Genomic DNA, 72,089 nt, shown 5'->3' with positions numbered 1-72,089 from the left:
CCAAAAGTTGAGTGTAACTCTTGTTCATCAATGGTGATGAGAGTTCCATTTACGGTGGACTCGATGGTCCAACCAACAACTTTGGCATTTACATAAAAATCTGCTACATCTTCATCATAAAATCCAGAGTATGGATAGGAACATAACCTCATTAGTTCGCTGCTTTGGAGTGCATTGATGATTCTTTGTGCTAGTTCGGAGTTCTTGGCCTCCTTGAGAAATCCGTGGGGGTCAAAGCTTCCTCTGGCTTTGATTCCAACTGCTAGCTTGGTGAGATTGAGTTGTGTAGGTTGTTCCTCATTATGTTGAGAGCTCGAATCTCCAGTGGTTGCCATAATGTGTTTGATACTTTGATTGAGATTGAGAGAGATGAAGCTTTGAGAGTGATTCGGCTATGGAAGATGGAAGGTTTTGGAGGATTTTGAGTGGAAGAGGTGGCTTTTCGACCGGTTGGGTGGAAAGGGGGTGTCTTTACAAAAATATCCTCAAAATTTAATTTTTGACTTTAAGAGGTGAGGGTTATTTTTGAGATTCCAAGGGTTTTCAACCTTTGACCTAACTGATAGTTAGTTTAGGTTATATATTCTCCATCCAATTTGTCTGCTGATGTGGCGCCAAAAATTTAGATACTCGGACTGATTTTACCTGAAATAAAATTCATAGAGCACTAAATCTGTTCCGAAAAATGTATGTACATATATACACGTTTATGTAGAAAGAGAAAGTTGGTTCTTGTTGGTCCAAAAAGAGGTAAGGTGAAAGTCTAGAAGGGGGGTGAATAGACTTTCAAACTTTTTCGCACAGCACAACAATTGCTAAGCCAGAGATAAACCAAAACTCTTAACTAGATTGTTAGAGTATGCTGCACAGCGGAATTAAATAAAGATAAAGTGTGTATGAGATTGTGTGAGCAGTATATCTCGTGTAGAGCAATTAAGTAAAGAGCAGTGAGTAAAGAAAGTAGTAAAGAACACAAGACAATTATAGTGGTTCGGAGGTGGTGTAATCCTCCTACTCCACTTGCTCTTCTCTACAAGAGCAATTCACTATATCCACCACTTCTTGGTTCCAAGATACAATGAATTTCCATGATCTAGTGCTTTGATTACCAAGCCCGCACTAATCACGCCCAGTGACACCACACTGCTGCTTCGGGTTTCACGTCGCCGCGCTACTATCCCAGGATTTCACGACTCTGCGTTACTTTCCCCCCGTCTTCCACCACTACAAAAAAACGCGGAAATAACGACGGATTTAGCGACGGATACATTCCGTTGCTAATATAACGACGGAATAGCGACATTTTAGTGACCGATTTTATTTTTTTGTGAAATATAATTTTAGCGACGGCTTAGCGACGGATATTGCGACCGAAAATTGTTGTCGTTAAATACGTAGCTATTGTTAGCGGGAATTTTTGGCGCAAAACGTAGCGACGGATTAGCGACGGAATTTTCGCGGGTTAATTTCTTATTTTTAATAGCTACAGACTAGCGACGGAAATATTGATCCGTCGCTAACCTCCAAGGGCATGTATTCTTGATTCAAGTGTAGCGACGGATACGCATATCCGTCGCTAGAATTTGTACGGGATTTAGACATCTTAGCAACGGATACGCAAATCCGTCGCGAAATGTATATGCCAATTTTTTTTATGATTTTGTAGCGACGGATTTTGCAATTCCGTCGTTAAATTTATACGCCAAATTTTTTTAATGATTTATTAGCGACGGATTTGCTAATCCGTCGTTAAATTTATGAGACAATTTTTTTTAATGATTTCTTAGCGACGGATTTTCTAATCCGTCGTTATATTTAGAAGACAATTTTTTTATTGAGTTCTTAGCGACGGATTTGGAAATCCGTCGTTAAGTTTACAAGCCAATTTTTTTTAATGATTTTGTAGCGACGGATTTGTTAATCCGTCGTTAAATTTATAAGACAAATTTTTTGATCATTTCTTAGCGACGGATTTGAAAATCTGTCGTTAAGTTTACAAGCCATTTTTTTCAATTATTTCTTAGCAACGGATTTGCTACTCCGTCGTTAAATTTATAAGACAATATTTTTTAATGATTTCATAGCGACGGATATTCTAATCCGTCGCTAGGAGTTCATAAATCAAAATTTACTCAGTAGTCAGTCCTAAGGGTTTTAGAATCTCTTCCCCATCGCTATTTTCTCACCACCTCACCGCCTCCGACCGCCCACACCTCAGTAGTCAGTCCTAAGGCCGATTCTCTCATGCCTAAACCTAAGGCCGATTCTCTCACGCCTAAACCTATGGCCGATTCTCTGCATTACTTCTAAACCTAAGGCCGATTCTCTCACGCTCTCAGAACATCATCGACTTAATTTCTGCTATTCTCTCACGCTCTCCCCATTCAGCAGTGCACCACCGTCTGGACCCGCCGGCGGCATTCTCGTCTTTGTCAGTGGCAATCTCCAGCGAACAACACCCCCTCAAGTGAGTAACATTCAAATTAATCTCTGTTTAATTAGATATATGTATGGATAGGCTGCAACTCTGCAAAGTTTGGACATCTATATGCAGCTGCTTCTACACGCCCTGTAAGTTTAGGATCTTATTTACGTTTCGGATGGTACTCCATTTCACATATCTCAGGAAAATTTCTGTCTGTCTTCATGATTTTTTGTTAAGGATATGTACAAATTGGAGAGGCTATTTGGGTTTAAGTGTTAAATACTTGAATCTTTTACAGAAAATTATAGTTGCTCACAAGATGTTGGTAATGTAGTTACAATTTAACCTTAAGTAGGAATTAGGAAATCAATATTATTGGGGCTCCCAAAGTTGTAAATCATGTAAGGTATACGTCAAAAATCTTTAGTAGTACTATAGTTGCACACAAGTTGGTAATGTAATTGCATTTAATGAGTTAGCATAAGTTTTCCTTCTCTTTTTGAAATGTTTGGTCATGTTATCCCACCTCATGATATGCACAGAGCAACACAGTTGCTGTTACAGCTTGTCTTGCTCCTCTGCCTCCTTTACAGCTTTCAGAGAATTTTAGTCTTTAGAGAGTTTGTACTAGTTAGTTGATATGGATTATAATATAACAGGGAAGGCATAGGCTTAGTTTTCCATATTTGTTGTTCCTGAGCCTTGACAGAGCTATGTTTCTTTACACAACTGATTATATGAACCAAATTAAAGGCATAAGCGATTTCAGTATCAGATTGATCTTCTAGGCATAAACACAATAGAAAAAAGGGACTCGATTTGTTTCCCAAATATATGAAATCCATGTTCTGAACTGACACAAAGAATAATTTTGGAAGGGAAAAATTGCAGCTTTAGTTGTTTATATTTAATTTCTTCAAATAGAATTTGGTTGGCCTGTTTGATTTTCTGATAAATATTGATTTCTGATCCATAATACTTTGTCTTTCTTCATGCATCTGGTTTGAAATGATGGATATGATCATATGAATGGAATATATTGATTACATATATTTGCTCTGTATTAAAATTGAATGAAATTTTAATTTTTATCTGCTGGGCTCTGTGATTCATGATGGTATTAGTTTATTAATTATGCACTTATAATGTGTTTTATGAATTTTATGGTTCCCTATTGAAGTTTGAATTTGCATTATTAGAATTTTGTATTGGTCCATTTTTTTTTTATAATAGTGTTAGAAAGAATAAAATTAGTCTTTAACATCAATTATTAATTATTTCTGTACTTGCCTTAAATTCAAATAATTTAGTTTTACTATACTGGAAGATGAAAAATGTTATAATTTAGTATCTACGTGTTGTCTCTACTCAAATGTGAGACATACAACTATGTTTAAGTATTCAGAACTATAGGCTTTAGGTATAGATGGTTTTGTGCTTAGTACTGAAGGTGTTCATGATTGTCAGGGCAGATGTATACTTAGGAATCTAACTTCATTGAACCAAAGAAATCCTAAGCTTCTGTTCAACCAAATTATCTATGCATTTGTGCTCATGTTTCAATAAAACCTAAGCTAGATTGTCACATGTAATTTACCTAACCAACTAGAACATTTGTGTTTTCATGGATTGACATGGGAAAGGGATACAACTTTCCAGACATTTATCATTCCATTCATATATTCCAACTTTTTTAATTTGATCATTTGAAAGATTAACAGAACCAACTAAACTTGAAAGCAAAATTAGGAACACAAAATTTTACAAAAAATTCTTATTAAGAGATATATCTGAACTACTCCATATATTTTGTTGTTATTTTACTTGGTACTGTGACAAGCAATGGACTGTTGCTTGACTATGGCCTTTCTTGCCAGTGATGCCCCAAGGCCCAAGTTGTTTCATCCATTAATTTATTGATTTTGTTCTATTTGTCTGTTACTTTCTGAAGTTTGAACTCTTGAAATTTCTCTTGCAAACAGGACATTGATCACAGATTACAAATGCACTCATCTTTGGTACAAAGGCTGTCTTTAGAAAGAGAATTAGAGGTGAGTAGCCTAACAAGACCTCAACCTCTAACTGGTGTTAAATCAAATTATTTGATTCACTTTTTTATATTCATAATAGACTTGCATAGGCTGTTCTTGAACCAGACAAGAAAAAATCTTTAGATTCCAATGTAGGTTGACGAGTAAAATTTATATCCATACTCAAAAAGAACAGTGCTGTCAACTTTTGGATTCCAATCTTTGGCTTGAGGACTTTGATCATGCTAGAAGTTAGTCTACAATAACAGTCTTTTGAATGCACTATGTGCTTGGTTTAAAGGAATTTGCCAGTGAAAGAATAGGCATACTGTGAAATTGTTAAAAAACATAACTGCATTGCTTGTTGCCTTCTTATGTGATTTGTTTTGATTCTTAATTTAATTTTAATTCTCTAATCTGCAGGAACCCGAACTTGTTTAAGTTGCAGAGGATAATTATTATTCATCATCAAAAGAGAAGAGAAGAAGAAATTAAAAAGGTTTGTTGTCTGTTTTGTCTGCATTTTACATTTGTTCTTTATTTGCCGGATAAACCGCCTGTGGGTACCGGTACTTGTGTTTTCTCCGGCTAAACCGCCTGTGGGTACCGGAGGTTTATAAAAATATGCATGATTGTTTATTTGTTGTTTACTAGCCGGTTAAACCGCATGTGGGTACCGGCACTTGTGTTTTCTCCGGCTAAACCGCCTGTGGGTACCGGAGGTTTATGAATGCATGATTGTTTATTATAAGCTTTATTTGAATGCAGGTTCAAATGCAAGCTGAAAGAACTCAAATGCAGGTTCAAATATAAGCTCAAATTGCAAGTTTGATGAATGAGTTGCGTCGCAATGGCATGTTATCTAATCCAAGTACTCAAGCTCAACATTCGGCTAATTCAAATGATGAAACCTTAGGAGATGATTAAGATTATGTTTATTAATATATTTGGTACTGGTTCTAATGATGTAACATTATACTACAACACTTTTGTTGTTGCTATTCACTTTGAATGCTTTTTAATATAGTATATTTTATAATTATATTATTCAAGTACTATATTATAGGTTTAATGCATGTTTCTGACATTAATTAGCGGGTATAATTGTTTTATTAATTTTCAAAATTTAGGGACGGACAAATATGGTACTAATGTAACGAAATAGCAACTGAGAAATCCGTAGTTAAATTTAACGACGGATATTTTTGTCACTAAGTTGTAGTTAAATTAAATTAAATTCAAATAATAATAAAAGAATAGCGACGGATAATTTCCGTCGTTAATATAACGACGGACGGTAGCGACGGTTACGTCCGTCTCTATATTTAGCGACGCAAAAATCCGTAGCTAAGTCGTTGTAAATCTCGTCGCGGAGCATAGTAGTAGCAATTTAACGACGGAATTGTTGTTGCTTTCGCGACGGAATTTCCGTCGCTAACTATGGCGACGGACTATTCCGTCGGTATTTGCTCGCAATAGTCCTCTTCGAATCCGTCGTCGTAAGGAGTTTAGCGACGGATATATTTCGGCTAGCGACAGAAATTTCCGTCGCTAAGCCTAGCGACGGAAAATTAATTGTCTCACTAACTTTTAGCGAGGAGGGTGTTAGGAATAAATTGTAATAGATTTTGATAAGCCATATTGTAATTCGTAGATCCCCAATTTTATTTTATTAGACTAGTCGAGCCTTAGACCAAGAAAGGGAAAAATAAATTCATTAGTTGAGGAAATGGATGAAGAAGATATCAAGCCAAAAATCAAGAATTTGTCAAGAGAAAATGGCAAACAGAAGAGGAAGATGTATGCGTATGAAATTCAAGAAAATCCCTCAAGAAATCCCGAAGAAGAAAGAACGTGACTAGAAGTTTGCATGAAGCTATCTTAAAGATCAAGCATCTATGGAAAGAAAGGAGTACACCAAGTGAAACTAGAAGATGACTAAAAGGCTGTACGGACGAGATGGTAGAAGCTTGAAATATTATGTGCAAGGTCATAGGTTCAAATCTCACATCCCACAATTTCAAGGGATGCAATTTGCAAAGTCAAAAGGGATGAAGTTTACAAGTGAAGGGATGCAGTTTCTCAAATTGAAATAGGGATGCAATTTCATCAGAAGAATTGAAGTTTTACAAGTGCAGGGGATGAGATTGCAATTCCAAATCAAGTAAGGGATGAGAATTCAATTGACAAATCTAGCAGGGATAGAGATTTCATTTCCCAAAATAGAAAGGGATGAAGTTTCACAAGGGAAGAGATTTCCAAGTCAATTGAAGAGATGAAGTCTGGAAGCAGTACCCAGATACACGAAAAACAAAGGAAGATATTAGAAGAAGTTGCAGGAGCAAAAATACTAGTCTAACTAGTAAGGAATTATATTGGAGAATATATTTTGAAGATAAAAATCCCAAGAGGCGTGATCTACACTCGATGGAGATTCATGGGACGCCATTTTTGCTGAAACCTCAAGCTCAATTTGAAATATCTGACAAGATCTGCAACGTTATCTTATCTTCTGACAAAAGGCTATACAGCTAAGCAAAATTCGAAAATGAGACCGTTTCTTTCCAACGGACGGATTCTCATTACCAGCTATAAATAGATGAAGATTGAAGTTGAGGAAAGCAGAAGAAAGAGAAGCAAGAACGCAATAGAGCAAGAATACAGAGCTAAACAGAGCATACAAAATTCAAAGAAAGTTTTCCATCTCAGGAGCTTAAATTGATATATCTTTTGTGAGATAAACACTCAGAGTGATACAGAGCTTAGAAAAGAAATATCCAAGAGTGTTGAAATCTTCATCAACTTCAAGAGATTAAGCGCATCAACGAAGATCATCTACAGAATCTCAAAGTTGGAAGCAAGGCAAAACTTGTTTTGGAGCAAAACAAGGGAAAGGAGGAAAGTAACACGGAGTTGTGAAATCCTGGATTGTCACACGCAGCTGTGAGATCCGAAGCAGCAGTGTCGGGAAGACATTGGGCGTGATTGGTGTGGGCTTGGTGATCAAAGCACCAAATCACGGAAGATACGTTTCTACCGGATCGTAGAAGACGGGGGGAAAGTAGCACGGAGTTGTGAAATCCTGGGAAAGTAACGCGGCGACGTGAAACCCGAAGCAGCAGTGTCGGAGGCACTGGGCGTGATTAGTGTGGGCTTGGTAGATCACGGAATTCATTGTATCTTGGAACCAAGAAGTGGTGGATATAGTGAATTAGCTCTTGGAGAAAAGAGCAAGTGGAGTAGGAGGATTACATCACCTCGCGAACCACTATAAATTGCCTTGTGTTCTTTACTGCTTTCTTTACTTACTGCTCTTGCTTGCTTCTCACGTCAATAATCTTGACACGATCTACACACACACCGTATCGTTTATTTAATTCCGCTGTGCACCTGACTCTAACAATCTAGTTAAGAGTCTTGGTTTATCTCTGGCTTACCTTTTGTTATATTGTGCGAAAAAGTTTGAAAGTCTATTCACCCCCCCCCCCCCCCCTCTAGACTTTCACCTTACCTCTTTTGGGACCAACAATTGGTATCAGAGCTGGTGCCTATCCGAGTCAGAATTTGTCTCTAATCGATACCAACAATTAGTATCAAGAGCAGGTTGCCTAATTGGGTCAACCTTGTTTCTGACTGCTAGGCAGATCCATCTTACCCAGTGTGTGTAAATTGGATTATTTGTCTCTCGTATCCACCGAGAAGATGAATAAAGATTTAGCTCAAAATCTATTATTCTCGCTTGATAAATTTGATGATTGGAAAGTTCGTATGCAGGTTCATCTATCAGCTTTACACGATGAAATGTGGGAAGTTATCTCCAACGGACCGATCGAAATATTGAAAGTGAATACGACTTTTCTTCTATCTCCGGATGCTCAACAATTCGTACCAAAGCCAAAACCGGAATGGACGCCGGATGATAGAAAAAGGAACAACCTTGACAACATTGCCAAAGATATTCTGTTCAAAGCCATTGATGATACAATATTCCCAAAAGTGCGAAAATGTACAAGTGCAAAAGAAATTTGGGATACTCTCATCAAGATCGGAGAAGGAGATGAACAAGAAAAAGATAACAAGCTCACTATTGCTATGAAGAAGTTCGAGGACTTTAAAATGCTCTCAAACGAATCCATTGTTGATATGGAAGCTCGAATGATCAAAATCCTTGGAGAAATTAATGACCTTGGCAAAAATATTAGCCAAAAGGAAATTAATCTCAAAGTTCTACGAGGCTTACCATCTACTTGGGATATGAAGGTTACGGCTATGCGAGATCACCGAGATCTAAGAATATTGTCAACCGACAAATTATTTAGTGATCTTAAAGCATATGAGTTTGAGATGAAGGCCAAAGATGATGAAGTTCATGATATTCGAAATCCAGCTCTAATGGCCGAACAACCGTCAACCTCCAGGTCAGTAGATAATATTGATTTTATAACTGACGAACAATTTGCTCTTTTTGTGAAAAAGTTCAAAAGGTTTATGCGAAGAGGAGACAACAAAAATTCTGCTCGTGGAAAATTCGTCTGTCGCACGACACAAGAAGAGAAAGTCGAAGAAAACAACAATTTATGCTACAATTGCCGCAAACCCGGACATTTCAAAATAAATTGTCCGTATCCGATCGTTAGCAAGTATCAAGGCATAAATGTTGAATCTACACCGAATAAATCCGAAAGCAAAGATCGAAGGTTCAAGCGCGACAAAAGAAAAGCTCTCGTTAGCAATGAACCAAATGAAAATGATGAGTCAAATGAATTGTCATCAAGTGATGAAAGCTCAAGTTCGGAAGATGACACGGCTCTAATATGCAAATCAATTGAGTTGAGTTCAAGTGAAGAGTGCTTTATGGCTCTTGGAGCAGAGGAAGAAGAGGATGTTTGGTACATCGACAGTGGTTGCTCACGCCACATGACTAGAAATAAATCTTGTCTAGTGAATTTCAAGAAAATCGATGGACCAAAAGTTATATTTGGAGGAAATCAAAATTATGGAACTACAAAAGGAGTTGGTACAATTGAAAGAAATGGTTTGAAGATCGAAGATGTTTCATTTGTTGAAGGCCTAAAATTCAATTTGTTGAGCACTAGTCAATTTTGTGATAAAGGCTATCTTGTTGAATTTTCCAAAGATAATTGCCTAATAAAAAATGAGCTCTCAAATGAAGTTGTGCTCACTGGAAAAAGGCGAAAGAATATGTATGTTGTTGATTGGAGCACAAGCAAAGATTCAGTATGCTTAATGGCCAGAAATTCGAATGAAGCAAATTGGGAATGGCACAAAAAGCTCAACCATTTAAACTTCAAGACCATCAATCAGCTTGCAAAGAAAAATCTAGTTGAAGGATTACCAAGTATCATCTTCAAGAAGGACCAAGTGTGTGATGCATGCCAACGCGGAAAGCAAATCAAATCATCATTCAAGTCTAAGACGCACGAATCAACATCAAGACCGCTAAGCTTGTTACACATGGACTTATTTGGACCGGTTGATCCAATAAGTGTAAGTGGTAAGAAATATACTCTTGTTGTTGTTGATGATTTTTCCAGGTACACTTGGACCGTGTTTCTCAAGAAGAAAAATGAAGTTGAACAAGTGTTGCCGAAGCTGTTGAAGCAACTACAAAATGAGAAAGAATTGTAAATATCAAAAATCCGAACCGATCGTGGAACCGAGTTCGTGAATGGAGTTATACAAGCTTTTTGCAATTCACATGGAATTTCTCTTCAATTATCTGCCGCTAGAACACCACAACAAAACGGTGTTGCCGAAAGAAGAAATCGGACGCTTAAAGAAGCCGCACGAGTGATGATTACTGCAGCCGGTCTCTAGAAAAGATATTGGGTGGAAGCTATCAACACTGCTTGCTATACGCAAAATCGAAGCATGATCCATAAGCAGTACAAGAAGACGCCATATGAGCTATATAAAGGGAGAAAACCAAATATTGGTTATTTTCATATTTTTGGATGCAAGTGCTTTATTCATATTAATGATAAATTGCATCTAAAAGCTTTTGATGAGCGTGCAGATGAAGGAATTTTTCTAGGATATTCGACTACCAGCAAAGCATTCAGAGTGTTGAACAAAAGAACAATGGTGGTTGAAGAATCCATACACATGGTATTTGATGAAAAATCACACGTCAATATTGATGCTCTGGACGAAAAAGGCGAAAATATTGAGCAAAATGGTAACAAGTGTCATATTGATTTTTGTGATGCTGATGATACGTGTGAAGAAAATATTTTGCAGGGAATGGATGAGTTGGAGATTAATTCTCTAGAAAATCCCATCTCTCATCCAGTAAGAAATGAAATGCGGGATGCAATTGGTATTGAAATTGCAAATCAACCCAGGGATGCAGTTGAAGTGGAAATTGCAAATCAGCCCTTGGATGCAATTACTGGAGAAGTTGGAAATCTAGAAAATGAAGCAGAAATTCGAACCAGTGCTACCTCTTCTCAACCAGTAAATCCACCCAGTACCATGCACCCATTTGAACGAGACTTAAGATGGCTCAAAAATCACCCACCAGATTTAGTGATCGGAAATGTTCGAGATGGCGTGAAAACAAGATCATCTACCATGGAAGCATTGTTCACATGTTATCTATCTCAGATTGAACCAAAAGAAGTGGACGAAGCTCTAAATGATCCAAGTTGGATTGACGCCATGCAAGAGGAACTCGATCAATTCAAAAGAAATGATGTTTGGGAACTTGTTCCAAGACCAATGAACCACAATGTTGTAGGAACTAAATGGGTCTTCCGGAACAAAGCAAACGAAGAAGGCGTGATTGTTAGGAATAAAGCAAGGCTCGTTGCAAAAGGATACTCTCAAGAAGAAGGAATAGATTTTGATGAAACCTTTGCACCGGTAGCCAGACTTGAAGCAATCAGAATTTTTCTAGCCTACGCCGCACACAAAGATTTCACCGTTTATCAAATGGACATGAAAAGCGCATTCTTGAATGGTCTACTCGAAGAAGAAGTTTATGTCGAACAACCCCCAGGTTTTGAGGTAAAAGGCGAAGGTGATAAAGTCTACAAACTTAAAAAGGCATTGTATGGGTTGAAACAAGCACCTAGAGGTTGGTATGATACCTTGTCAATGTTCTTGATAAGCTGTGGATTCACCAAAGGCCTTGTTGACAAAACTCTATTTAGAATTCAAGATGGTGATCATATTTTATTAGTGCAAATATATGTTGATGATATTATTTTTGGAAGCACTAACAATTCTTTGTGTGAGAAATTTTTGAAGCTTATGCAGAATAAATTCGAAATGAGCATGATGGGTGAATTGAATTATTTCTTGGGCTTACAAGTCAAACAATTGAAGGAAGGAATATTCATCAATCAAGCAAAGTACACCCGCGACTTGATAAAGAAGTTTGGCCTTGATGGAAAATCATCGATCAAAATTCCTATGAGTACATCAATAAGGCTAGACAAAGACGAAGATGGAAAAGATGTCGAACAAACGAAGTATAGAGGAATGATTGGTTCACTACTATACCTCACTGCAAGCAGGCCGGACATTTCTTATGCTGTGGGAGTGTGTGCAAGATTCCAAGCAAATCCAAAAGAAAGCCACCTCACCGCAACAAAGAAAATCATAAGATACTTGAAGGGCACAATCAATGTTGGATTGTGGTATCCTAAAGGTACAGATTTTACGCTAACTGGTTTTTCAGATGCGGATTTTGCAGGTTGTAAAATAGACAGAAAAAGCACCTCCGGAACGTGTCAATTCTTGGGAGGAAGGCTTGTTTCTTGGTTTAGCAAAAAGCAAAATTCCATCGCAACTAGTACCGCCGAGGCCGAATACATTGCTGCAGGAAGTTGTTGTGCTCAAATTTTGTGGATGAAGCAACAATTGAAGGATTACGGAGTTAATTGTGATGACGTTAGTATTTATTGTGATAATACTAGTGCAATCGCTATCACTCACAATCCGGTGCTTCATTCAAGAACCAAACATATCGACATACGACATCATTTCATAAGGGATCATGTTGAAAAGAAAGATCTAAAAATCGAGTATATCCCTACGGAGAACCAAGTTGCAGATATTCTCACGAAGCCTTTATGCGAAACGAGATTTTCTACCTTAAGGCATGAGTTGGGAATGCTTGAAATGAGCTAAGTATCACTGGACTTAATCTCATGATTTAAATTGATACTTGTGCTCATATAATTTTTATTTAATATATACGTTTATATATTTGTTCGAAAATTGCATGAATAATTTAGTTCAATGTGTTTAGTATCTACTTATAAAATTGCATGTAAAATTTAACGTGAAAACTTGTGCCATGCAATTCATTTTCGAAAATTTGTGTTTATTTGTTTTAATCGCATATCTATGTATTTTTAATTGTAGTCATGGCATAATACGTGTTTTATGACTTATTTGTTTATGTTAAAAATGCCGTGCCTATTTGTGTTGTTATGATTTAATTACTAAATGTTTTTAATTAGTTTATGTTAATTGGTATCTAAAATAATTTGTTAATTTCTAAATATTTTTTGACTAAAAATGTGTTTTAGAATCTACCGTTTATATGTATGTTTAATTTTGGTGTTTAATTGAAATTTGTCTAATTTCCTAAATCTATGTCTATTGTGATTAGGAGTTTACCGTATGTATGCATGTTTATATATGGATGTGATTTAATTTCTTTTAATATTCATATATGTTTCAAAATTTTGTGTGAGTTACCCGAAATATTTGTGTATGATTATATGTAATTTGTGTGTGATTATATTTATGTCATTATATTTTTATAAATGATACATCTAACGTATATTTTTGAGATGAAAAAGGAAGAGATCAGATTGGATTGAAACCTCCACCCTTTAAACCTCTACCCCATAAAACCCAATCCCATTAAAACTCTTCACCTTTTAAACCTATACCTCTTGATCTTCCACTCATAAATTAAATCCCAAAAAAATCTCACCCTCTCTCACAAAATCAGATCCTCTCTCTCGTAAATCTCCTCCCAAATCCAACCTCTCTCTCAAACCTTCAAAAATAATCAGAGGTGTCCATTCATAATCATCTTACTCTATACACCTTACGTATATAGAGTACCTAAGAGACTGTGAGGCATTTAATGCCCTTGTCTGCTAATGATAACCTTTTTATCTCTCCTAGTAACACCTTAACCAAAAGACACCTCCACCCTTAAAAGTGCCTTGTCACCACACCTATTCTAAAGGTCTCAATTGAGATTTCTCTCTGAGAATTAGACCCCCTCGTAAATCTTCTTAAACCATACGAAACCCTTCGTATTCTTCTCAGACAAGAATTCCAGTTCTACCAAGATCAGAAATCTCTCTCTCTCTCAAGCTCTCAATATCACCGGCGAACACCATGTCTGGAACCAAAGCCATGCAACCCAAAAATCTGCTTACTCTACAACAACAATTGATCGATGGGATGACATTCAATCCAGAGTTTTTCATTTTTGGAGCCGTCGACAAAGAATTAGCAAAGAAGATTCTCAATGCTTTGAAGGATCGTGGACTATACGATTTCTTCACCTACAAATATGTTGGAGTTTTTGAAACAGATGTGACCGAGTTCTATTTGCATGCCACTGTGAAGAACAACGTGATTCACTCTAAAGTTGGAAGAACAGATGTTCAAATTTGTGAAAAAGACATCAAGGAGTGCTTCAAATTTCCTGATTCGGAGCTAATGCCAGAAGCTCACCATTATGATGCTCAATCCTTCTGGAACGAAATTCGTGGTCCAAAAGCACCTGTGATTCACGACTCAACCAAGCCAAAGAACGTACTGAAACCAGAATATGATATGCTCATAGAGATGATGTACAAGATTATGGACAATAAGCTTGGAAGTGTGGATGATTTATCTGGAACATCCGTGAGTCTGATGAATGGAATCATGCAAGGAATAAAATTCAACTGGGCAAAATACATCTTCAATCGCCTATTATTCTTTGTAAACAATGCAAAACCTCATGGCAGACCACTTGAAGGAAATCACTTTTTGCATAAAGTTGGGTATGGACTTATTGTTGGAGAAATTCTGAGAAAGAAGAATGTGCCTCTCAGAAGACACAAAAATGTTGGAATCTACAGAACTCTTTTCAGAAAATTTGGACCTGACTATGGCAAGAAAACAAATCGAAGGAAAGGATCAGAAGGAGGTGGTTCTACAAGCACACCTCAAAGCTCTCGAAAAAGAAACAGTAAAACTCCATCTGCAGGAAGTGCACACATGGGTTCGAGCAACCCAAGCAACAGAGATCAAGAAGTCGTAAGCTCGGCTATAGCACTTATTCCATTTCAGGAAGTGGTAGAGTCTGAAGCTCATGAAGTGGACATACCCGTAATGCCAACTGAAGAAGATACCACCCAAATGGAGTTTGCAGGAGTTGAAGTGCAAGTTTCCAATGACTTGCAAAGGAGAATCTCGAATCAATCTGCAGTTGATGCTGGTGTTGAACCCATTGTGTTCGACAAAACACAAACTCGAGATGATCCGGAACTGATGAAGGAATTAAACCGAGTTCAAGCATGGAAGGAATGGAGACTTGAAAGATATCACTCTTTTATCTCCAAAGTTGATTCAAAGTTGATACAAAGTGAAGAATTAGCCTTTGAATGGCTAGGAACCAACTCAATGCTTGAAGCACTAAACATGGATGCAAATCAAGTTTATAGGATGAAGCTTCAAGAAAAGAACAGTAAAGGGAAGGGAGTGGCCGCAACAACTCAAGAAGATGGCAATCAAGTCTCTCCAAATGATATTGAAAAAGAGAATGAAGTAAGATTACAGATTGCTCTACACAGATCGTTGACTGACACTCATGGACATCCAGGTGATACTTCAATTAATATAGCCAATGATTTTCTTGAAAATTTTGGAGAAAGGGCGAATGAAGGAAGTACACTTGTTGAGGTACCAATTTCAGCTTCTGAAACGCATGAGTCTATTCCTGTCAGAGTTCACTGTGCTGAACTTTTGATATCAAATGTGACCCCCACCAACATTGATATAAATGCTATGGACCCTACAAGGGATGAATTTAGAGACCAAATTGATGGTGAAATCAGACCATCAATTGGGGGGGGGGGGGGGGGGGGGAATATTCACATGAAGTGCTAGTACACGATAACACCCCTATATTGTCACTTCAAAATACCTCTCTGGAAGCTACTTTAAATGCAGAGCTTATTTCAAGAACAGAGGTAATTGAAGAAGAAGTGGAAAATCATCTTGAAGAAGCCGAATCACCAGAAGAGAATTTGCAACTCACCGAAAATCCGATTCTTGGAGATTCAAGAAGGAATTTATTCAAGAGTTTACACTCTTTGAATATGCAAGGAGGCCGAACCCGAGAAGAAGATGAAGATGATTTATTGGTTTCTTTGTTTGCAAAAGTCACTGAATCAAGTGATATGGTGTGTCAGAAAATTGGAAGTACTCTCACCGAGCAAGGACATCTCTCTCTACAACATTTTGAGAACACACGAACAAATTTGAAGGAGTTGTTGGAGTATCAAAACACTTTGCAGACAAAAATTGAAAGAGCCGAACGACATTTGAAAGGAGATCTCACTGAAGGATTATTGGAGATAATCCAACTTATGAAGAAGGAACGAGAAACCACAGAGAAAATCAACAGTGAAAGACACCTGAGACAAATCAAAGCCATACAAGATCAAGAAACAAGGATAAATCACCTTGAGGTGGAATTATCCTCCATGGCTAATAAATTGTCTGTTTTGCAGGATGTTTCTCTCAAAACACATGATGGAGTTAAGATTGTTAAAGCCAATCAAGAGCAAGATTCCAAATCCCTTGGCTTTTTGATTGATAATGCCATAAGGGGGGAAGAAATTCTCAATCATCTGGCTTTACAACAACATGAATTCATCATTGGAAATCAGTCACAACAACCAGCTCAGACCGCCGCACCTACGAAAGGCCGTGGACGAGGACGTGGTCAACAATCCCAAGTTGGTTTCACTCAATTTGCAAATCCGAGTCTTGGATCAAGTTCATCAAAAAGTGGCCGAAACTCGAGATTGGTTCGAATGCTCAAAAGGAACCTTAACACCGCAGAAAGTCTGGACATCCGAAAATGTGCCGGCTATGGTGAAAAGATGGCCAAAAGCTGATCAAGCTCAATGGATTTCGGACAAGAATAAAGAAGAAGAAGCGAAACGAAAGCGAACCGAAATGTGGTATGAGCTCAGAGACTATACCAAGAATAATGGTGAAAGTCTGGGGTTCCAAAGAAGTTTTGAAGAATGCATAATTTGGTGGGAAGCCGGAGCTCTTCCGGGCACCAACATTAAAGAGGCCTTTGGACACTACATGGCTGGGAATGTGACTAAGAAATTTGAATGTGAGAAGTTCAAGAATGATATCTGCAAGATGAGAGAACATATCAAGGATATATTGAAAGCTGACATAGGAGTCAAGAAACCCAGAAGGTAATCAAGCATATATTCCTCAAGAAATATGATGTTTTAAATTTCTATGATTTTGGCTAGCTACAATATTTCCCCTTTCGACTAATATGAATAAAAATTCCCTTGGTCTGATCTAAGTCTGTTTATGATTTATTTTTTTGGCTATCATGTAATTAGTTGGTGAATCAAAAGACAAGAGTTGTTAAACGCATGCAAAATTTTGATAAAGATAAAAATTGATTAATCAAGGATGCGTATAGGACTTGTCTAAATTAATTCACAAAGTTTTATTTTCCCTAGAATTATTTTTGTCAAACTCATCTTGGCTTTGTCGAAATAAAATTGAGTAAAAATAAAAATATTTTTCAAAGACTTAAAGCCAATGTTTGAGTATAGGTTATGGCATTATCAAAAGGGGGGAAATTGTTAGGAATAAATTGTAATAGATTTTGATAAGCCATATTGTAATTCGTAGATCCCCAATTTTATTTTATTAGACTAGTCGAGCCTTAGACCAAGAAAGGGAAAAATAAATTCATTAGTTGAGGAAATGGATGAAGAAGATATCAAGCCAAAAATCAAAAATTTGTCAAGAGAAAATGGCAAACAGAAGAGGAAGATGTATGCGTATGAAATTCAAGAAAATCCCTCAAGAAATCCCGAAGAAGAAAGAACGTCACTAGAAGTTTGCATGAAGCTATCTTGAAGATCAAGCATCTATGGAAAGAAAGGAGTACACCAAGTGAAACTAGAAGATGACTAAAAGGCTGTACGGACAAGATGGCAGAAGCTTGAAATATTATGTGCAAGGTCATAGGTTTGAATCTCACATCCCACATGTTTTAAAGAAGCCAAGTCCATCTGATCAAGTAAGAGGCGATGGTTTGGGGATGAGATTTCCAATTTGACTATGGAATGAGATTTCCAAATTGACTAAGGGATGAAGTTTACAAGTGAAGGGATGCAGTTTCTCAAATTGGAACCCCGAAATTGATATAGATTGCAATCAAGGATATAGATTGCAAAGGATGAGATTGCAATTCCAAATCAAGTATACAAGGCTTCAATTCAATTGGAGATATAGATTGCAAGGGATGAGATTCCAAATCAAGTAAGGGATGAGAATTCAATTGACAAATTTAGCAAGGGATGAAGTTTCACAAGGGAAGAGATTTCCAAGTCAATTGAAGAGATGAAGTCTGGAAGCAGTATACAGACCCAGATACACGAAAAACAAAGGAAGATATTAGAACGAAGAGGCGTGAACAAAGGAAGATATTAGAACGAAGAGGCGTGATCTACACCAGATGCGTGAACAAAGGAAGATATTAGAACGAAGAGGCGTGATCTACACCAGATGGAGATTCATGGGACGCCATTTTTGCTGAAACCTCAAGCTCAATTTGAAATATCTGACAAGATCTGCAACGTTATCTTATCTTCTGACAAAAGGCTATACAGCTAAGCAAAATTCGAAAATGAGACCGTTTCTTTCCAACGGACAGATTCTCATTACCAACTATAAATAGATGAAGATTGAAGCTAAGGAAAGCAGAAGAAAGAGAAGCAAGAACGCAATAGAGCAAGAATACAGAGCTAAACAGAGCATACAAAATTCAAAGAAAGCTTTCCATCTCAGGAGCTTAAATTGATATATCTTTTGTGAGATAAACACTCAGAGTGATACAGAGCTTAGAAAAGAAATATCCAAGAGTGTTGAAATCTTCATCAACTTCAAGAGATTAAGCGCATCAACGAAGATCATCTACAGAATCTCAAAGTTGGAAGCAAGGCAAAACTTGTTTTGGAGCAAAACAAGGGAAAGGAGGAAAGTAACACGGAGTTGTGAAATCCTGGATTGTCACACGCAGCTGTGAGATCCGAAGCAGCAGTGTCGGGAAGACATTGGGCGTGATTGGTGTGGGCTTAGTGATCAAAGCACCAGATCACGGAAGATACGTTTCTACCGGATCGTAGAAGACGGGGGGAAAGTAGCACGGAGTTGTGAAATCCTGGGAAAGTAACGCGGCGACGTGAAACCCGAAGCAGCAGTGTTGGAGGCACTGGGCGTGATTAGTGTGGGCTTGGTGATCAAAGCACTAGATCACGGAATTCATTGTATCTTGGAACCAAGAAGTGGTGGATATAGTGAATTAGCTCTTGGAGAAAAGAGCAAGTGGAGTAGGAGGATTACATCACCTCGCGAACCACTATAAATTGCCTTGTGTTCTTTACTGCTTTCTTTACTTACTGCTCTTGCTTGCTTCTCACGTCAATAATCTTGACACGATCTACACACACACCGTATCGTTTATTTAATTCCGCTGTGCACCTGACTCTAACAATCTAGTTAAGAGTCTTGGTTTATCTCTGGCTTACCTTTTGTTATATTGTGCGAAAAAGTTTGAAAGTCTATTCACCCCCCCCCCTCTAGACTTTCACCTTACCTCTTTTGGGACCAACAGAGGGTTTTTGTGACGGACGAATTCCGTCGCTAAATACTTTAGCGACGGATTTTCACTATTTAGCGACGGAATTCGTCCGTCGCTATTCTTGTGTTTTTTTGTAGTGCACACTCCGGTAGAAACGTATCCCGTGATCTAGTGCTTTGATCACAAAGCCCGCACTAATCACGCCCAGTGCCTCCGACACTGCTGCTTCGGATTTCACAGCTCCGTGTGACAATCCAGAATTTCACAGCTCCGTGCTACTTTCCTCCCTTTTCTTGTTTTGCTCCAAAACAAGTGTTGTCTTGCTTCCAACTTCTGAGACTCTGTAGATGATCTTCAACGATGCGCAGGTCTCTTTGATGAAGATGTAACACTCTTTGAAAGATTTCTCTTGAACGCTCTGAGTGTTTTCTCTCTTTGAATATATCAAGTAAAGCACTTGATATTTGTGCTCTGTTTACTTGAAGATTTTTGGTATGCTCTGTACCAAATGAGACTTTTGCTCAATGTATTTTTGCTCTTTGCTCTATGCTCGTGTGTTCCCCTTGCTCTGTCTTCAAGTCTTCATATCTTCATCATTTTATAGCTGGTAATGAGAATCTGCCCGTTGGAAAGAGACGATCTCATTTTTGAATTCTTGTATCTTTTTGTCAGAGATCTTATCTTATCTTCTACAAAGTGTCAGTAAAGATAAGGTAGCCGTTGATAGAGCTTCATCTCCATGTAAATGAGTACCCAAACTTCATCTGATATTCCTCTGGTTTTACGTTGGGTGGGAATATCTGGGTCTCTATTTTGGTGTAGAATGGCTTCTCTGATCAGCTCTGAATGTGGTCCTTGTATCTTTGGGATTTAAAAAATATTCTTTGATTTAATCCCATACTAGTTAGACTAGTATTTTTCCTTGTGAGAAATTCTTCACTGTAAGTTTTTCTTCATCTTCTTCATTCTCACATCTGGGTGTTCTCAGACTTCAAACTGGCTTTGAACTTCCTCCCAATTTGAACTTCTCCTTTGTAATTGTCACGCAATTTCAATTGACTTTTAATTGGCACCCAATTTGAATTTCTCCATTGTAATTAGCTCCCAATCGACTTTGACTTGCAATTGGCTCCCAAACTTCTCCTGGTGCTTCAATTGAAACCTGGTGCTTCAATTACTTTCAATTTTGAATTATTTTGACCTTGACTTCGAAATTGGCTCCCAGACTTCTCCTGGTATTGAATTTCATCTCAATTCAATTGCTCCTCAATATCTTCTTTTAATTGGTCCCCAATTTGAAATTGCATCCCATACTACAACTTGAATTGGCTCCCAATTTCAATGTCTTCTCTTAATTGGTCCCCAATTTGAAATTGCATCCCATACTACAACTTGAATTGGCTCCCAATTTCAATTTTACATTGGCTCCCAACTTGAATTGATTCCATGTGAAACTTGCTCCCAATTTCAATTTCTCTGAAATTAGCTCCCATTTCCAATTTCTCTGAACTAGCTCCCAATTTCAATTCCTCTGAAATTAGCTCCCATTTCCAATTTCTCTTAACTAGCTCCCAATTTCAATTCCTATGAAATCGGCTCCCAAGTGTAATTCCTATGAAATCGGCTCCCAAGTGCAATTCCTATGAAATCGGCTCCCAAGTGCAATTCCTATGAAATCGGTTCCCAAGTGCAATTCCTATGAAATCGGCTCCCAAGTGCAATTCCTATGAAATCGGCTCCCAAGTGCAATTGCTTCCAAATTTCCACTTAAGTGCAATTCCTATGAAATCGGCTCCCAAGTGCTTCCCAATTTCCACTTGTAATCAACGCCCAAATTCCTATGAAATCGGCTCCCAAGTGCAATTCCTATGAAATCGGCTCCCAAGTGCAATTCCTATGAAATCGGCTCCCAAGTGCAATTCATATGAAATCGGCTCCCAAGTGCAATTGCTTCCCAATTTCCACTTAAGTGCAATTCCTATGAAATCGGCTCCCAAGTGCTTCCCAATTTCCACTTGTAATCAACGCCCAAAGTTTCCAATTTCCACTTGTAATCAACGCCCAAAGTTTCCAATTTCCACTTGTAATCAACGCCCAATTCCATCAGACTTAATTAATTTTGAATTTTCAAATTTTACCTTGTAAAATTGTTAATGGTGAGATTCGCACTTGAGCCATTTCACATAACATATCAAACATCTTCCACTTCATCCGTACAGCTTATTGGTTAAATCTCCAATCATCTTTGATGTATTCCTTTCTTTCCATAGATGCTTGATCTCCAAGTCAAGTTCATGCAATCTTCCAATCTTAATTTTCTTCAATGAAAATTCTTCTGGGATATCTTATTGAGTAGTAGTGACGTGAAACTCATATCATTCATCTTCTTCTTCTATTTGTCATTTTCTCCAGACAAATTCTTGATTTTAGGCTTTATATCTTCTTCTTCTATTTTCATGCATCTTTCTCTGTTTTTCTCTTTTGCATCTTAAATAATTTCCCGATCATGGTCTAAGACTCTGCTAGACCTATAAAATAAAATTGGGGGTTCTACAAATACATATTTGGCATATCAAAACCATTACACTTTATTCCTAACAATTCCTTTTAGAGAATTTATTGTATACAACTACCATAAAAAAGGTGTTCTCAGTTAAGATAAAATCATCATCATACTATCTTGTCAACTCTTAAATCATAAAGATTTTGTAAATCTAACCAAATTTTATTGTGTATATATATATATATATATATATATATATATATATATATATATATATATATATATATATATATATATATATATATATATATATTGATACACGGTTGAAGAGCATTATTTATTTTAACATGCAATTAAGATAGGTAGGAATAAATACTAAGATGTGACATGTTTTGCATGTGGGACACATAGGGACGAAAATAAGTTAATTAAATAAGATAAAGTAACATATTTTCAGAAAAAAATGAGCTCTTTAATTTAAATAGAGTTTAGAAACTTAGCTCAATTCAATCATGCCCATCTCGTGTCTCAATTTCGAAAATCTTGATTCACACAGAGGCTTTGTGAGAATGTCAGCTATTTGATTTTCGGTCGGTATGTATTCTATCGTCAATTCCTTCTTTTCAACATGATCCCAGATAAAATGATGTCTAACATCAATGTGCTTTGTTCTTGAATGTAACACGGGATTGTGTGTTATGGCTATAGCACTTGTATTTTCACATAGTATATTGACATTTTCACAATTCACGCCATAATCTCTCAGTTGTTGTTTCATCCAAAGAATTTGTGCACAACAACTCCCAGCAGCTATATATTCAGCTTCGGATGTGCTTGTAGCTATGGAGTTTTGCTTTTTGCTAAACCATGATACCAATCTTCCCCATAAGAAATGGCATGTCCCTGAGGTACTTTTTTGATCGATTTTACATCCTGCAAAATCTGCATCTGAAAAACCAGCTAGTGTAAAATTACCTTCTTTGGGATACCATAATCCCACATTGACTGTTCCTTTTAGGTATCGAATGATTTTCTTGGTGGTAAGAAAATGACTTTCTTTTTACTTTGATTGGAACCTAGCACATACTCCCACTGAATAGGATATATCTGGTCGACTTGCAGTGAGGTATAGTAATGATCCAATCATTCCTCGATATTTTGTTTCGTCAACGTCTTTGCCTTCATCATCTTTATCCAGTCTTAAAGATGTGCTCATCGGGACCTTGATTGAGGATTTTCCATCTTGACCAAATTTCTTTATAAGATCTTTTGTGTATTTGGCCTGATTGATGAATATTCATTCGTTGAGTTGCTTTACTTGTAGACCAAGAAAGTAATTCAACTCTCCCATCATGCTCATCTCAAACTTATTCTGCATTAGCTTGGAAAATTTCTCACATAATGTTTTATTAGTACTTCCGAAAATAATATCATCAACATAAATTTGTACCAATAAAATGTGATCATTTTCTTGAATTCTAAACAAGGTTTTATCAAGAAGGCCTTTTGTGAAACCACAGTTAATTAAGAAAGTTGATAAGGTGTCATACCAAGCTCTCGGTGCTTGTTTCAACCCATATAACACCTTCTTTAATCTGTACACCTTATTAATATCACCTTTTACCTCGAAACCGGGTGGTTGTTCGACGTAGACTTCTTCTTCAAGTAAGCTATTTAGAAATGCACTTTTCACGTCCATTTGGTAGACAGTGAAATTCTTGTATGCGGCATATGCTAGAAATATTCTGATGGCTTCAAGTCTTGCAACGGGTGCAAATGTTTCATCGAAGTCTATTCCTTCTTATTGTGAATATTCTTTTGCCACTAATCTTGCTTTATTTCAAACAACAATTCCTTCTTCATTGGCTTTGTTCCGGTAGACCCATTTGGTTCCAATTACGTTGTAATTTTCGGGCCTTGGAACTAATTTCCATACATCATTTCTTTTAAATTGATCAAGCTCTTCTTGCATTGCATTAATCCAGTCTGGATCACTTAGAGCTTCTTCAATGCTTGTGGCCTCCACCTGAGAAAGAAAACAAGAAAATAAAGCATCTATATTTGAGGACCTTGTTTTTACTCCTTCTCGTGGATCTCCAGTTACTAGCTCTGGAGGGTGATTTTTGAGCCATCTCAAGTCAGGTTGTAGATTGCATGGGTTTTCCACGTTTCCTTGCTCAGTAGGTAAGTTGGAGGTAGACACATTTTGCTCATCAGATTGTTCTCCAACTTGTGTTTCTACTTGAGAATTTTGATTTCCCACGTGTGGATCTTCATTTGCTTCCACGTGTCCTTCACTATTGCAATCAATGTCCAATTGCTCTATTCCCTGCACAATATGATCTTTAAAAGATGTGTCAGTATCATTAAATGATTTTTCAACTTGACAACTTTTCTGATCATTTTTGTTGCTCTGGGTTTCCTTCTTGTGGACTTCATCAAATGTAACATGGATTGATTCTTCTACCACCATTGATCTTTTGTTCAATATCTTGAAGGCTTTACTGGTAAATGAATATCCCAAAAATACTCCTTCATCTGCACGCTCATCAAAAGTCTTTAGATATGTTTTACCATTATTAAGAATAAAACACTTTATACCAAAACACTTTATAGAAATAGTTGAGTTTAGGTTTTCTCCCTTTCCATAATTCTACGGAGTCTTATTGTAAGACTTGTGTATCAAGCTTCGATTTTGCGCATAACATGCGGTGTTGATTGCTTCAGCCCAATATCTTTTAGGTAGCTCGGCTGACATAATCATCACACGTGCGGTTTCTTTCAGCGTTCTATTTCTTCTTTCGGCTACACCATTTTGTTGTGGTGTTCGTGCGGCAGATAATTGATGTAGAATTCCTTGAGAATTGCAGTAGGCTTGGATTACTTGATTCACAAACTCAGTTCCACGATCAGTTCGGATTTTTGCAATTTTCAAATCTTTCTCGTTTTGTAGTAGCTTAAGCAGTTCCGGCAACTTTTGCTCTACTTCATTTTTCTTCTTGAGAAATATCGTCCATGTGTACCTGGAAAAATCATCAACAACAACTTGTGTATATTTATTATCACTTAGACTTACTGGGTCTACTGGACTGAATAGATCCATGTGTAGTAGACTTAGCGGTCTTGTTGAAGATTGTTGAGCTTTGGATTTGAATGATGACTTGATTTGCTTTCCTTTTTGGCAAGCATCACATATTTGATCTTTCTTGTAAACAATATCGGGTAGACCTTCAACGAGTTTGTTTCTTGCTAGCTTGTTGATGGTCTTGAGGTTTAGATGATTCAACTTTCTGTGTCATTCCCAACTTGTTGCGTGTGCGTTGTTTGCTAGCTAGTAGACATACTAATTCTTTTGTCGTGTTCTAATCAACTACGCACATATTTTTCTTCCTTTTTCCTTCGAGCACAACTTCTCCCGGGGAATTATTCTTCACTTGACATTTGTCTTTGAAGAATTCTACTAGATATCCTTTGTCACAAAATTGACTTGTACTTAACAAGTTGAATTTTAGACCTTCAACAAAGGATACATCTTAAATTTCTAAACCATTTCGAGATATTATACCAATTCCTTTGGTTATGCCGTATCGTTCATTTCCTCCGAATACGACTTTTGGTCCTTCGATATTTTTGAAGAACTAAATTTCCTGCAAATAAATTACACATTTTTAGGTACCCAACATGATTTGGGTCCTTGGGTGTTAGTCATTTTTTGTACCCAAATCCACCTTGTACTCACTGATCTAAGTCTAGGTGATTGGTAACCATTAAACACATTATAATTATATTTAATTTTTGAAAACATTTTTTGTGCCGGTTTTTGAAAATTGACTCGATTTTTTGGCACTTGGGAAGTAGATTGTTTGAGCCTATGATAGGCATTAAATCTGGACTTAGTCTATGGTTTAATATAATCCAACCAATCTTGTTTAGAGGGATAAAATCTCCCTGCCCCAATTCTCGGATTTCTTCCCATTTTCCTATGACGGCTTTGTGCACTTGACTCATTGGTGTTTCCATTTAGGGACAAACTTTTGCCTTTTTGTATACTGCTTGGGCGAAATATGGTTGCTTTGAGGCTTTAGCCCAACAGCATTTAACTTGACATTAGTTTGATAACCAATTCCTTGTCTCACTGTGCTTTCTTGACCTTTTACAAATTTTACTACTTGGACTTTATTATTTAAAGTAGTAGTAGAATTGGTCAATTTTTCGGATGCTTGAGAACACGATGGATCATAACCAAGTTCGGTTTTATCACTTGAGGGTTTTTGCATATTTACCATTTTGTCCATTATTTTGGATGAATGTGTAAATGTTGTTATAACCTCTCTAAGGTTGTGTTCTCTCACTTCCCTTGATTTACACTCTTTTTAAAGACAAATAATTTTATCTTTCAAGTCTTTCACTTCAAGTAGAGCATTTTGCAATTTTTTATTTAATTCATATTTTTCAAGAATTAAAAAATTATTGCGCTCTTTGAGTTGAGAGTGAGTGTCCATTACGGTTTGACAATCTTTCATTAAGTGAAAGAAGGACTCTCTAGAGAATAAAGAATTTACAGAGTCATAAGAATTAGATGTTACCTCATTTTCATTTGCCATAAGACACATGTCCTCGTAGGATGAGTTGTTGGAGATACTCATGCAAAACATTGCATTCTCATCTTTTAAGCTGTCACTTTCATCACTTGAAGATTCTTCTGACTCACTTGTCTCTAATGGGTCACTGATAAGTGTTTTTCTTCTCTCCTTTGTAAATCTTTTATCTTTGGTCTTGAATTCTTCCTGTTGAGAGTTAGAAGTATTTGTGTATTGACTTTTACTTACCTTGGGGTGTGGACAGCTTGCTGCAAAATGTCCAGGCTTTCTACAATTGTAACACAAATTTGAATCTTCCTCAACCAGTTCTTTCTTTGAATTCTTTGTTGCATTCCACGATTTTCTTTGTGGGTTTTTCTTGTAGTTGCTTCTCTTCATGAATTTCCTAAATTTCTTGACAAAGAGAGCAAATTGATCATTATGCAATAATTCAACATTTTGTATTGACCTTGAAGTTGATGGTTGCTCGGCTACGAGTGCGTTGTTCTTCTCTTCATGATCTTCCTCTAATCTTGATTTCATCTCAAATTCATAAGCTTTTAGATCACTAAACAACTTATCAGTTGATAGGGTTTTTAGATCCCTATGATCTCTCATGGCCGTGACCTTCATGTCCGATGTAGATGGTAGACCACGTAGAATTTTGAGAGAAATTTCCTTTTGATTAATATCTTTTCCAAGATCATTAATCTCTCCTAAGATTTTAGCAAATCTTGTTTCCATGTCGGTAATATTCTCGCCGTTTAGCATTTTGAAATCCTCGAATTTCTTTAATGCTATGGTGAGCTTATTATCCTTTTCTTGCTCGTCTCCTTCACCAATTTGAATGAGCGTTACCCAAACTTCCTTTGCGGATTGGCATTTTCGAACTTTTGGGAATATCGTGTCATCAATAGATTTAAACAAAATATCCTTGGCAATATTGTCCAAATTATTTCTAGTTCTATCTTCACGAGACCATTCCACCTTCGGTTTTGGAATGTATTGCGGAGTCTCACTTGTTTGTTCGGATGAAGTGTTGACTTGCAAAATTTCAATAGGACCACTGGTGATTACTTCCCACATTTCATCGTGTAATGCAGATAAATGTACCTGCATACGAATTTTCCAATCATCAAATTTTTCTAAGGAAAATAATAGATTTTGGACAAGAGCCATATCTCTTTTCATCATCTTGATTTTTCGAGATCTGTCTAGCAGTCAAAATTGACTCAAATAGACAACCGCTCTGATACCAATTGTTGGTCCCGATAGGGTGGTAAAAGTCTAGAGGGGGGGGGGGGGGGTGAATAGACTTTCAAACATTTTTACAATTAATAACTCTTTGGTAATTTCAACTCTAAGTAACAAGTAATCAAATTGAAATGCACAGCAGAATAAATAAGTGTAAAGAGTTATGTCAATCAATAATTTGAATCACATGCACGTGTAGGATAATGCTCAGATGAGGTGTAAAGATGACATGAATATCTTGAATATTTAAAGGAGATGGTTCACTCAATATTTAACAATAATATTCAAGACTATAAATAAGATTTCGTGTCACGTCGATCATATGATAAAAGTTACATGCAACACGTCAAACTTGCTTCGAATAATTCAAGAGTTAAGCTCGGAAAATTTGAGTTACATGCATACGTGAAAACATGCTAAACCCGAAAGATTAAGATAGACTATGAATAGTAAACGGGTTAGTCAGATAAGATGGATAAATAGAGCGAATTATGTAAGTGCTGTATGTAAATGAAAGAGTCAATTTATAGTGGTTCGGAAGTGGCATAATCTTCCTAATCCACTTTACTCCATTCACTTCGAGGAGTAATTCACTATCTTCCACACACAGTTACAATAGTGAATAAGCGCTACACAAGCACTTCTTCCGGATGTCTTGCACACAACTACACCAACTCCGAGTGTGTCGCACACAGCTACACTCAACTACGAGTACTTCGCACACAGCTATACTCAACGCAGCTGTATTCACCTCGAGTGTCTTGCACATAGCTACACTTAGCAACTACGAGTGTTTTGCACACGGCTACACTCACTAGAGTATTTTGCACATAGCTATACTCTTCTAACAATTACAAATACAAAGGTAATTGTATCTCTCTCCAACTATTTTTGAGACTATTCAGACTAAGTCTCTAAAGGATATTTGAGCACTTGCACTTGTTTTTCTCGTGTGTATTCACGTCTCCTCTTTGAATTCAACTCTATGCTTTTCTTCAAGTCTTTATGGACTTTTTATAGGTAACCAAATATATCCGTTGGAGTGGGATAATTTGAAATTTGAATTTTGAATCTTCATAGCCTGATATTGTTGAAAATGGTAAGTCTTCAATTTTGATTTGATTGTCAACTTGCCTGACAAGATAATATTTTATTTCAACTTGATTTTAGTTTCTAAAATACTATTATTTTTGCCAATTTTGAATTTCTAACGTATCTTTGAAATAAATCCTTCTGATAGAATTTATTTCTTGGATAAGTGTTTATATTCATGTCTTCATAAATATTTCTCCCGTTCTGATCATATCTTCAGGCAATTTTGGATTCTTGTGACATGTGGGTAGATTCAAAATAAATTCCTTCGAATTTATTCATTTTCTGATCATCTTGCTTCTTTGCTACTTTTTGCTTTTCAGAAGACACATTGTGCTTGTTTTACTTGAACATTGTGCTTTTCTGATTAGGTCACATTGTGCTCCTTTTGGACACATCGTGCTCCTTAAGAACATTGTGCTCCTTGGGTGCATCTTGCTTGTACACATCGTGCTCCTTAGCACATCTTGCTTGTCCGAATTCTTGACTTGAAAAAAATAAGTCCTTGGGGGGATCAATCTCGGGTATGATCATTTTATGTAAAGACTTTTACCATTTCACCGTTAGGCTCATCCAATCATTTGTTGCAATGCCATTCCTTTATGCTTCTCTCTCGGATGAATACTTGTAGGACCAAAATTAATTTTCCAAATTAATTTTGTTCTTCACATGGTAGATTTCCTTTGACTCGATATTCTGGAATATGATGCTTATACTAAAGACCTAAATTCTAAGGGGGTCTAAAGTACATTTGGCTCATCAAAACTTTATTACAAAAATATTCCTATCAGTTCCTATTTCAGATTTATGGTTCGGCCTCCCATTCACGCTGTGGTCATGGCGTAACATGGGCGTGAATGGGAGTTTTTAATTCCCTTTGCGTCCTTGGCTCGGCGTTTGGTGTTTTTATTACCTATTCACGACGTGGTCACGGCGTGAGGCATCGCATGAATGGGAATTTAATTCCTATTTCATGTAGGCTTCACATGTGATCGCGGCTCGGTTTTGGCTCGGTCTTCTTCACTCGTCTTTCTCTTATCATCCCTAAAAATCAATTGTGAATTCCTGTATACATTAGTTCTTGGAAAGAAAGATTTTATTTAAAAATTAAGAATAAAAATTGACAAGGGAAATTAAATTGCAAAATGACATAAAATAAAAAGCAAAATTAAAAGCTTGGGTTGCCTCCTAAGAAGCGCCACGTTTAACGTCTTAGGCTAGACGAAACACGGTTATGCGTCAAAATGTATAAGGATTTGGACCGCACCATGCGTCCCGTCCACTTTTCCTTTGTGGTATGCCCTTACATGTCGAGCATCCACGAATTCTTTCAGAAAGTCATACCACTCCTCATTCGTATCATATTCTAAATGCTTGGGTTGGAGGAATGTGGTATCTTCTTCCCTTACTTCCTCTTTCGTGTCTGAGAAAACTCCTTCTTCCTATTAACACACTCAACAACATCTTCATTTCGTTGCCCTTGGTTTTCCTTTTCAGACAACTCTTCTTTCCTCGATATTACATAATCTTCCCCCAAACGTATTTTATTTCGCATCACGAATTTATTCAAGTGTTCGGTGTATTGTGACATTTGGTCCGAGCATTCATAAGGCATGTCAAAGTACCATTGGGTTAATGTGTTGAAGAACTCATCCCTTGGCATACACTCTTCTTTGCCCTCGTGTTCTTAAAGAATTTGGGGTTGAGGTTCGGGCATGGGTTCATCGGATTGGGTTTCTATTAGAGCATTGGCCATTCTGTCTTTGCTGGTTTGTAGCACATCCTCCACTTCTCCATTTGAAATGACCGTGTCAATAGACGTAGCAACCAGAGGTACATTTATGTCTTGCGATACAACCATCTGTGCCTCTAATTGGTTCCTTCTTGTGACTTCTTCAATCAGATTGGCGAGTGTAGCCTCCATTCTCTTTAGTGGTTGCATAGTTTCTTCACGATAGACGGCTATCTCGTCTCTTATCAAGGTCCCAAGGTCTTATGTTTCTCGCATTGCTTTGTGTGTAAAATTATCAATCCGTGTATCGAAGCAATCGCACTCATCTTCGTAAACAAATGATGGTTGAGTAACATAGCTCGGTTCATTCCAGCAACCATACTCATTTGGGGGGCTATAACCTTGGTACTCATGCAAATATGAAGGTGGTGGTGTGTTTTGATAGTTTTGATAGTAAGGGTCATAAGAGAGATTTTCTTGGGGATAGGTTGAAGATAGTGGGGTGTATTCATGTGAAGAGGGTACATTGTAAGCTTGGTAGGAATAATGGGAAGGATTTCCAAAGTTGTGATATCAAGAATTCATCGTTTTATGTCTCCTTTAATCACAAAATTGGTGGAACCTTTCGGTGGACACAATGATAGACAAATGAGAAATTAAAAGAACGAAAACAAAACAAAACTCAATTCAAATTTCAAGACATCAAACTTCGTCGTTATATTGCAAACTCAACAAAACAACTGTTTACCACTCCACGGAGACGGCGCCATTTTTGACACAGGCACGCATATAGGTTAACGGTTCTCTTTTAGGAAGCATGGTCAAAAGATTAGATGTTATAGGGTCGTGTAAGGATGTGAGATGTAAAGAGTTAAAACGGGGTGAGTGAGAACCACCCTAAGTGTCGTACTCAAGGAGTGATAACTTGGAAGCGTCAAGCTTACTTTATAATGAGGGTGTTTGAGTTTGAGATTCTTGGTTGAGCAAGGGCATTAACACGATGCAATTGGATCAAGAGAGCAATTTGAAAGTAAAGAAGGGAAAATGAAATAAAGGAAATGGAAACGGGTTCGGATTGTGTTTCGATTGCATTGCACGGGTGGCCAAACCGAAGGTTGAGCGATTAGAGAGTGCCTTGACACTAGACAAGAGGAATGGCGTTGATATTGCGTCGCTGATCAGGTCTAAACGCTTCTCATATGAATTCGCATTCTCTGCGAGGCATTCCACTGAACACCTTGCCTACATTCCTTTCCGATCCTTGACCTCTCGGATCGAAGGACAGGAACTGCAAGAGACGGGGGCTAGGTTTGGGTCTCAATCCATTGACAACACAACCCCTCCTAGATCTACAAGCATGTGGTGCACTCACATACAAGAGTCTTAACATAGCTACTCTTCCAACAAGTCATACATGCCAACAACATTCAAAATCACAAAGTTACAATATAAATCAATCAAATGCAATCTAAACAGTAAACCTTGCCCCTAGAATTTAAGCCAAGCATGATAAATCCCAAGATCAAGCAATTAGGAAATAGATGAAATGCAAAAGATAGATAACAAGAATAAAGTTTAGATTTCACCCAATCCAAGCTAGATCTCTTCAAATGGTGGAGATAAATGATAGATCCAAGCTAGAGAAACTTTAGATCTTCAATCTTCCTTCCGAAGTATCTAGATTTGAGGCTAAAATCCTAGAAAAATATAAACTAGCCTAAACCAAAAGCTACCTCTCAAAACTTCTCTCTAGAATTGTTGAATGATCAATTCCCCCCAAATGCTAAATTTTGCCATCTTTTATTCGCACTCCTATTCATGCACGGCCTCACGCCGTGAGGCCAGCGTGAATAAGGTATAAAGCCTTCCGTTTTGCTGCTTCGCTTGGCCGTCTCATTCCTTGTTCACGGTGTCCTTACACCGTGAGGAGGGATGTGAATGGGAATGACTTCCCATTCCATCCCTCTTCTCGTGCGTAGTGCCAGCGTGTTCGGTCATCATTCGCGCGCTTGTCTCGGCTTTGCTTATTTTCGCCTTTTTTACCACATTTTCAGTCCACAAATACCTGAAAATAGTGAAAATGTAATCTGGAAGGTATTTCTGTGCTAAGCTGTACTTTTAGGGTATTTTTCTCTAAAAAGATGACTTTTAATTAAAAACTTGTGCACAACTCCCTAGAAAAAATACTAGAAACTTAGTATATTTTGCAATGTTGCAAAAAACGTTACACGCCGATTTTTTATTTTTTATTTTTTTTATTTTATTTTTTTTATTAAAAATAAAATTAAAAATTAAAAAATTTCAAAATTTAGTAATAAAACATAAGGTATCCATAGTTATTTCTTAGAAACTATATACGAAAGTGGTTGTAAAATTGTTCAAAAGATTGTTTAAAACATCTAAATACATAAAAAATAAAATAAAATTAAGAGCAAAAGAAGCATTTTTTTGAGAAATTAGTGGACCAAACCGCCTTCGCCAGTGCATGGTGGATAGATCTCGAAAAAATACGCGATTTGAAAAATAAAAATTGTCCAAATCGGACAACCGAGTCAAAAGTTATTCCTTCCGAAACTTTTCCCACATTTTCAACAAAAAAAAAAAAAAAAAAAAAATCGCCGAACCGGCCGATTTGGCGGACTAGGCGGCCGGCCGCGGAGGAGGCCGCCGAGGCCATTCCTCGCAGCGGCCTCCCACCGCCTAGCGCCTATGTGCGATTTTGGAACACTGATATTTTGAGACTCATCACATGTACATAATGATTGAAGTTCTAGGTTCATTTTTGTGGTACATGATGTTCTTTGTTTCTTGAATATTTTATTTCATTGTAGAGTATTGGAAGACGTACTTATTTGGCACACCCCTTTACCTCTACTAAAAAATATGATATTTAGCAAATCTATGTTCACTATTTGTATACATGATATTCATTACTTGTATACATGAAGTTCGTTCACTATATATATGAATGTTTTTTTATGCACGATCCACAGTAAAATTGCCATCAATAAGTTACCACATTTAACAACATACATGATACCCCAACCACTATCCGCATTACAAGATAAACCATTGATAAATGTTAATTTTTAATGTATTAAAAATAAACATTCAAAAAGATGAACATTTAATACACTATAAAAGTTCTGAAGTCAGGATGGCCGAGTGATCTAAGGCGCAAGACTCAAGTTCTGGACCTCATGAGGTTTTATGTTACGAGGTTTTAAATATTGTCTATTCAATAAAATTTGTAATTAATTTTGTTTTAAAAAATACAATAGGAATATGGTATTTAAAGGGCAAATTAGGCCGCTACAGTTGGAACAAGTGGGACGAAAGAGGACGGAACAATGAGTTAATATCATTTTAAGTACTCCGAGTATAGTGGTTTTACCACGTTTAGTCCAAAACATTGGAATTGACTATTTGTGGTCCTTCGAATTTCAAATTTAACCATTCGTGGTCCAAGTTAACCGCCCCAAGTCCATAAAGTTTCACAATTTAACCACCCATGATCCTCTGTCGCAATTTCTCACGGAGCAATGGATTACTCCATATGAATTTAGGCATTACCTAGTGCGGGTGGATCCATCAAAGCCCCACGAGTCTTGCATGTGACGTCAACGTGGCCCCATATACATAGGCCATGCTTATTAGGTGAACTACGATCTAAAGGACATTATTTTTATACATGAATTACATTATTTTTATGCATAAAGTACATTATGTTTATTGAACATTCATTATTTTTATGCACAAAGTTCACTATTTTTATGGATATGGTTTATTATTTGAGGATGTACATACTGATTGAAGTTCTAGGTTCATTTTTGTGGTACATGATGTTCTTTGTTTCTTGAATATGTTATTTCATTGTAGAGTATAGCTGGACGTACTTATTCGGCACACCCCTTTACCTTTACTTAAAAATATGATATTTAGCAAATCTATGTTCACTATTTGTATACATAATATTCATTACTTCATTACATGAAGTTCACTATTTGTGTGAATTTTTTTTATGCATGATCCACAGTAAAAATTGCCATCAATAGGTTTCCACATTTAACAACATACATGATACACCAACCACAATTCGCATTACAAGATAAACCATTGATCAATGTTCATTTTTTAATGTATTAAAAATAAAGATTCAAAACGATGAACATTTAATACACTATAAAAGTTGTGAAGTCAGGATGGCGATTGGTCTACCTGACTCAACTTCTGGGCCTGGTGAGAGGGCGTGGGTTCAAATCCCACTTCTGACTTAATAACATAATTTTTACAAAAAGTAAGCAAAGATTTAGCTTCATAATAATATATGGTCATGGAATCGCAAGTAATTTATATGTAAAAATGTTCTACTTACACTTTAATATGAAATCTTTTGTACTTAAAAATAGTTTGAATGTTTATTTGACTGTTCTTCTATGACATTTTTTATGTCAGGAGGTTTTAAATGTTGTCTATTGAATAAAATTTGTGATTAATTTTTTTTAAAAATACAATACGAATATGGTATTTAAAAGGACAAATTAGGCAGCTACAGTTGGAACAAGTGGGACGAAAGAAGACGGAGCAATGATTTAATACCATCTTAAGTAATCCGAGTATAGTGGTTTTACCACGTATAGTTAAAAACTTTGGAATTGACTATTTGTGGTCCTTCGAATTTCAAATTTGACCATTCGTAGTCCAAGTTAACCACCCCTAGTGCTTCAAATTTCACAATTTAACCACCCGTGATCCTCTGTCGCAATTGCTCACGGAGCAATGGATTACTCCATATGAATTTAGGCATTACCTAGTGCGGGTGGATCCATCAAAGCCCCTCGAGTCTTCATTGTGACGTCAACGTGGTCCCATATACATAGGCCATGCTTATTAGGTGAACTACGATCTAAAGGACATTATTTTTATACATGAAGTACATTATTTTTATGCATAAAGTACATTATGTTTATTGAACAATCATTATTTTTATGCATAAGGTTCACTATTTATATGGATATGGTTTATTATTTGAGGATGTACATACTGATTGAAGTTCTAGGTTCATTTTTGTGGTACATGATGTTCTTTGTTTCTTAAATATTTTATTTCATTGTGGAGTATAGCTGGACGTACTTATTCGGCACACCCCTTTACCTTTACTTAAAAATATGATATTTAGCAAATCTATGTTCACTATTTGTATACATAATATTCATTACTTCTTTACATGAAGCTCACTATTTGTGTGAATTTTTTTTATGCATGATCCACAGTAAAAATTGCCATCAATAGGTTTCCACATTTAAAAACATACATGATACACCAACCACAATTCGCATTACAAGATAAATCATTGATCAATGTACATTTTTAATGTATTAAAAATAAACATTCAAAATGATGAACATTTAATACAATATAAAAGTTGTGAAGTCAGGATGGTCGAGTGGTCTGAGGCGCCAGACTCAAGTTCCGGTCCTCGTGAGAGGGCGTGGGTTTAAATCCCACTTTTGACATAATAACATAAAACTACAAAAAGTAAGCAAAGATTTAGCTTCATAATAATATATATGGTCATGGAATCGCAAGTAATTTATATGTAAAAATGTTCTACTTACACTTTAAGAAAGTTTAATATGAAAAATTTTGTAATTAAAAATAGTTTGAAAGTTTATTTGACTGTTCTTCTATCGCAAGTAATTTATATGAAAAAATGTTCTACTTACACTTTAAGAAAGTTTAATATGAAATCTTTTGTAATTAAAAATAGTTTGAAAGTTTATTTGGCTGTTCTTCTATGACTTTTTTTTTTTTATGTCAGGAGGTTTTAAATGTTGTCTATTCAATAAAATTTGTAATTAATTTTCTTAAAAAATCGAATAGGAATATGGTATTTAAAAGGGAAAATTAGGCCGCTACAGTTGGAACAAGTGGGACGAAAGAGGACGGAGCAATGAGTTAATACCATTTTAAGTACTCCGAGTATAATGGTTTTACCACGTTTAGTCCAAAACATTGGAATTGACTATTTGTGGTCCTTCGAATTTCAAATTTAACCACTCTTGGTCCAAGTGAACCACCCCTAGTCCTTAAAATTTCACAATTTAACTATCCATGATCCTCTGTCGCAATTTTTCACGGAGCAATGGATTACTCCATATGAATTTAGGCATTACCTAGTGCGGGTGGATCCATCAAAGCCCCACGAGTCTTGCATGTGACGTCAACGTGGCCCCATATACATAGGCCATGCTTATTAGGTGAACTACGATCAAAAGGACATTATTTTTATACATGAAGTACATTATATTTATGCATAAAGTACATTATGTTTATTGAACATTCATTATTTTTATGCATAAGGTTCACTATTTGTATGAATATGGTTTATTATTTGAGGATGTACATATTGATTGAAGTTCTAGGTTCATTTTTGTGGTACATGATGTTCTTTGTTTCTTAAATATTTAATTTCATTGTAGAGTATAGCTGGACGTACTTATTCGGCACACCCCTTTACCTATACTTAAAAATATGATATTTAGCAAATCTATGTTCACTATTTGTATACATAATATTCATTACTTCTTTACATGAAGTTCACTATTTGTGTGAATTTTTTTTATGCATGATCCACAGTAAAAATTGCCATCAATAGGTTTCCACATTTAACAACATACATGATACACCAACCACAATTCGCATTACAAGATAAACCATTGATCAATGTTCATTTTTTAATGTATTAAAAATAAACATTCAAAATGATGAACAATTAATACACTATAAAAGTTGTGAAGTCAGGATGGCCTAGTGGTTTAAGGTGTTGGACTCAAGTTTTGGTCTTCGTGAGAGGGCGTGGGTTCAAATCCCAATTCTGACATAATAACATAAAACTAGAAAAACTAAGCAAAGATTTAGCTTCATAATAATATATGTTCAAGTAATTTATATGTAAAAATGTTCTACTTACACTTTAAGAAAGTTTAATATGAAATCTTTTGTACTTAAAATTAGTTTGAAAGTTTATTTGACTGTCCTCGTGAGAGGGCGTGGGTTTAAATCCCACTTTTGACATAATAACATAAAACTACAAAAAGTAAGCAAAGATTTAGCTTCATAATAATATATATGGTCATGGAATCGCAAGTAATTTATATGTAAAAATGTTCTACTTACACTTTAAGAAAGTTTAATATGAAAAATTTTGTAATTAAAAATAGTTTGAAAGTTTATTTGACTGTTCTTCTATCGCAAGTAATTTATATGAAAAAATGTTCTACTTACACTTTAAGAAAGTTTAATATGAAATCTTTTGTAATTAAAAATAGTTTGAAAGTTTATTTGGCTGTTCTTCTATGACTTTTTTTTTTTTATGTCAGGAGGTTTTAAATGTTGTCTATTGAATAAAATTTGTAATTAATTTTTTTTTAAAAATACAATACGAATATGGTATTTAAAAGGACAAATTAGGCAGCTACAGTTGGAACAAGTGGGACGAAAGAAGACGGCGCAATGAGTTAATGCCATCTTAAGTACTCCGAGTATAGTGGTGTTACCACGTTTAGTTAAAAACTTTGGAATTGACTATTTGTGGTCCTTCGAATTTCAAATTTAACCAATCGTGGTCCAAGTTAACCACCCCTAGTGCTTCAAATTTCACAATTTAACCACCCGTGATCCTCTGTCGTTATTGCTCACGGAGCAATGGATTACTCCGTACGAATTCAGGCATTACCGAGTGCGGGTGGATCCATCAAAGCCCCACGAGTCTTGCATGTGACGTCAACGTGGCCCCATATACATAGGCCATGCTTATTAGGTGAACTACGATCAAAAGGACATTATTTTTATACATGAAGTACATTATATTTATGCATAAAGTACATTATGTTTATTGAACATTCATTATTTTTATGCATAAGGTTCACTATTTGTATGAATATGGTTTATTATTTGAGGATGTACATATTGATTGAAGTTCTAGGTTCATTTTTGTGGTACATGATGTTCTTTGTTTCTTAAATATTTAATTTCATTGTAGAGTATAGCTGGACGTACTTATTCGGCACACCCCTTTACCTATACTTAAAAATATGATATTTAGCAAATCTATGTTCACTATTTGTATACATAATATTCATTACTTCTTTACATGAAGTTCACTATTTGTGTGAATTTTTTTTATGCATGATCCACAGTAAAAATTGCCATCAATAGGTTTCCACATTTAACAACATACATGATACACCAACCACAATTCGCATTACAAGATAAACCATTGATCAATGTTCATTTTTTAATGTATTAAAAATAAACATTCAAAATGATGAACAATTAATACACCATAAAAGTTGTGAAGTCAGGATGGCCTAGTGGTTTAAGGTGTTGGACTCAAGTTTTGGTCTTCGTGAGAGGGCGTGGGTTCAAATCCCAATTCTGACATAATAACATAAAACTAGAAAAACTAAGCAAAGATTTAGCTTCATAATAATATATGTTCAAGTAATTTATATGTAAAAATGTTCTACTTACACTTTAAGAAAGTTTAATATGAAATCTTTTGTACTTAAAATTAGTTTGAAAGTTTATTTGACTGTCCTCGTGAGAGGGCGTGGGTTTAAATCCCACTTTTGACATAATAACATAAAACTACAAAAAGTAAGCAAAGATTTAGCTTCATAATAATATATATGGTCATGGAATCGCAAGTAATTTATATGTAAAAATGTTCTACTTACACTTTAAGAAAGTTTAATATGAAAAATTTTGTAATTAAAAATAGTTTGAAAGTTTATTTGACTGTTCTTCTATCGCAAGTAATTTATATGAAAAAATGTTCTACTTACACTTTAAGAAAGTTTAATATGAAATCTTTTGTAATTAAAAATAGTTTGAAAGTTTATTTGGCTGTTCTTCTATGACTTTTTTTTTTTTATGTCAGGAGGTTTTAAATGTTGTCTATTGAATAAAATTTGTAATTAATTTTTTTTTAAAAATACAATACGAATATGGTATTTAAAAGGACAAATTAGGCAGCTACAGTTGGAACAAGTGGGACGAAAGAAGACGGCGCAATGAGTTAATGCCATCTTAAGTACTCCGAGTATAGTGGTGTTACCACGTTTAGTTAAAAACTTTGGAATTGACTATTTGTGGTCCTTCGAATTTCAAATTTAACCAATCGTGGTCCAAGTTAACCACCCCTAGTGCTTCAAATTTCACAATTTAACCACCCGTAATCCTCTGTCGTTATTGCTCACGGAGCAATGGATTACTCCGTACGAATTCAGGCATTACCGAGTGCGGGTGGATCCATCAAAGCCCCACGAGTCTTGCATGTGACGTCAACGTGGCCCCATATACATAGGCCATGCTTATTAGGTGAACTACGATCTAAAGGACATTATTTTTATACATGAAGTACATTATTTTTATGCATAAAGTACATTATGTTTATTGAACATTCATTATTTTTATGCATAAGGTTCACTATTTGTATGAATATGGTTTATTATTTGAGGATGTACATATTGATTGAAGTTCTAGGTTCATTTTTGTGGTACATGATGTTCTTTGTTTCTTAAATATTTTAGTTCATTGTAGAGTATAGTTGGACGTACTTATTCGGCACACCCCTTTACCTATACTTAAAAATATGATATTTAGCAAATCTATGTTCACTATTTGTGTGAATTTTTTTTATTCATGATCCACAGTAAAAATTGCCATCAATAGGTTTCCACATTTAATAACATACATGATACACCAACCACAATTCGCATTACAAGATAAACCATTGATCAATGTTCATTTTTTAATGTATTAAAAATAAACATTCAAAACGATGAACAATTAATACACTATAAAAGTTGTGAAGTCAGGATGGCCGAGTGGTTTAAGGTGCTGGACTCAAGTTTTTTGTCCTCGTGAGAGGGCGTGGGTTCAAATCCCACTTCTGACATAATAACATAAAACTAGAAAAAGTAAGCAAAGATTTAGCTTCATAATAATATATGTTCAAGTAATTTATATGTAAAAATGTTCTACTTACACTTTAAGAAAGTTTAATATGAAATCTTTTGTACCTAAAAATAGTTTGAAAGTTTATTTGACTGTTCTTCTATGACTGTTTTTGTGTCAGGAGGTTTTAAATGTAGTCTATTGAATAAAATTTGTAATTAATTTTTTTAAAAAAATACAATACGAATATGGTATTTAAAAGGACAAATTAGGCAGCTACAGTTGGAACAAGTGGGACGAAAGAAGACGGAGCAATGAGTTAATGCCATCTTAAGTACTCCGAGTATAGTGGTTTTACCACGTTTAGTTAAAAACTTTGGAATTGACTATTTGTGGTCCTTCGAATTTCAAATTTAACCAATCGTGGTCCAAGTTAACCACCCCTAGTGCTTCAAATTTCACAATTTAACCACCCGTGATCCTCTGTCGTTATTGCTCACGGAGCAATGGATTACTCCGTATGAATTTAGGCATTACCGAGTGCGGGTGGATCCATCAAAGCCCCACGAGTCTTGCATGTGACGTCAACGTGGCCCCATATACATAGGCCATGCTTATTAGGTGAACTATGATCTAAAGGACATTATTTTTATACATGAAGTACATTATTTTTATACATAAAGTACATTATGTTTTTTGAACATTCATTATTTTTATGCATAAGGTTCACTATTTGTAAGGATATGGTTTATTATTTGAGGATGCACATACTGATTGAAGTTCTAGGTTCATTTTTGTGGTACATGATGTTCTTTGTTTCTTGAATATTATATTTCAATATAGAGTATAGCTGGACGTACTTATTAGGCACACCCCTTTACCATTACTTAAAAATATGATATTTAGCAAATCTATGTTCACTATTTGTATACATAAAATTCATTACTTCTTTACATGAAGTTCACTATTTGTGTGAATTTTTTTTATTCATGATCCACAGTAAAAATTGCGATCAATAGGTTTCCACATTTAACAACATACATGATACACCAACCACAATTCGCATTACAAGATAAACCATTGATCAATGTTCATTTTTAATATATTAAAAATAAACATTCAAAATGATGAATATTTAATACACTATAAAAGTTGTGAAGTCAAGATGGCTGAGTGGTCTAAGGTGCCAAACTCAAGTTCTTGTTTTTGGGAGAGGGCGTGAGTTCAAATCCCACTTTTGACATAATAACATAAAACTACAAAAAGTAAGCAAAGATTTAGCTTCATAATAACATATGGTCATGGAATCGCAAGTAATTTATATGTAAAAATGTTCTACTTACACTTTAAGAAAGTTTAATATGAAAAATTTTGTAATTAAAAATAGTTTGAAAGTTTACTATCTCAAGTAATTTATATGTAAAAATGTTCTACTTACACTTTAAGAAAGTTTAATATGAAATCTTTTGTAATTAAAAATAGTTTGAAAGTTTATTTGACTGTTCTTCTATGACTTTTTTTTTATGTCAGGAGGTTTTAAATGTTGTCTATTGAATAAAATTTGTAATTAATTATTTTTTAAAAATACAATACGAATATGGTATTTAAAAGGACAAATTAGGCAGCTACAGTTGGAACAAGTGGGACGAAAGAAGACGGAGCAATGAGTTAATACCATTTTAAGTACTCCGAGTATAGTGGTTTTACCACGTTTAGTCCAAAACATTGGAATTGACTATTTGTGGTCCTTCGAATTTCAAATTTAACCATTCGTGGTCCAAGTTAACCACCCCTAGTCCTTAAAATTTCACAATTTAACCACCCGTGATCCTCTGTCGCAATTTCTCACGGAGCAATGGATTACTCCATATGTATTTAGGCGTTACCTAGTGCGGGTGGATCCATCAAAGCCCCACCGTGTCTTGCATGTGACGTCAACGTGGCCCCATATACATATGCCATGCTTATTAGGTGAACTACGATCTAAAGGACATTATTTTTATACATGAAGTACATTATTTTTATGCATAAAGTACATTATGTTTACTGAACATTCATTATTTTTATGCATAAGGTTCACTATTTGTATGGATATGGTTTATTATTTGAGGATGTACATATTGATTGAAGTTCTAGGTTCATTTTTGTGGTACATGATGTTCTTTGTTTCTTGAATATTATATTTCAATGTAGAGTATAGCTGGACGTACTTATTCGGCACACCCCTTTACCTTTACTTAAAAATATGATATTTAGCAAATCTATATTCACCATTTGTATACATAATATTCATTACTTCTTTACATGAAGTTCACTATTTTTGTGAATTTTTTTTATGCATGATCCACAGTAAAAATTGCCATCAATAGGTTTCCACATTTAACAACATACATGATACACCAACCACAATTCGCATATAAGATAAACCATTGATCAATGTTCATTTTTTAATGTATTAAATATAAACATTCAAAATGATGATCAATTAATACACAACAAAAGTTGTGAAGTCAGGATGGCTGAGTAGTCTAAGGCGCCAGACTCAAGTTTTGGTCCTCGTGAGAGGGCGTGGGTTAAAATCCCACTTCTGACATAATAACATAAAACTACAAAAAGTAAGCAAAGATTTAGCTTCATAATAATATATATGGTCATGGAATCGCAAGTAATTTATATGTAAAAATGTTCTACTTACACTTTAAGAAAGTTTAATATGAATGTTTAATATGAAAAATTTTGTAATTAAAAATAGTTTGAAAGTTTATTTGACTGTTCTTCTATCGCAAGTAATTTATATGTAAAAATGTTCTACTTACACTTTAAGAAAGTTTAATATGAAATCTTTTGTAATTAAAAATAGTTTGAAAGTATATTTGACTGTTCTTCTATGACTTTTTTGTTATGTCAGGAGGTTTTAAACGTTGCCTATTCAATAAAATTTGTAATTATTATTATTTTTTTAATTCCAGTAGGAATATGGTATTTAAAAGGCCAAATTAGGCCGCTACAGTTGGAACAAGTGGGACGAAAGAAGACGGAGCAATGAGTTAATACCATTTTAAGTACTCCGTGTATAGTGGTTTTACCACGTTTAGTCCAAAACATTGGAATTGACTATTTGTGGTCCTTCGAATTTCAAATTTAACCATTCGGGGTCCAAGTTAACCACCCCTAGTCCTTAAAATTTCACAATTTAACCACCCGTGATCCTCTGTCGCAATTTCTCACGGAGCAATGGATTACTCCATATGAATTTTGGCGTTACCTAGTACGGGTGGATCCATCAAAGCCCCACCGTGTCTTGCATGTGACGTCAACGTGGCCCCATATACATATGCCATGCTTATTAGGTGAACTACGATCTAAAGGACATTATTTTTATAAATGAAGTACATTATTTTTATGCATAAAGTACATTATGTTTATTGAACATTAATTATTTTTATGCATAAGGTTCACTATTTGTATGGATATGGGTTGTTATTTGAGGATGTACATATTGATTGAAGTTCTAGGTTCATTTTTGTGGGACATGATGTTCTTTGTTTCTTGAATATTTTATTTCATTGTAGAGTATAGCTGGACGTACTTATTCGGCACACCCCTTTACCTTTACTTAAAAATATGATATTTAGCAAATCTATGTTCACCATTTGAATACATAATATTCATTTCTTCTTTACCTGAAGTTCATTATTTGTGTGAATTTTTTTTATGCATGATCCACAGTAAAAATTGCCATCAATAGGTTTCCACATTTAACAACATACATGATACACCAACCACAATTTGCATTACAAGATAAACCATTGTTCAATGTTCATTTTTTAATGTATTAAAATTAAACATTCAAAACGATGAACATTTAATACACTATAAAAGTTGTGAAGTCAGGATGGTGAGTGGTCTAAGGCGCCAGACTCAACTTCTGGTCCTCGTGAGAGGGCGTGGGTTCAAATCCCACTTCTAACATAATAACATAAAACTACAAAAAGTAAGAAAAGATTTAGTTTCATAATAATATATGGTCATGGAATTGCAAGTAATTTATATGTAAAAATGTTCAACTTACACTTTAAGAAAGTTTAATATGAAAAATTTTGTAACTAAAAATAGTTTGAGAGTTTATTTGACTGTTCTTCTATCGCGAGTAATTTATATGTAAAAATGTTCTACTTACACTTTAAGAAAGTTTAATATGAAATCTTTTGTAATTAAAAATAGTTTGAAAGTTTATTTGACTGTTCTTCTATGACTTTTTTTTTTTTATGTCAGGAGGTTTTGAATGTTGTCTATTCAATAAAATTTGTAATTAATTTTTTTAAAAAATCCAATAGGAATATGGTATTTAAAAGGGCAAATTAGGCCGCTACAGTTGGAACAAGTGGGACGAAAGAGGACGGAGCAATGAGTTAATACCATTTTAAGTACTCCGAGTATAGTGGTTTTACAACGTTTAGTCCAAAACATTGGAATTGACTATTTGTGGTCCTTCGTTTCAAATTTAACCACTCGTTGTCCAAGTTAACCACCCCTAGTCCTTAAAATTTCACAATTTAACCACCCGTGATCCTCTGTCGCAATTTCTCACGGAGCAATGGATTACTCCATATGAATTATGGCGTTACCTAGTGCGGGTGGATCCATCAAAGCCCCACGAGTCTTGCATGTGACGTCAACGTGGCCCCATATACATATGCCATGCTTATTAGGTGAACTACGATCTAAAGGACATTATTTTTATACATGAAGTACATTATTTTTATGCATAAAGTACATTATGTTTATTGAACATCCATTATTTTTATGCATAAGGTTCACTATTTGTATGGATATGGTTATTTGAGGATGTACATACTGATTGAAGTTCTAGGTTCATTTTTGTGGTACATGATGTTCTTTTTTTCTTGAATATTTTATTTCATTATAGAGTTCAGCTGGACGTACTTATTCGGCACACCCCTTTACCTTTACTTAAAAATATGATATTTAGCAAATCAGTGTTCACCATTTGTATACATAATATTCATTACTTCTTTACATGAAGTTCACTATTTGTGTGAATTTTTTTTATGCATGATCCACAGTTAAAATTGCCATCAATAGGTTTCCACATTTAACAACATACATGATACACCAACCACAATTCCCATATAAGATAAACCATTGATCAATGTTCATTTTTTAATGTATTAAAAATAAACATTCAAAACGATGAACAATTAATACACTATAAAAGTTGTGAAGTCAGGATGGCCAAGTGGTCTAAGGCGCTAGACTCAAGTTCTGGTCCTCGTGAGAGGGCGTGGGTTCAAATCCCACTTCTGACATAATAACATAAAACTTTCCAAAAAGTAAGCAAAGATTTAGCTTCATAATAGTATAGGGTTATGGAGTCGCAAGTAATTTATATGTAAAAATGTTCTACTTACACTTTAAGAAAGTTTAATATGAAATCTTTTGTAATTAAAAGTAGTTTGAAAGTTTATTTGACTGTTCTGCTATCGCAAGTAATTTTTATGTAAAAATGTTCTACTTACACTTTAAGAAAGTTTAATATGAAATCTTTTGTAATTAAAAGTAGTTTGAAAGTTTATTTGACTGTTCTTCTATGACTTTTTTGTTATGTCAAGAGGTTTTAAACGTTGTCTATTCAATAAAATTTGTAATTATTTTTTTTTTTAATTCCAATAGGAATATGGTATTTAAAAGGCCAAATTAGGCCGCTACAGTTGGAACAAGTGGGACGAAAGAGGACGGAGCAATGAGTTAATACCTTTTTAAGTACTCCGAGTATAGTGGTTTTACCACGTTTAGTCCAAAACATTGGAATTGACTATTTGTGGTCCTTCGAATTTCAAATTTAACCATTCGTGGTCCAAGTTAACCACCCCAAGTCCTTAAAATTTCACAATTTAACCACCCGTGATCCTCTGTCGCAATTTCTCTCGCAGCAATGGATTACTCCATATGAATTTAGGCATTACCTAGTGCGTGTGGATCCATCAAAGCCCCACGAGTCTTGCATGTGCCGTCAACGTGGCCCCATATACGTAGGCCATGCTTATTTGGTGAATTAAGATCTAAAGGACATTATTTTTATACATGAAGTGCATTATTTTTATGCATAAGTACATTATGTTTATTGAACATTCATTATTTGTATGCATAAGTTCACTATTTGTATGGATCTGGTTTATTATTTGAGGATGTACATATAATGATTGAAGTTCTAGGTTCATTTTTGTGGTACATGAGGTTCTTTGTTTCTTGAATATTTTATTTCATTGTAGAGTATAGCTGGACGTACTTATTCGGCACACCCCTTTACCTTTACTTAAAAATATGATATTTAGCAAATCTATGTTCACTATTTGTATACATAATATTCATTACTTCTTTACATGAAGTTCACTATTTGTGTGAATTTTTTTTATGCATGATCCACAGTAAAAATTGCTATCAATAGGTTTCCACATTTAACAACATATATGATACACCAACCACAATTCGCATTACAAGATAAACCATTGATCAATGTTCATTTTTTAATGTATTAAAAATAAACATTCAAAACGATGAACATTTAATACACTATAAAAGTTGTGAAGTCAGGATGACGAGTGGTCTAAGGTGCCAGACTCAACTTTTGGGCCTAGTGAGAGGGCGTGGGTTCAAATCCCACTTCTGACTTAAGAACATAATTTTTACAAAAAGTAAGCAAAGATTTAGCTTCATAATAATATATGGTCATGGAATCGCAAGTAATTTATATGTAAAAATGTTCTACTTACACTTTAAGAAAGTTTAATATGAAAGATTTTGTAATTAAAAATAGTTTGAAAGTTTATTTGACAGTTCTTCTATCGCAAGTTATTTATATGTAAAAATGTTCTACTTACACTTTAAGAAAGTTTAATATGAAATCTTTTGTAATTAAAAATAGTTTGAAAGTTTATTTGACTGTTCTTCTATGACTTTTTTTTTATGTCAGGAGGTTTTAAATGTTGTCTATTCTATAAAATTTGTAATTATTTTTTTAAAAAAATCCAATAGGAATATGGTATTTAAAAGGGCAAATTAGGCCGCTACAGTTGGAACAAGTGGGACGAAAGAGGACGGAGCAATGAGTTAATACCATTTTAAGTACTCCGAGTATAGTGGTTTTACAACTTTCAGTCCAAAACATTGGAATTGACTATTTGTGGTCCTTCGAATTTCAAATTTAACCATTCGTGGTCCAAGTTAACCACCCATAGTCCTTAAAATTTCACAATTTAACCACCCGTGATCCTCTGTCGCAATTTCTCACGGAGCAATGGATTACTCCATATGAATTATGGCGTTACCTAGTGCGGGTGGATCCATCAAAGCCCCACGAGTCTTGCATGTGACGTCAACGTGGCCCCATATACATATGCCATGCTTATTAGGTGAACTACGATCTAAAGGACATTATTTTTATACATGAAGTACATTATTTTTATGCATAAAGTACATTATGTTTATTGAACATTCATTATTTTTATGCATAAGGTTCACTATTTGTATGGATATGGTTTATTATTTGAGGATGTACATACTGATTGAAGTTCAAGGTTCATTTTTGTGGTACATGATGTTCTTTGTTTCTTGAATATTTTATTTCATTATAGAGTTTAGCTGGACGTACTTATTCGGCACACCCCTTTACCTTTACTTAAAAATATGATATTTAGCAAATCTGTGTTCACCATTTGTATACATAATATTCATTACTTCTTTACATGAAGTTCACTATTTGTGTGAATTTTTTTTATGCATGATCCACAGTTAAAATTGCCATCAATACGTTTCCACATTTAACAACATACATGATACACCAACCACAATTCGCATTACAAGATAAACCATTAATCAATGTTCATTTTTTAATGTATTAAAAATAAACATTCAAAACGATGAACAATTAATACACTATAAAAGTTGTGAAGTCAGGATGGCCGAGTGGTCTAAGGCGCTAGACTCAAGTTCTGGTCCTCGTGAGAGGGCGTGGGTTCAAATCCCACTTCTGACATAATAACATAAAACTACAAAAATAAGCAAAGGTTTAGCTTCATAATGGTATATGGTCATGGAGTTGCAATTAATTATATGAAATCTTTTGTAATTAAAAATAGTTTGAAAGTTTATTTGACTGTTCTTCTATCGCAAGTATTTTATATGTAAAAATGTTCTAAAAATGGTTTGAAAGTTTATTTGACTGTTCTTCTATCGCAAGTAATTTATATGTAAAAATATTCTTCTTACACTTTAAGAAAGTTTAATATGAAATCTTTTGTAATTAAAAATAGTTTGAAAGTTTATTTGACTGTTCTTCTATGACTTTTTTGTTATGTCAGGAGGTTTTAAACGTTGTCTATTCAATAAAATTTGTAATTATTATTTTTTTAATTCCAATAGGAATATGGTATTTAAAAGGGCAAATTAGGCCGCTACAGTTGGAACAAGTGGGACGAAAGAGGACGGAGCAATGAGTTAATACCATTTTAAGTACTCCGAGTATAGTGGTTTTACCACGTTTAGTCCAAAACATTGGAATTGACTATTTGCGGTCCTTCGAATTTCAAATTTAACCATTCGTGGTCCAAGTTTACAACCCCAAGTCCTTAAAATTTCACAATTTAACCACCCGTGATCCTCTGTCGCAATTTCTCTCGCAGCAATGGATTACTCCATATGAATTTAGGCGTTACCTAGTGCGTGTGGATCCATCAAAGCCCCACGAGTCTTGCATGTGCCGTCAACGTGGCCCCATATACGTAGGCCATGCTTATTAGGTGAACTAAGATCTAAAGGACATTATTTTTATCCATGAATTACATTATTTTTATGCATAAGTACATTATGTTTATTGAACATTCATTATTTGTATGCATAAGTTCACTATTTGTATGGATATGGTTTATTATTTGAGGATGTACATATAATGATTGAAGTTCTAGGTTCATTTTTGTGGTACATGATGTTCTTTGTTTCTTGAATATTTTATTTCATTGTAGAGTATAGCTGGACGTACTTATTCGGCACACCCCTTTACCTTTACTTAAAAATATGATATTTAGCAAATCTATGTTCACTATTTGTATACATAATATTCATTACTTCTTTACATGAAGTTCACTATTTGTGTGAATTTTTTTTATGCATGATCCACAGTAAAAATTGCCATCAATAGGTTTCCACATTTAACAACATATATGATACACCAACCACAATTCGCATTACAAGATAAACCATTGATCAATGTTCATTTTTTAATGTATTAAAAATAAACATTCAAAACGATGAACATTTAATACACTATAAAAGTTGTGAAGTCAGGATGACGAGTGGTCTAAGGTGCCAGACTCAACTTTTGGGCCTGGTGAGAGGGCGTGGGTTCAAATCCCACTTCTGACTTAAGAACTTAATTTTTACAAATAGTAAGCAAAGATTTAGCTTCATAATAATATATGGTCATGGAATCGCAAGTAATTTATATGTAAAAATGTTCTACTTACACTTTAAGAAAGTTTAATATGAAAAATTTTGTAATTAAAAATAGTTTGAAAGTTTATTTGACAGTTCTTCTATCGCAAGTAATTTATATGTAAAAATGTTCTACTTACACTTTAAGAAAGTTTAATATGAAATCTTTTGTAATTAAAAATAGTTTGAAAGTTTATTTGACTGTTCTTCTATGACTTTTTTTTTATGTCAGGAGGTTTTAAATGTTGTCTATTCTATAAAATTTGTAATTATTTTTTTTAAAAAATCCAATAGGAATATGGTATTTAAAAGGGCAAATTAGGCCGCTACAGTTGGAACAAGTGGGACGAAAGAGGACGGAGCAATGACTTAATACCATTTTAAGTACTCCGAGTATAGTGGTTTTACAACGTTCAGTCCAAAACATTGGAATTGACTATTTGTGGTCCTTCGAATTTCAAATTTAACCATTCGTGGTCCAAGTTAACCACCCCTAGTCCTTAAAATTTCACAATTTAACCACCCGTGATCCTCTGTCGCAATTTCTCACGGAGCAATGGATTACTCCATATGAATTATGGCGTTACCTAGTGCGGGTGGATCCATCAAAGCCCCACGAGTCTTGCATGTGACGTCAACGTGGCCCCATTTACGTAGGCCATGCTTATTAGGTGAACTACGATCTAAAGGACATTATTTTTATACGTGAAGTACATTATTTTTATGCATAAGTACATTATGTTTATTGAACATTCATTATTTGTATGCATAAGTTCACTATTTGTATGGATATGGTTTATAGTTTGAGGATGTACATATAATGATTGAAGTTCTAGGTTCATTTTTGTGGTACATGATGTTCTTTGTTTCTTGAATATTTTATTTCATTGTAGAGTATAGCTGGACGTACTTATTCGGCACACCCCTTTACCTTTACTTAAAAATATGATATTTAGCAAATCTATGTTCACTATTTGTATACATAATATTAATTACTTCTTTACATGAAGTTCACTATTTGTGTGAATTTTTTTTATGCATGATCCACAGTAAAAATTGCCATCAATACGTTTCCACATTTAACAACATACATGATACACCAACCACAATTCGCATTACAAGATAAACCATTAATCAATGTTCATTTTTTAATGTATTAAAAATAAACATTCAAAACGATGAACAATTAATACACTATAAAAGTTGTGAAGTCAGGATGGCCGAGTGGTCTAAGGCGCTAGACTCAAGTTCTGGTCCTCGTGAGAGGGCGTGGGTTCAAATCCCACTTCTGACTTAAGAACTTAATTTTTACAAATAGTAAGCAAAGATTTAGCTTCATAATAATATATGGTCATGGAATCGCAATTAATTATATGAAATCTTTTGTAATTAAAAATAGTTTGAAAGTTTATTTGACTGTTCTTCTATCGCAAGTATTTTATATGTAAAAATGTTCTAAAAATGGTTTGAAAGTTTATTTGACTGTTCTTCTATCGCAAGTAATTTATATGTAAAAATATTCTTCTTACACTTTAAGAAAGTTTAATATGAAATCTTTTGTAATTAAAAATAGTTTGAAAGTTTATTTGACTGTTCTTCTATGACTTTTTTGTTATGTCAGGAGGTTTTAAACGTTGTCTATTCAATAAAATTTGTAATTATTATTTTTTTAATTCCAATAGGAATATGGTATTTAAAAGGGCAAATTAGGCCGCTACAGTTGGAACAAGTGGGACGAAAGAGGACGGAGCAATGAGTTAATACCATTTTAAGTACTCCGAGTATAGTGGTTTTACCACGTTTAGTCCAAAACATTGGAATTGACTATTTGCGGTCCTTCGAATTTCAAATTTAACCATTCGTGGTCCAAGTTTACAACCCCAAGTCCTTAAAATTTCACAATTTAACCACCCGTGATCCTCTGTCGCAATTTCTCTCGCAGCAATGGATTACTCCATATGAATTTAGGCGTTACCTAGTGCGTGTGGATCCATCAAAGCCCCACGAGTCTTGCATGTGCCGTCAACGTGGCCCCATATACGTAGGCCATGCTTATTAGGTGAACTAAGATCTAAAGGACATTATTTTTATCCATGAATTACATTATTTTTATGCATAAGTACATTATGTTTATTGAACATTCATTATTTGTATGCATAAGTTCACTATTTGTATGGATATGGTTTATTATTTGAGGATGTACATATAATGATTGAAGTTCTAGGTTCATTTTTGTGGTACATGATGTTCTTTGTTTCTTGAATATTTTATTTCATTGTAGAGTATAGCTGGACGTACTTATTCGGCACACCCCTTTACCTTTACTTAAAAATATGATATTTAGCAAATCTATGTTCACTATTTGTATACATAATATTCATTACTTCTTTACATGAAGTTCACTATTTGTGTGAATTTTTTTTATGCATGATCCACAGTAAAAATTGCCATCAATAGGTTTCCACATTTAACAACATATATGATACACCAACCACAATTCGCATTACAAGATAAACCATTGATCAATGTTCATTTTTTAATGTATTAAAAATAAACATTCAAAACGATGAACATTTAATACACTATAAAAGTTGTGAAGTCAGGATGACGAGTGGTCTAAGGTGCCAGACTCAACTTTTGGGCCTGGTGAGAGGGCGTGGGTTCAAATCCCACTTCTGACTTAAGAACTTAATTTTTACAAATAGTAAGCAAAGATTTAGCTTCATAATAATATATGGTCATGGAATCGCAAGTAATTTATATGTAAAAATGTTCTACTTACACTTTAAGAAAGTTTAATATGAAAAATTTTGTAATTAAAAATAGTTTGAAAGTTTATTTGACAGTTCTTCTATCGCAAGTAATTTATATGTAAAAATGTTCTACTTACACTTTAAGAAAGTTTAATATGAAATCTTTTGTAATTAAAAATAGTTTGAAAGTTTATTTGACTGTTCTTCTATGACTTTTTTTTTATGTCAGGAGGTTTTAAATGTTGTCTATTCTATAAAATTTGTAATTATTTTTTTTAAAAAATCCAATAGGAATATGGTATTTAAAAGGGCAAATTAGGCCGCTACAGTTGGAACAAGTGGGACGAAAGAGGACGGAGCAATGACTTAATACCATTTTAAGTACTCCGAGTATAGTGGTTTTACAACGTTCAGTCCAAAACATTGGAATTGACTATTTGTGGTCCTTCGAATTTCAAATTTAACCATTCGTGGTCCAAGTTAACCACCCCTAGTCCTTAAAATTTCACAATTTAACCACCCGTGATCCTCTGTCGCAATTTCTCACGGAGCAATGGATTACTCCATATGAATTATGGCGTTACCTAGTGCGGGTGGATCCATCAAAGCCCCACGAGTCTTGCATGTGACGTCAACGTGGCCCCATTTACGTAGGCCATGCTTATTAGGTGAACTACGATCTAAAGGACATTATTTTTATACGTGAAGTACATTATTTTTATGCATAAGTACATTATGTTTATTGAACATTCATTATTTGTATGCATAAGTTCACTATTTGTATGGATATGGTTTATAGTTTGAGGATGTACATATAATGATTGAAGTTCTAGGTTCATTTTTGTGGTACATGATGTTCTTTGTTTCTTGAATATTTTATTTCATTGTAGAGTATAGCTGGACGTACTTATTCGGCACACCCCTTTACCTTTACTTAAAAATATGATATTTAGCAAATCTATGTTCACTATTTGTATACATAATATTAATTACTTCTTTACATGAAGTTCACTATTTGTGTGAATTTTTTTTATGCATGATCCACAGTAAAAATTGCCATCAATACGTTTCCACATTTAACAACATACATGATACACCAACCACAATTCGCATTACAAGATAAACCATTAATCAATGTTCATTTTTTAATGTATTAAAAATAAACATTCAAAACGATGAACAATTAATACACTATAAAAGTTGTGAAGTCAGGATGGTCGAGTGGTCTAAGGCGCTAGACTCAAGTTCTGGTCCTCGTGAGAGGGCGTGGGTTCAAATCCCACTTCTGACTTTTAAGAACTTAATTTTTACAAATAGTAAGCAAAGATTTAGCTTCATAATAATATATGGTCATGGAATCGCAATTAATTATATGAAATCTTTTGTAATTAAAAATAGTTTGAAAGTTTATTTGACTGTTCTTCTATCGCAAGTATTTTATATGTAAAAATGTTCTAAAAATGGTTTGAAAGTTTATTTGACTGTTCTTCTATCGCAAGTAATTTATATGTAAAAATATTCTTCTTACACTTTAAGAAAGTTTAATATGAAATCTTTTGTAATTAAAAATAGTTTGAAAGTTTATTTGACTGTTCTTCTATGACTTTTTTGTTATGTCAGGAGGTTTTAAACGTTGTCTATTCAATAAAATTTGTAATTATTATTTTTTTAATTCCAATAGGAATATGGTATTTAAAAGGGCAAATTAGGCCGCTACAGTTGGAACAAGTGGGACGAAAGAGGACGGAGCAATGAGTTAATACCATTTTAAGTACTCCGAGTATAGTGGTTTTACCACGTTTAGTCCAAAACATTGGAATTGACTATTTGCGGTCCTTCGAATTTCAAATTTAACCATTCGTGGTCCAAGTTTACAACCCCAAGTCCTTAAAATTTCACAATTTAACCACCCGTGATCCTCTGTCGCAATTTCTCTCGCAGCAATGGATTACTCCATATGAATTTAGGCGTTACCTAGTGCGTGTGGATCCATCAAAGCCCCACGAGTCTTGCATGTGCCGTCAACGTGGCCCCATATACGTAGGCCATGCTTATTAGGTGAACTAAGATCTAAAGGACATTATTTTTATCCATGAATTACATTATTTTTATGCATAAGTACATTATGTTTATTGAACATTCATTATTTGTATGCATAAGTTCACTATTTGTATGGATATGGTTTATTATTTGAGGATGTACATATAATGATTGAAGTTCTAGGTTCATTTTTGTGGTACATGATGTTCTTTGTTTCTTGAATATTTTATTTCATTGTAGAGTATAGCTGGACGTACTTATTCAGCACACCCCTTTACCTTTACTTAAAAATATGATATTTAGCAAATCTATGTTCACTATTTGTATACATAATATTCATTACTTCTTTACATGAAGTTCACTATTTGTGTGAATTTTTTTTATGCATGATCCACAGTAAAAATTGCCATCAATAGGTTTCCACATTTAACAACATATATGATACACCAACCACAATTCGCATTACAAGATAAACCATTGATCAATGTTCATTTTTTAATGTATTAAAAATAAACATTCAAAACGATGAACATTTAATACACTATAAAAGTTGTGAAGTCAGGATGACGAGTGGTCTAAGGTGCCAGACTCAACTTTTGGGCCTGGTGAGAGGGCGTGGGTTCAAATCCCACTTCTGACTTAAGAACTTAATTTTTACAAATAGTAAGCAAAGATTTAGCTTCATAATAATATATGGTCATGGAATCGCAAGTAATTTATATGTAAAAATGTTCTACTTACACTTTAAGAAAGTTTAATATGAAAAATTTTGTAATTAAAAATAGTTTGAAAGTTTATTTGACAGTTCTTCTATCGCAAGTAATTTATATGTAAAAATGTTCTACTTACACTTTAAGAAAGTTTAATATGAAATCTTTTGTAATTAAAAATAGTTTGAAAGTTTATTTGACTGTTCTTCTATGACTTTTTTTTTATGTCAGGAGGTTTTAAATGTTGTCTATTCTATAAAATTTGTAATTATTTTTTTTAAAAAATCCAATAGGAATATGGTATTTAAAAGGGCAAATTAGGCCGCTACAGTTGGAACAAGTGGGACGAAAGAGGACGGAGCAATGACTTAATACCATTTTAAGTACTCCGAGTATAGTGGTTTTACAACGTTCAGTCCAAAACATTGGAATTGACTATTTGTGGTCCTTCGAATTTCAAATTTAACCACTTCGTGGTCCAAGTTAACCACCCCTAGTCCTTAAAATTTCACAATTTAACCACCCGTGATCCTCTGTCGCAATTTCTCACGGAGCAATGGATTACTCCATATGAATTATGGCGTTACCTAGTGCGGGTGGATCCATCAAAGCCCCACGAGTCTTGCATGTGACGTCAACGTGGCCCCATTTACGTAGGCCATGCTTATTAGGTGAACTACGATCTAAAGGACATTATTTTTATACGTGAAGTACATTATTTTTATGCATAAGTACATTATGTTTATTGAACATTCATTATTTGTATGCATAAGTTCACTATTTGTATGGATATGGTTTATAGTTTGAGGATGTACATATAATGATTGAAGTTCTAGGTTCATTTTTGTGGTACATGATGTTCTTTGTTTCTTGAATATTTTATTTCATTGTAGAGTATAGCTGGACGTACTTATTCGGCACACCCCTTTACCTTTACTTAAAAATATGATATTTAGCAAATCTATGTTCACTATTTGTATACATAATATTAATTACTTCTTTACATGAAGTTCACTATTTGTGTGAATTTTTTTTATGCATGATCCACAGTAAAAATTGCCATCAATACGTTTCCACATTTAACAACATACATGATACACCAACCACAATTCGCATTACAAGATAAACCATTAATCAATGTTCATTTTTTAATGTATTAAAAATAAACATTCAAAACGATGAACAATTAATACACTATAAAAGTTGTGAAGTCAGGATGGCCGAGTGGTCTAAGGCGCTAGACTCAAGTTCTGGTCCTCGTGAGAGGGCGTGGGTTCAAATCCCACTTCTGACTTAAGAACTTAATTTTTACAAATAGTAAGCAAAGATTTAGCTTCATAATAATATATGGTCATGGAATCGCAATTAATTATATGAAATCTTTTGTAATTAAAAATAGTTTGAAAGTTTATTTGACTGTTCTTCTATCGCAAGTATTTTATATGTAAAAATGTTCTAAAAATGGTTTGAAAGTTTATTTGACTGTTCTTCTATCGCAAGTAATTTATATGTAAAAATATTCTTCTTACACTTTAAGAAAGTTTAATATGAAATCTTTTGTAATTAAAAATAGTTTGAAAGTTTATTTGACTGTTCTTCTATGACTTTTTTGTTATGTCAGGAGGTTTTAAACGTTGTCTATTCAATAAAATTTGTAATTATTATTTTTTTAATTCCAATAGGAATATGGTATTTAAAAGGGCAAATTAGGCCGCTACAGTTGGAACAAGTGGGACGAAAGAGGACGGAGCAATGAGTTAATACCATTTTAAGTACTCCGAGTATAGTGGTTTTACCACGTTTAGTCCAAAACATTGGAATTGACTATTTGCGGTCCTTCGAATTTCAAATTTAACCATTCGTGGTCCAAGTTTACAACCCCAAGTCCTTAAAATTTCACAATTTAACCACCCGTGATCCTCTGTCGCAATTTCTCTCGCAGCAATGGATTACTCCATATGAATTTAGGCGTTACCTAGTGCGTGTGGATCCATCAAAGCCCCACGAGTCTTGCATGTGCCGTCAACGTGGCCCCATATACGTAGGCCATGCTTATTAGGTGAACTAAGATCTAAAGGACATTATTTTTATCCATGAATTACATTATTTTTATGCATAAGTACATTATGTTTATTGAACATTCATTATTTGTATGCATAAGTTCACTATTTGTATGGATATGGTTTATTATTTGAGGATGTACATATAATGATTGAAGTTCTAGGTTCATTTTTGTGGTACATGATGTTCTTTGTTTCTTGAATATTTTATTTCATTGTAGAGTATAGCTGGACGTACTTATTCAGCACACCCCTTTACCTTTACTTAAAAATATGATATTTAGCAAATCTATGTTCACTATTTGTATACATAATATTCATTACTTCTTTACATGAAGTTCACTATTTGTGTGAATTTTTTTTATGCATGATCCACAGTAAAAATTGCCATCAATAGGTTTCCACATTTAACAACATATATGATACACCAACCACAATTCGCATTACAAGATAAACCATTGATCAATGTTCATTTTTTAATGTATTAAAAATAAACATTCAAAACGATGAACATTTAATACACTATAAAAGTTGTGAAGTCAGGATGACGAGTGGTCTAAGGTGCCAGACTCAACTTTTGGGCCTGGTGAGAGGGCGTGGGTTCAAATCCCACTTCTGACTTAAGAACTTAATTTTTACAAATAGTAAGCAAAGATTTAGCTTCATAATAATATATGGTCATGGAATCGCAAGTAATTTATATGTAAAAATGTTCTACTTACACTTTAAGAAAGTTTAATATGAAAAATTTTGTAATTAAAAATAGTTTGAAAGTTTATTTGACAGTTCTTCTATCGCAAGTAATTTATATGTAAAAATGTTCTACTTACACTTTAAGAAAGTTTAATATGAAATCTTTTGTAATTAAAAATAGTTTGAAAGTTTATTTGACTGTTCTTCTATGACTTTTTTTTTATGTCAGGAGGTTTTAAATGTTGTCTATTCTATAAAATTTGTAATTATTTTTTTTAAAAAATCCAATAGGAATATGGTATTTAAAAGGGCAAATTAGGCCGCTACAGTTGGAACAAGTGGGACGAAAGAGGACGGAGCAATGACTTAATACCATTTTAAGTACTCCGAGTATAGTGGTTTTACAACGTTCAGTCCAAAACATTGGAATTGACTATTTGTGGTCCTTCGAATTTCAAATTTAACCACTCGTGGTCCAAGTTAACCACCCCTAGTCCTTAAAATTTCACAATTTAACCACCCGTGATCCTCTGTCGCAATTTCTCACGGAGCAATGGATTACTCCATATGAATTATGGCGTTACCTAGTGCGGGTGGATCCATCAAAGCCCCACGAGTCTTGCATGTGACGTCAACGTGGCCCCATTTACGTAGGCCATGCTTATTAGGTGAACTACGATCTAAAGGACATTATTTTTATACGTGAAGTACATTATTTTTATGCATAAGTACATTATGTTTATTGAACATTCATTATTTGTATGCATAAGTTCACTATTTGTATGGATATGGTTTATAGTTTGAGGATGTACATATAATGATTGAAGTTCTAGGTTCATTTTTGTGGTACATGATGTTCTTTGTTTCTTGAATATTTTATTTCATTGTAGAGTATAGCTGGACGTACTTATTCGGCACACCCCTTTACCTTTACTTAAAAATATGATATTTAGCAAATCTATGTTCACTATTTGTATACATAATATTAATTACTTCTTTACATGAAGTTCACTATTTGTGTGAATTTTTTTTATGCATGATCCACAGTAAAAATTGCCATCAATACGTTTCCACATTTAACAACATACATGATACACCAACCACAATTCGCATTACAAGATAAACCATTAATCAATGTTCATTTTTTAATGTATTAAAAATAAACATTCAAAACGATGAACAATTAATACACTATAAAAGTTGTGAAGTCAGGATGGCCGAGTGGTCTAAGGCGCTAGACTCAAGTTCTGGTCCTCGTGAGAGGGCGTGGGTTCAAATCCCACTTCTGACTTAAGAACTTAATTTTTACAAATAGTAAGCAAAGATTTAGCTTCATAATAATATATGGTCATGGAATCGCAATTAATTATATGAAATCTTTTGTAATTAAAAATAGTTTGAAAGTTTATTTGACTGTTCTTCTATCGCAAGTATTTTATATGTAAAAATGTTCTAAAAATGGTTTGAAAGTTTATTTGACTGTTCTTCTATCGCAAGTAATTTATATGTAAAAATATTCTTCTTACACTTTAAGAAAGTTTAATATGAAATCTTTTGTAATTAAAAATAGTTTGAAAGTTTATTTGACTGTTCTTCTATGACTTTTTTGTTATGTCAGGAGGTTTTAAACGTTGTCTATTCAATAAAATTTGTAATTATTATTTTTTTAATTCCAATAGGAATATGGTATTTAAAAGGGCAAATTAGGCCGCTACAGTTGGAACAAGTGGGACGAAAGAGGACGGAGCAATGAGTTAATACCATTTTAAGTACTCCGAGTATAGTGGTTTTACCACGTTTAGTCCAAAACATTGGAATTGACTATTTGCGGTCCTTCGAATTTCAAATTTAACCATTCGTGGTCCAAGTTTACAACCCCAAGTCCTTAAAATTTCACAATTTAACCACCCGTGATCCTCTGTCGCAATTTCTCTCGCAGCAATGGATTACTCCATATGAATTTAGGCGTTACCTAGTGCGTGTGGATCCATCAAAGCCCCACGAGTCTTGCATGTGCCGTCAACGTGGCCCCATATACGTAGGCCATGCTTATTAGGTGAACTAAGATCTAAAGGACATTATTTTTATCCATGAATTACATTATTTTTATGCATAAGTACATTATGTTTATTGAACATTCATTATTTGTATGCATAAGTTCACTATTTGTATGGATATGGTTTATTATTTGAGGATGTACATATAATGATTGAAGTTCTAGGTTCATTTTTGTGGTACATGATGTTCTTTGTTTCTTGAATATTTTATTTCATTGTAGAGTATAGCTGGACGTACTTATTCGGCACACCCCTTTACCTTTACTTAAAAATATGATATTTAGCAAATCTATGTTCACTATTTGTATACATAATATTCATTACTTCTTTACATGAAGTTCACTATTTGTGTGAATTTTTTTTATGCATGATCCACAGTAAAAATTGCCATCAATAGGTTTCCACATTTAACAACATATATGATACACCAACCACAATTCGCATTACAAGATAAACCATTGATCAATGTTCATTTTTTAATGTATTAAAAATAAACATTCAAAACGATGAACATTTAATACACTATAAAAGTTGTGAAGTCAGGATGACGAGTGGTCTAAGGTGCCAGACTCAACTTTTGGCCTGGTGAGAGGGCGTGGGTTCAAATCCCACTTCTGACTTAAGAACTTAATTTTTACAAATAGTAAGCAAAGATTTAGCTTCATAATAATATATGGTCATGGAATCGCAAGTAATTTATATGTAAAAATGTTCTACTTACACTTTAAGAAAGTTTAATATGAAAAATTTTGTAATTAAAAATAGTTTGAAAGTTTATTTGACAGTTCTTCTATCGCAAGTAATTTATATGTAAAAATGTTCTACTTACACTTTAAGAAAGTTTAATATGAAATCTTTTGTAATTAAAAATAGTTTGAAAGTTTATTTGACTGTTCTTCTATGACTTTTTTTTTATGTCAGGAGGTTTTAAATGTTGTCTATTCTATAAAATTTGTAATTATTTTTTTTAAAAAATCCAATAGGAATATGGTATTTAAAAGGGCAAATTAGGCCGCTACAGTTGGAACAAGTGGGACGAAAGAGGACGGAGCAATGACTTAATACCATTTTAAGTACTCCGAGTATAGTGGTTTTACAACGTTCAGTCCAAAACATTGGAATTGACTATTTGTGGTCCTTCGAATTTCAAATTTAACCATTCGTGGTCCAAGTTAACCACCCCTAGTCCTTAAAATTTCACAATTTAACCACCCGTGATCCTCTGTCGCAATTTCTCACGGAGCAATGGATTACTCCATATGAATTATGGCGTTACCTAGTGCGGGTGGATCCATCAAAGCCCCACGAGTCTTGCATGTGACGTCAACGTGGCCCCATTTACGTAGGCCATGCTTATTAGGTGAACTACGATCTAAAGGACATTATTTTTATACGTGAAGTACATTATTTTTATGCATAAGTACATTATGTTTATTGAACATTCATTATTTGTATGCATAAGTTCACTATTTGTATGGATATGGTTTATAGTTTGAGGATGTACATATAATGATTGAAGTTCTAGGTTCATTTTTGTGGTACATGATGTTCTTTGTTTCTTGAATATTTTATTTCATTGTAGAGTATAGCTGGACGTACTTATTCGGCACACCCCTTTACCTTTACTTAAAAATATGATATTTAGCAAATCTATGTTCACTATTTGTATACATAATATTAATTACTTCTTTACATGAAGTTCACTATTTGTGTGAATTTTTTTTATGCATGATCCACAGTAAAAATTGCCATCAATACGTTTCCACATTTAACAACATACATGATACACCAACCACAATTCGCATTACAAGATAAACCATTAATCAATGTTCATTTTTTAATGTATTAAAAATAAACATTCAAAACGATGAACAATTAATACACTATAAAAGTTGTGAAGTCAGGATGGCCGAGTGGTCTAAGGCGCTAGACTCAAGTTCTGGTCCTCGTGAGAGGGCGTGGGTTCAAATCCCACTTCTGACTTAAGAACTTAATTTTTACAAATAGTAAGCAAAGATTTAGCTTCATAATAATATATGGTCATGGAATCGCAATTAATTATATGAAATCTTTTGTAATTAAAAATAGTTTGAAAGTTTATTTGACTGTTCTTCTATCGCAAGTATTTTATATGTAAAAATGTTCTAAAAATGGTTTGAAAGTTTATTTGACTGTTCTTCTATCGCAAGTAATTTATATGTAAAAATATTCTTCTTACACTTTAAGAAAGTTTAATATGAAATCTTTTGTAATTAAAAATAGTTTGAAAGTTTATTTGACTGTTCTTCTATGACTTTTTTGTTATGTCAGGAGGTTTTAAACGTTGTCTATTCAATAAAATTTGTAATTATTATTTTTTTAATTCCAATAGGAATATGGTATTTAAAAGGGCAAATTAGGCCGCTACAGTTGGAACAAGTGGGACGAAAGAGGACGGAGCAATGAGTTAATACCATTTTAAGTACTCCGAGTATAGTGGTTTTACCACGTTTAGTCCAAAACATTGGAATTGACTATTTGCGGTCCTTCGAATTTCAAATTTAACCATTCGTGGTCCAAGTTTACAACCCCAAGTCCTTAAAATTTCACAATTTAACCACCCGTGATCCTCTGTCGCAATTTCTCTCGCAGCAATGGATTACTCCATATGAATTTAGGCGTTACCTAGTGCGTGTGGATCCATCGAAGCCCCACGAGTCTTGCATGTGCCGTCAACGTGGCCCCATATACGTAGGCCATGCTTATTAGGTGAACTACGATCTAAAGGACATTATTTTTATACATGAAGTACATTATTTTTATATATAAAGTACATTATGTTTATTGAACATTCATTATTTTTATGCATAAGGTTCACTATTTGTATGGATATGGTTTATTATTTGAGGATGAACATATTGACTGAAGTTCTAGGTTCATTTTTGTGGTACATGATGTATTTTGTTTCATGAATATTTTGTTCCATTGTAGAGTATAGCTGGACGTACTTATTCGGCACACCCCTTTACCTTTACTTAAAAATATGATATTTAGCAAATCTATGTTCACCATTTGTATACATAATATTCATTTCTTCTTTATATGAAGTTCATTATTTGTGTGAATTTTTTTTATGCGTGATCCACAGTAAAAATTGCCATCAATCGGTTTCCACATTTAACAACATACATGATACACCAACCACAATTCGCATTACAAGATAAACCATTGATCAATGTTCATTTTTTAATGCGCTAAAAATAAACATTCAAAACGATGAACATTTAATACACTATAAAAGTTGTGAAGTCAGGATGGTGAGTGGTCTAAGGCGCCAGACTCAACTTCTGGTCCTCGTGAGAGGGCGTGGGTTCAAATCCCACTTCACATATTAACATAAAACTACAAAAAGTAAGCAAAGATTTAGCTTCATAATAGTATATGGTCATGGAGTCGCAAGTAATTTATATGTAAAAATGTTCTACTTACACTTTAAGAAAGTTTAATATGAAATATTTTGTAATTAAAAATAGTTTGAAAGTTTATTTGACTGTTCTTCTATCGCATGTAATTTATATGTAAAAATGTTCTACTTACACTTTAAGAAAGTTTAATATGAAATCTTTCGTAATTAAAAATAGTTTGAAAGTATATTTGACTATTCTTCTATGACTTTTTTGTTATGTCAGGAGGTTTTAAACGTTGTCTATTCAATAAAATTTGTAATTATTTTTTTTTAATTCCAATAGGAATGTGGTATTTAAAAGGCCAAATTAGGCCGCTACAGTTGGAACAAGTGGGACGAAAGAGGACGGAGCAATGAGTTAATACCATTTTAAGTACTCCGAGTATAGTGGTTTTACCACGTTTAGTCCAAAACATTGGAATTGACTATTTGTGGTCCTTCGAATTTCAAATTTAACCATTTGTGGTCCAAGTTAACCACCCCAAGTCCTTAAAATTTCACAATTTAACCACCCGTGATCCTCTGTCGCAATTTCTCTCGGAGCAATGGATTACTCCATATGAATTTAGGCGTTACCTAGAGCGTGTGGATCCATCAAAACCCAACGAGTCTTGCATGTGCCGTCAACGTGGCCCCATATACGTAGGCCATGCTTATTAGGTGAACTACGATCTAAAGGACATTATTTTTATACGTGAAGTACATTATTTTTATGCATAAGTACATTATGTTTATTGAACATTCATTATTTATATACATAAGTTCACTATTTGTATGGATATGGTTTATTGTTTGAGGATGTACATATAATGATTGAAGTTCTAGGTTCATTTTTGTGGTACATGATGTTCTTTGTTTCTTGAATATTTTATTTCATTGTAGAGTATAGCTGGACGTACTTATTCGGCACACCCCTTTACCTTTACTTAAAAATATGATATTTAGCAAATCTATGTTCACTATTTGTATACATAATATTCATTACTTCTTTACATGAAGTTCACTATTTGTGTGAATTTTTTTTATGCATGATCCACAGTAAAAATTGCCATCAATACGTTTCCACATTTAACAACATACATGATACACCAACCACAATTCGCATTACAAGATAAACCATTGATCAATGTTCATTTTTTAATGTATTAAAAATAAACATTCAAAACGATGAACAATTAATACACTATAAATGTTGTGAAGTCAGGATGGCCGAGTGGTCTAAGGCGCCAGACTCAAGTTCTGGTCCTCGTGAGAGGGCGTGGGTTGAAATCCCACTTCTGACGTAATAACATAAAACTACAAAAATAAGCAAAGATTTAGCTTCATAATGGTATATGGTCATGGAGTTGCAAGTAATTATATGAAATCTTTTGTAATTAAAAATAGTTTGAAAGTTTATTTGACTGTTCTTCTATCGCAAGTAATTTATATGTAAAAATGTTCTAAAAATAGTTTGAAAGTTTATTTGACTGTTCTTCTATCGCAAGTTTTTTATATGTAAAAATATTCTACTTACACTTTAAGAAAGTTTAATATGAAATCTTTTGTAATTAAAAATAGTTTGAAAGTTTATTTGACTGTTCTTCTATGACTTTGTTTGTTATGTCAGGAGGTTTTAAACGTTGTCTATTCAATAAAATTTGTAATTAATTTTTTTTTTAATTCCAATAAGAATATGGTATTTAAAAGGGCAAATTAGGCCGCTACAGTTGGAACAAGTGGGACGAAAGAGGACGGAGCAATGAGTTAATACCATTTTAAGTACTCCGAGTATAGTGGTTTTACCATGTTTAGTCCAAAACATTGGAATTGACTATTTGTGGTCCTTCGAATTTCAAATTTAACCATTCGTGGTCAAAGTTAACCACCCCTAGTCCTTAAAATTTCACAATTTAACCACCCGTGATCCTCTGTCGCAATTTCTCACGGAGCAATGGATTACTCCATATGAATTATGGCGTTACCTAGTGCGGGTGGATCCATCAAAGCCCCACGAGTCTTGCATGTGACGTCAACGTGGCCCCATATACGTAGGCCATGCTTATTAGGTGAACTACGATCTAAAGGACATTATTTTTATACATGAAGTACATTATTTTTATGTATAAAGTACATTATGTTTATTGAACATTCATTATTTATATGCATAAGGTTCACTATTTGTATGGATATGGTTTATTATTTGAGGATGTACATATTGATTGAAGTTCTAGGTTCATTTTTGTGGTACATGATGTTCTTTGTTTCATGAATATTTTATTTCATTGTAGAGTATAGCTGGACGTACTTATTCGGCACACCCCTTTACCTTTACTTAAAAATATGATATTTAGCAAATCTATGTTCACCATTTGTATACATAATAATCATTTCTTCTTTACATGAAGTTCATTATTTGTGTGAATTTTTTTTATGCATGATCCACAGTAAAAATTGCCATCAATCGGTTTCCACATTTAACAACATACATGATACACCAACCACAATTCGCATTACAAGATAAACCATTGATCAATGTTCATTTTTTAATGTGTTAAAAATAAACATTCAAAACGATGAACATTTAATACACTATAAAAGTTGTGAAGTCAGGTTGGCGAGTGGTCTATGGCGCCAGACTCAAGTTCTGGTTCTCGTGAGAGGGCGTGGGTTCAAATCCCACTTCTGACATAATAACATAAAACTTTACAAAAAGTAAGCAAAGATTTAGCTTCATAATAGTATATGGTCATGGAGTTGCAAGTAATTTATATGTAAAAACGTTTTACTTACACGTTAAGAAATTTTAATATGAAATATTTTGTAATTAAAAATAGTTTGAAAGTTTATTTGACTGTTCTTCTATCGCAAGTTTTTTATATGTAAAAATGTTCTACTTACACTTTAAGAAAGTTTAATATGAAATCTTTTGTAATTAAAAATAGTTTGAAAGTTTATTTGACTGTTCTTCTATGACTTTTTTGTTATGTCAGGAGGTTTTAAACGTTGTCTATTCAATAAAATTTGTAATTTTTTTTTTAATTCCAATAAAAATATGGTATTTAAAAGGCCAAATTAGGCCGCTACAGTTGGAACAAGTGGGACGAAAGAGGACGGAGCAATGAGTTAATACCATTTTAAGTACTCCGAGTATAGTGGTTTTACCACGTTTAGTCCAAAACATTGGAATTGACTATTTGTGGTCCTTCGAATTTCAAATTTAACCATTCGTGGTCCAAGTTAACCACCCCTAGTCCTTAAAATTTCACAATTTAACCACCCGTGATCCTCTGTCGCAATTTCTCACGGAGCAATGGATTACTCCGTATGAATTATGGCGTTACCTAGTGCGGGTGGATCCATCAAAGCCCCACGAGTCTTGCATGTGACGTCAACGTGGCCCCATATACATATGCCATGCTTATTAGGTGAACTACGATCTAAAGGACATTATTTTTATACATGATGTACATTATTTTTATGCATAAAGTACATTATGTTTATTGAACATTCATTATTTTTAAGCATAAGGTTCACTATTTGTATGGATATGGTTTATTATTTGAGGATGTAATACTAGGTTATTTGTATGATGTCATTTACTGATTGAAGTTCAAGGTTCATTTTTGTGGTACATGATGTTCTTTGTTTCTTGAATATTTTATTTCATTATAGAGTTTAGCTGGACGTACTTATTCGGCACACCCCTTTACCTTTACTTAAAAATATGATATTTAGCAAATCTGTGTTCACCATTTGTATACATAATATTCATTACTTCTTTACATGAAGTTCACTATTTGTGTGAATTTTTTTTATGCATGATCCACAGTTAAAATTGCCAACAATAGGTTTCCACATTTAACAACATACATGATACACCAACCACAATTCGCATATAAGATAAACTATTGATCAATGTTCATTTTTTAATGTATTAAAAATAAACATTCAAAACGATGAACAATTAATACACTATAAAAGTTGTGAAGTCAGGATGGCCGAGTGGTCTAAGGCGCCAGACTCAAGTTCTGGTTCTCGTGAGAGGGTGTGGGTTCAAATCCCACTTCTGACATAATAACATAAAACTTTACAAAAAGTAAGCAAAGATTTAGCTTCATAATAGTATATGGCGACTCATGGAGTCGCAAGTAATTTATATGTAAAAATGTTCTACTTACACTTTAAGAAAGTTTAATATGAAATCTTTTGTAATTAAAAATAGTTTGAAAGTTTATTTGACTGTTCTTCTATCGCAAGTAATTTTTATGTAAAAATGTTCTACTTACACTTTAAGAAAGTTTATTATGAAATCTTTTGTAATTAAAAATAGTTTGAAAGTTTATTTGACTATTCTTCTATGACTTTTTTGTTATGTCAGGAGGTTTTAAACGTTGTCTATTCAATAAAATTTGTAATTATTTTTTTTTAATTCCAATAGGAATGTGGTATTTAAAAGGCCAAATTAGGCCGCTACAGTTGGAACAAGTGGGACGAAAGAGGACGGAGCAATGAGTTAATACCATTTTAAGTACTCCGAGTATAGTGGTTTTACCACGTTTAGTCCAAAACATTGGAATTGACTATTTGTGGTCCTTCGAATTTCAAATTTAACCATTTGTGGTCCAAGTTAACCACCCCAAGTCCTTAAAATTTCACAATTTAACCACCCGTGATCCTCTGTCGCAATTTCTCTCGGAGCAATGGATTACTCCATATGAATTTAGGCGTTACCTAGAGCGTGTGGATCCATCAAAACCCAACGAGTCTTGCATGTGCCGTCAACGTGGCCCCATATACGTAGGCCATGCTTATTAGGTGAACTACGATCTAAAGGACATTATTTTTATACGTGAAGTACATTATTTTTATGCATAAGTACATTATGTTTATTGAACATTCATTATTTATATACATAAGTTCACTATTTGTATGGATATGGTTTATTGTTTGAGGATGTACATATAATGATTGAAGTTCTAGGTTCATTTTTGTGGTACATGATGTTCTTTGTTTCTTGAATATTTTATTTCATTGTAGAGTATAGCTGGACGTACTTATTCGGCACACCCCTTTACCTTTACTTAAAAATATGATATTTAGCAAATCTATGTTCACTATTTGTATACATAATATTCATTACTTCTTTACATGAAGTTCACTATTTGTGTGAATTTTTTTTATGCATGATCCACAGTAAAAATTGCCATCAATACGTTTCCACATTTAACAACATACGTGATACACCAACCACTATTCGCATTACAAGATAAACCATTGATCAATGTTCATTTTTTAATGTATTAAAAATAAACATTCAAAACGATGAACAATTAATACACTATAAATGTTGTGAAGTCAGGATGGCCGAGTGGTCTAAGGCGCCAGACTCAAGTTCTGGTCCTCGTGAGAGGGCGTGGGTTGAAATCCCACTTCTGACGTAATAACATAAAACTACAAAAATAAGCAAAGATTTAGCTTCATAATGGTATATGGTCATGGAGTTGCAAGTAATTATATGAAATCTTTTGTAATTAAAAATAGTTTGAAAGTTTATTTGACTGTTCTTCTATCGCAAGTAATTTATATGTAAAAATGTTCTAAAAATAGTTTGAAAGTTTATTTGACTGTTCTTCTATCGCAAGTTTTTTATATGTAAAAATGTTCTACTTACACTTTAAGAAAGTTTAATATGAAATCTTTTGTAATTAAAAATAGTTTGAAAGTTTATTTGACTGTTCTTCTATGACTTTTTTTTTATGTCAGGAGGTTTTAAATGTTGTCTATTCTATAAAATTTGTAATTATTTTTTTTAAAAAATCCAATAGGAATATGGTATTTAAAAGGGCAAATTAGGCCGCTACAGTTGGAACAAGTGGGACGAAAGAGGACGGAGCAATGAGTTAATACCATTTTAAGTACTCCGAGTATAGTGGTTTTACCATGTTTAGTCCAAAACATTGGAATTGACTATTTGTGGTCCTTCGAATTTCAAATTTAACCATTCGTGGTCAAAGTTAACCACCCCTAGTCCTTAAAATTTCACAATTTAACCACCCGTGATCCTCTGTCGCAATTTCTCACGGAGCAATGGATTACTCCATATGAATTATGGCGTTACCTAGTGCGGGTGGATCCATCAAAGCCCCACGAGTCTTGCATGTGACGTCAACGTGGCCCCATATGCATATGCCATGCTTATTAGGTGAACTACGATCTAAAGGACATTATTTTTATACATGATGTATATTATTTTTATGCATAAAGTACATTATGTTTATTGAACATTCATTATTTTTATGCATAAGGTTCACTATTTGTATAGATATGGTTTGTTATTTGAGGATGTACATACTGATTGAAGTTCAAGGTTCATTTTTGTGGTACATGATGTTCTTTGTTTCTTGAATATTTTATTTCATTATAGAGTTTAGTTGGACGTACTTATTCGGCACACCCCTTTACCTTTACTTAAAAATATGATATTTAGCAAATCTGTGTTCACCATTTGTATACATAATATTCATTACTTCTTTACATGAAGTTCACTATTTGTGTGAATTTTTTTTTATGCATGATCCACAGTTAAAATTGCCATCAATAGGTTTCCACATTTAACAACATACATGATACACCAACCACAATTCGCACATAAGATAAACCATTGATCAATGTTCATTTTTTAATGTATTAAAAATAAACATTCAAAACGATGAACAATTAATACACTATAAAAGTTGTGAAGTCAGGATGGCCGAGTGGTCTAAGGCGCCAGACTCAAGTTCTGGTTCTCATGAGAGGGCGTGGGTTCAAATCCCACTTCTGACATAATAACATAAAACTTTACAAAAAGTAAGCAAAGATTTAGCTTCATAATAGTATATGGTCATGGAGTCGCAAGTAATTTATATGTAAAAATGTTCTACTTACACTTTAATATGAAATCTTTTGTAATTAAAAATAGTTTGAAAGTTTATTTGACTGTTCTTCTATCGCAAGTAATTTTTATGTAAAAATGTTCTACTTACCCTTTAAGAAAGTTTAATAGGAAATCTTTTGTAATTAAAAATAGTTTGAAAGTTTATTTGACTGTTCTTCTTTGATTTTTTTGTTATGTCAGGAGGTTTTAAACGTTGTCTATTCAATAAAATTTGTAATTATTTTTTTTTTTAATTCCAATAGGAATATGGCATTTAAAAGGGCAAATTAGGCCACTACAGTTGGAACAAGTGGGACGAAAGAGGACGGAGCAATGAGTTAATACCATTTTAAGTACTCCGAGTATAGTGGTTTTACCACGTTTAGTCCAAAACATTGGAATTGACTATTTGTGGTCCTTGGAATTTCAAATTTAACCATTCGTGGTCCAAGTTAACCACCCCAAGTCCTTAAAATTTCACAATTTAACCACCCGTGATCCTCTGTCGCAATTTCTCTCGCAACAATGGATTACTCCATATGAATTTAGGCGTTACCTAGTGCGTGTGGATCCATCAAAGCCCCACGAGCCTTGCATGTGCCGTCAACGTGGCCCCATATACGTAGGCCATGCTTATTAGGTGAACTACGATCTAAAGGACATTATTTTTATACATGAAGTACATTGTTTTTATGCATAAGTACATTATGTTTATTGAACATTCATTATTTTTATGCATAAGGTTCACTATTTGTATGGATATGGTTTATTATTTGAGGATGTACATATTGATTGAAGTTCTAGGTTCATTTTTGTGGTACATGATGTTCTTTGTTTCTTGAATAATTTGTTTCATTGTAGAGTATAGTTGGACGTACTTATTCGGCACACCCCTTTACCTTTACTTAAAAATATGATATTTAGCAAATCTATGTTCACCATTTGTATACATAATATTCATTTCTTCTTTACATGTAGTTCATTATTTGTGTGAATTTTTTTATGCATGATCCACAGTAAAATTTGCCATCAATCGGTTTCCACATTTAACAACATACATGATACACCAACCACAATTCGCATTACAAGATAAACCATTGATCAATGTTCATTTTTTAATGTGTTAAAAATAAACATTCAAAACGATGAACATTTAATACACTATAAAAGTTGTGAAATCAGGTTGGCGAGTGGTCTACGGTGCCAGACTCAACTTTTGGTCCTCGTGAGAGGGCGTGGGTTCAAATCCCACTTCTAACGTAATAACATAAAACTACAAAAAGTAAGCAAAGATTTAGCTTCCTAATAGTATATGGTCATGGAGTCGCAAGTAATTTATATGTAAAAATGTTCTACTTACACTTTAAGAAAGTTTAATATGAAATATTTTGTAATTAAATATAGTTTGAAAGTTTATTTGACTGTTCTTCTATCGCATGTAATTT

The 72,089-nt window shown here is 34.2% G+C and overlaps 1 long non-coding RNA gene and 12 other non-coding genes across 13 annotated transcripts; all 13 read left to right on the top strand.

Annotated features, from left to right (window-relative positions):
- The first annotated feature begins 2,163 nt into the window (after nt 1-2,163).
- Nucleotides 2,164-5,475, top strand: LOC109158524. Its single transcript, XR_002050403.1, has 4 exons — nt 2,164-2,467; nt 4,408-4,476; nt 4,879-4,954; nt 5,224-5,475. It is a non-coding gene; the product is annotated as an uncharacterized LOC109158524 (long non-coding RNA).
- A 34,919-nt stretch (nt 5,476-40,394) lies between these two features.
- On the top strand, nt 40,395-40,479 carry TRNAL-CAA. The gene is given in 2 exon segments: nt 40,395-40,432; nt 40,444-40,479. It is a non-coding gene; the product is annotated as a tRNA-Leu (tRNA).
- Nucleotides 40,480-45,724: 5,245 nt separating this feature from the next.
- Nucleotides 45,725-45,808, top strand: TRNAL-CAA. Its single transcript has one exon. It is a non-coding gene; the product is annotated as a tRNA-Leu (tRNA).
- Nucleotides 45,809-48,450: 2,642 nt separating this feature from the next.
- TRNAL-CAA lies at nt 48,451-48,534 on the top strand. The gene has a single exon. It is a non-coding gene; the product is annotated as a tRNA-Leu (tRNA).
- A 2,664-nt stretch (nt 48,535-51,198) lies between these two features.
- Nucleotides 51,199-51,282, top strand: TRNAL-CAA. Its single transcript has one exon. It is a non-coding gene; the product is annotated as a tRNA-Leu (tRNA).
- Nucleotides 51,283-53,948: 2,666 nt separating this feature from the next.
- TRNAL-CAA lies at nt 53,949-54,032 on the top strand. The gene has a single exon. It is a non-coding gene; the product is annotated as a tRNA-Leu (tRNA).
- Nucleotides 54,033-56,701: 2,669 nt separating this feature from the next.
- On the top strand, nt 56,702-56,785 carry TRNAL-CAA. Its single transcript has one exon. It is a non-coding gene; the product is annotated as a tRNA-Leu (tRNA).
- Nucleotides 56,786-59,451: 2,666 nt separating this feature from the next.
- Nucleotides 59,452-59,535, top strand: TRNAL-CAA. The gene has a single exon. It is a non-coding gene; the product is annotated as a tRNA-Leu (tRNA).
- Nucleotides 59,536-62,200: 2,665 nt separating this feature from the next.
- TRNAL-CAA lies at nt 62,201-62,284 on the top strand. Its single transcript has one exon. It is a non-coding gene; the product is annotated as a tRNA-Leu (tRNA).
- A 2,661-nt stretch (nt 62,285-64,945) lies between these two features.
- On the top strand, nt 64,946-65,029 carry TRNAL-CAA. Its single transcript has one exon. It is a non-coding gene; the product is annotated as a tRNA-Leu (tRNA).
- A 2,687-nt stretch (nt 65,030-67,716) lies between these two features.
- TRNAL-CAA lies at nt 67,717-67,800 on the top strand. The gene has a single exon. It is a non-coding gene; the product is annotated as a tRNA-Leu (tRNA).
- A 1,282-nt stretch (nt 67,801-69,082) lies between these two features.
- Nucleotides 69,083-69,166, top strand: TRNAL-CAA. Its single transcript has one exon. It is a non-coding gene; the product is annotated as a tRNA-Leu (tRNA).
- A 1,303-nt stretch (nt 69,167-70,469) lies between these two features.
- TRNAL-CAA lies at nt 70,470-70,553 on the top strand. Its single transcript has one exon. It is a non-coding gene; the product is annotated as a tRNA-Leu (tRNA).
- Nucleotides 70,554-72,089: the final 1,536 nt, after the last annotated feature.

Source organism: Ipomoea nil, unplaced genomic scaffold (genome assembly GCF_001879475.1).
Source record: "Ipomoea nil cultivar Tokyo-kokei standard unplaced genomic scaffold, Asagao_1.1 scaffold2821, whole genome shotgun sequence".
NCBI lineage: Eukaryota > Viridiplantae > Streptophyta > Magnoliopsida > Solanales > Convolvulaceae > Ipomoea > Ipomoea nil.
The sequence above is the reverse complement of the archived record's forward strand: the minus strand, read 5'-3'. Positions and strand labels throughout refer to the sequence as shown.